The 71320-nt window shown below is 38.1% G+C and overlaps 4 protein-coding genes across 19 annotated transcripts; 2 read left to right on the plus strand and 2 right to left on the minus strand.

The window, feature by feature from the left end:
* Positions 1-1403: 1403 nt before the first annotated feature.
* LOC112274416 (uncharacterized) lies at positions 1404-2598 on the plus strand. 4 transcript variants are annotated; one of them, XM_024503921.3, is made up of 4 exons: positions 1404-1443; positions 1623-1705; positions 1998-2198; positions 2313-2598. In XM_024503921.3, exons 3-4 carry the CDS (start codon positions 2042-2044, stop codon positions 2480-2482), a joined length of 327 nt encoding a protein of 108 aa, XP_024359689.1. In that variant the 5' UTR covers positions 1404-1443; positions 1623-1705; positions 1998-2041; the 3' UTR covers positions 2483-2598. The 4 variants fall into 4 exon arrangements, with proteins under 4 accessions (XP_024359689.1, XP_024359697.1, XP_024359679.1 ...); XM_024503929.3 differs by having other exon boundaries at positions 1623-1665; XM_024503911.3 differs by lacking the exon at positions 1623-1705 and having other exon boundaries at positions 1404-1516.
* Positions 2599-2899: 301 nt separating this feature from the next.
* LOC112274382 (serine/threonine-protein kinase ATM) lies at positions 2900-32128 on the minus strand. Of its 3 annotated transcripts, none has more exons than XM_090247849.1 (78): positions 31553-32128; positions 31164-31272; positions 30455-30598; positions 30113-30274; positions 29502-29697; positions 29127-29283; positions 28796-28938; positions 28519-28606; positions 28169-28281; positions 27945-28043; positions 27573-27629; positions 27211-27277; positions 26999-27073; positions 26715-26756; positions 26195-26265; positions 25912-25960; positions 25597-25668; positions 25164-25340; positions 24712-24795; positions 24114-24319; positions 23124-23748; positions 22695-22766; positions 22326-22487; positions 22008-22130; positions 21556-21683; positions 21173-21191; positions 20982-21028; positions 20676-20739; positions 20084-20158; positions 19600-19719; positions 19117-19305; positions 18879-19006; positions 18645-18714; positions 18354-18481; positions 18065-18200; positions 17588-17749; positions 17156-17254; positions 16749-16795; positions 16282-16471; positions 15911-16120; positions 15540-15611; positions 15202-15271; positions 14919-15036; positions 14567-14690; positions 14086-14226; positions 13728-13859; positions 13357-13404; positions 13000-13104; positions 12630-12716; positions 11986-12395; positions 11516-11582; positions 11219-11293; positions 10960-11073; positions 10500-10664; positions 10176-10319; positions 9831-9985; positions 9488-9710; positions 9293-9337; positions 8882-8965; positions 8656-8739; positions 8295-8375; positions 8008-8100; positions 7611-7673; positions 7285-7425; positions 7055-7111; positions 6682-6741; positions 6419-6513; positions 6124-6232; positions 5916-6005; positions 5727-5806; positions 5527-5605; positions 5190-5236; positions 4884-4983; positions 4531-4662; positions 4141-4275; positions 3740-3805; positions 3485-3634; positions 2900-3245 (listed from the first exon to the last, which is right to left on the minus strand). In XM_090247849.1, the coding sequence occupies exons 1-78, from the start codon at positions 31625-31627 to the stop codon at positions 3168-3170; spliced, it is 9099 nt and encodes a 3032-aa protein (XP_090103975.1). In that variant the 5' UTR covers positions 31628-32128; the 3' UTR covers positions 2900-3167. The 3 variants fall into 3 exon arrangements, with proteins under 3 accessions (XP_090103975.1, XP_024359611.1, XP_090103973.1); XM_024503843.3 differs by having other exon boundaries at positions 18885-19006; positions 21173-21329; XM_090247847.1 differs by having other exon boundaries at positions 21173-21329.
* An 82-nt stretch (positions 32129-32210) lies between these two features.
* Positions 32211-39275, plus strand: LOC112274404 (uncharacterized). 3 transcript variants are annotated; one of them, XM_090247855.1, is made up of 10 exons: positions 32211-32340; positions 33288-34943; positions 35237-35865; positions 36146-36466; positions 36782-36937; positions 37085-37330; positions 37550-37773; positions 38042-38105; positions 38229-38425; positions 38561-39275. In XM_090247855.1, exons 2-10 carry the CDS (start codon positions 33530-33532, stop codon positions 38772-38774), a joined length of 3465 nt encoding a protein of 1154 aa, XP_090103981.1. In that variant the 5' UTR covers positions 32211-32340; positions 33288-33529; the 3' UTR covers positions 38775-39275. The 3 variants fall into 3 exon arrangements, with proteins under 3 accessions (XP_090103981.1, XP_024359639.1, XP_090103980.1); XM_024503871.3 differs by having other exon boundaries at positions 32260-32477; XM_090247854.1 differs by having other exon boundaries at positions 32260-32477; positions 33293-34943.
* A 12240-nt stretch (positions 39276-51515) lies between these two features.
* Positions 51516-55100, minus strand: LOC112279141 (uncharacterized). Of its 9 annotated transcripts, none has more exons than XM_024513286.3 (5): positions 54842-55006; positions 54291-54360; positions 53676-53850; positions 52860-52940; positions 51516-52685 (listed from the first exon to the last, which is right to left on the minus strand). In XM_024513286.3, the coding sequence occupies exons 1-5, from the start codon at positions 54924-54926 to the stop codon at positions 52182-52184; spliced, it is 915 nt and encodes a 304-aa protein (XP_024369054.1). In that variant the 5' UTR covers positions 54927-55006; the 3' UTR covers positions 51516-52181. The 9 variants fall into 9 exon arrangements, with proteins under 9 accessions (XP_024369054.1, XP_024369057.1, XP_024369055.1 ...); XM_024513289.3 differs by having other exon boundaries at positions 53676-53854; positions 54842-54950; XM_024513287.3 differs by lacking the exon at positions 54291-54360 and having other exon boundaries at positions 53676-53854; positions 54842-55100.
* Positions 55101-71320: the final 16220 nt, after the last annotated feature.

Here is a 71320-nt window from a genome sequence, read left to right on the forward strand (position 1 = left end):
TTCTTGTGAAAAGGATGGCTCTTTCATCATCTACAAGACAACCTATTGACAATAGATTTCTCGTGATAGACAGAGAATACAAAACATCTGTTACTTTTACTTCACCATGATTAGTTTGTAATTCAACATCACTTTTTCTTTTGATTCTATGCAATTCACCTCCTGCAGTAGTGAGATTTTTGTTAGCCATTTCTGTCATGTTTGTAACGTGGAAATATAAGGTATTATCTAAAAACAATGTTATTTATAAAATAAAATTAACAAAAGAAAATAAATCATGCCAATCTTGACATCATGTGAGTTTATTTTGGCTCTTTCTTGCTAAGCACACAAGTCTTTTTGACACTTATTTCATTTTTAGAATCTAATAATTTATATCAAAATAGGTTTTGCTCCTTGTTTATTACCCGCTTGGTCCCCCACAAATTTGGAGGTCATTAATTGGGTAGTAAGCAAGAAACATAATGTCTTCTTAGACTTGTCCTCATAGATGATATTTTGTGGATGATATTCATCCATATAATTGAGCAGCACATGAACTAAATAAAAGTAAATGTATATAAAAGAGGGTGTCCATCTAGCAAATATCCCACCTTTTATTGCTAAATAGATACCCCTTTATTTAATTACTTTTTTAAGTTTATGCGTGGCTGATGTTTGTGTGTTATGGATTATTTTTATTATTAATATTATTGTTGTTTTTGTTTTTGTTTTTGTTTTTTTTTAACCTTTTTGCTTGTTAAAAATCCTTTCTAGCTTGTTATAAAACTCATAACAATGGTGTATTGTTGGTATTGCATGGAGGGTGTCGACAAAGTAAAAGGAGAATATCCACACAATAAAAGGGGATGTCTACTTAGCGGTTTCTATAAAAATAAATAAATAAATAAGACAACTAGGCAACAATTGGTAATGTAAAGGTTTTGCTAGGAAGCTTTCTGTTTTGAATGCACTAGTTTCATGTGCAAGGTCATGAGCTAGTTTCAACACTTGTATGGGTTGATGAACTATGTTGTGAAGGTTTCAAAAGGTAGTAAGGAGGATAATAATGTGGATTTAGTTGAGGAGGCTAACGTCCAGCACCTTGAGTAAGGCGAAGCACTCACGGCATTGCAAACGAAAGTATGGGCAAAGGCAAGGAGCAAATGGAACAAAGCCACCAGTATCTTCTTCGATACTGTCAACCCTGAGTCCCAAGTCCAATGGCTGGGCTTTGCCATCCATCCATCCACCCATCCATCCACCCATCCATCCATCCATGGCGAGCAGGAGCATTCGGCGTCGGAGGCAGCACCACCAAGTGCGACCGAGGATCCTTCCGTGCCCCTCGCCCGTTCCTAACTCCACCTGTGGGGGAGGGGGTGAATCGATCAATCTCGGGGTTCCCCTCCACATTCGCACCTTACTCTGTGATCCTGCTTCCGTGAATTTGGTTTCTGGCAGGTAGATGAGACTCCCGCAACTGTGTTTAACTGTGTTTGGTAGTTTTGGGTGTGCGTGACTGGAGTCTCGGAATGTGAGTTTGGGTGTAACTTCTCCTCATTACCTGTGGGATGTGTCTTTGGTTGTCGAGCATGAATCTGTTCCAGGGTTTTGCTACATGAATGGATTTCTGTGTGCAGGGTCTAGGTTGTTTCATGACCACGGAATATTCCAGATAATTTTGTGAGAAGACATTAGCCTTGTGTGAACCTTATACTAGAGGGTCTGATTTTCTCTCGCACCGTGTGGATGATTCGAGAATTCTCAATCTTTTCCTATTTATCTAATTTTCTGACCGTTGTAGTTCTTCTGGATTAGCTCCAGCAGCCAGTATTTTTCTATCCTCTGAGAACGCAATCGCATGTTGCTTTTTTACTATTTTACTTTTTACGATCTCTCTGTTTCTGTATTCCTACTCTCGGTTGCATCTGTTTTGCGGAGCATCTTTGCGTTATATATCTGGATTTATGAATCCTGTGTTTATGGAGGGCGAATTTCTTTTTGTCGTTTACTAGGAAGGCAACTCCTACAGTACTCTACACACGTTCGATTAGCGGCAATGGCAGGGGAGAACAAGGGTCCGTTACGACACATCGTCTTACTCAAAGTAGAGAAGAAGGAGGATGTGCCTGAGGTGGTGGAGACGTTAAGCAAGATGAGCAAAGAGATCGTTAAGCACGTCTCATGGCTTAATTTCGACATCAATTCTGACCTCGGTTTGCCACTATCTACCCTAAATTCCACGCAACTTAAACAGAATCTTCTTTCTATGTATGTATTTCAATATAACTTATGAACATTAGTAAGTAGCTTTCATCTCTGAATTGCAGGGATCAGCGGCGGCAATGCGGATGTGGGGCTCGTGATAGATTTTCCAGATGAACAGAATTTCCATACGTATCAGAAGCACGACCTTCATGTGGCAGCTGTCACACACAACAAGAAGTTTGTGACCAGCCGCACGGCCATTCAAATTCCGATACCCAAGTCTAGTCTGTAATGTATTATCGGCTGAGGTCTTCTTCAACTGCAATCTTGTGATTGCCGTATAGTTTGTGTCCTGTCCTTTGTACACAATGCCAGGAATGTAATCACAGTTCCAGACCTTAACCTTCATCTGCTAGTTACTAAATTCCACTATTTAAATTTTCCTTGAAAGTGATGAATGATTAGGTTAGGAAATTGCTTGTGCACATCCATACTTTACACCTCACATGTCTTAAGTAATTTAATTGCTCCAATTGGTTATGGACTTGTAAGTAGTCAACTTAAAGTACTCAAGCCACTTAATCAGACAAATTGCTAATTAGTTGAGGGAGCACTTTACACACATGTGGAATGACAATTTTACAAACTATCCCACCCGCAGGTGTGCAAAATTGGGAAACCAATGCGGTATTACTCAGGCCTGACAACATTGAGCTTGAGATTGAGTCAATATTCTGTACAAGCGTGAATCTTTACAAAACGTGTTGAGTGTCACTTATTTACGTGCACTGAGCATTCCGATAGTAAGAGGCCATCTAGTACGTGTTTAGAGTTCCCTCCGCTTGCAGCCCATGAACAGCGACACTACTGAAATTGCCCATGTAAAAAAGCTCATCAGTGCGATGGTGAGGTCATCGTACTGGATAATATCTATGCCGTGACCTTGTGGAATTGGTATTCATGTCCAGTTCGCAACTTCAGAGCCAGGCACCCCATCCAGGAAACATGTGACTCAAGCGCTCTGGGTCCTGAGCATCTTGGACTAGCTGGTGCACCTGAAACATAATGTAGGAGTGCGTTGCCTCGTCACTATTCATGTTCATTAAACCTTATTTTGAATCAACAATGCAACCCAGAATAGATATGATCACATGAAAAATTTCTAGACAATAGAAAACCATATGCAACAGTTCTAACAGTTGAGCAAACAGGTTAACTATTAATTCTTCTAGTTTCTGTGCAGAAGTAGGGACTTCGTATAAGCTGTAAGGAATGTTTTGCACAAATTCTCTACCTGGCCTTGAAGGCTTCTCATTTCACCTCCTTCATATCCATCTAGTTTCTGCTTAACTCGCAATAGGGCTCGTGCAGCATCTTTGTTACCTTCGTCTTGCATGTCAGGCTGACTGAATTCCTCCGAGTTGTCCATGTCAGCAGATACCTCCTGCAATGAAAATAGAAAGCTTAGAGATAGTAATTTTGTAAATAGCTCTACGGTGTGCATCACATGCTCATACCCGAAGTTTGAGCATGAGGTAAAGCGAATCACCCGCTGTCGCTGCAAGACTTTCAGAGGTGACAATGCCCACTTGTACAAAGGATCGTAAATGAACACCTGCACACCAAGCCAAGATACACACCTAAGTCGTATACACCCTGTTCCTGCTGTAATAGAGATCTGAAGCACAAGGAGATGGTCAGGTCACAGAGGTGCACCAGAAATTTGATTTTTTTTTACAAGTCAAATTATTCATCGTGACTATGCATTCCACCAGGATAAACTATGAATTAAAAATAGTGTGCTAATAAAATATTTCTGCTTCTTGGACAAAATTACACCAACTTTTACTCCATTCTTTGCACCCAAGATGTATACGGTCGTTTAAGATGTCACTCGTCGTGGAAACCAATATGGTAATTTATAACGACGCTCATCTCTTTTAGCCTCACCTCTATGATGGTCAACAATGCATCTTTGTTTGTGCGCATAACAGATAGAGTGGCTTCACAGCATCTTCGAAAGATGCCTTCCACACCAGACACTCCCATACCATCAATAATATCACGAGTGAGGCGGAATGGTACCTGACATTTGACAGAACACCTAACATGGTCAGAGCAACAAACGAAACTGTTTCATTCAGAGACGCACTGATTGTACACAGAAAAAATGAAATGTTTTGCATTATGACTGAAGGTAGCATCTGATGCATTTAATGCGCCCACAGAAAGACACATAGTTTGAACACGTCAAGTAATTATTTCAAAGCGCAGCCAACGAGCATAGTCCCAACAGCATTATCACACTCAAGAATTCGAAAAAGTGAATGAAGAACTAACCCGCTCAGGTGTTTTCAGCATTAGACCTTGCTCGAATGCGACACCTAGATCTATATGAACGACTTCTGCAGTTACCTGGTCCAATAAGATATTCATAGAATGTCGATCTCCAAGTCCAACGACATAACCGACCTGACGAACAACCAATTTTCGGATGAGGAACATCAAGTACTGCATAAATCACTGATCAAAAGCGAAGTGACAAATGAGACTGCCGCAGCCTAAATTGCACTAAGACAAAATTTTGACGCAGAAACTTTTGACAGGAACAGAAATTTCGACGGAATCAAAGACCAAAATGAGACCTAAACGAGAAACAGTTCTGTTCGCAGACTAGATTCAGCAGAACATACCATTGAACTGGAAGCCACGCTCCGGGTATAAGCAAGCCGCTTCTCAAACCACTCTGCAGATTGTGTAAATCTCTCAAGGAAAAAGTTGTGCATCACAGGTCTGCAATACAGCAGGCAATGATGACATAAGTGGCTAACAGATGGAACTGCTATTTAGGTCTCGTAACCTTGACATGTGGCATCTACATGAAGAGATAGATCTAGCTCAGTAGATGTTTTCACTACAGATTTGGTTCACAAAGCTAGATATTTAGCTTGATGCTCAAGTTAAATCAATTCCATATACGACAGCAGAGGAGATTTCACCTGAAGTTCTTACAAACTGTCTCGTATGCACGTCGCTTGTCTTTCTCCTGTAAATATCGACCAGACTTTTGGCATTAAAACAAAGTTCCATGAGTGCTTTCTCTCTATGGTCCTAAACAGCGTCTTTCGTTACAATGCTTATGCAAGAATCCTATATTTTGAAAATACCTCGTGTCTTTGTAAACATGCCTAGTGCAACACTCAAGAAGTGTGCCTCGGAAACACATCGATACAAATGGAACTCTCCTCTCGAACAGGAAGGATCTCACAACTAAAATCCCAAAATTCTCTAGAAATGACGGGAACTTCGTGTGACTTTTCTTGAACAGTTGCTTACAGTTGACATGTGTTCCCGACATGCCATAAATGTCCAGTCATTGCCTCCATACCTAGCATGAGCACCTCCGTACCGAGTACTACACAGTTTCAGGAATATTTGCATTAGAATGGAGGTAATCTGAAGGTCGGAGAATTCAGAAGAAGTTCACCCAATGTAACCCGCATATAGAATCGCTTTAAAATGCACAAGGATCATACCTGCCAAGCAAATATTCTCCCAAAGGCACTGTTCCGTCGACCCACTCTAGCACACCAGCACTTGGTGTGAATGGGACAACCTGGGTAAACCTGAGAACATGAGCACATATCTAACATACGGCACTCGGATACAAAATCCTGTACATGAAAGGCATAGGACAAGAAAACCAAAAAATAAATTGACTGTACCTTGTATGTACGAATGCACAGATGGCGTTTGCAAGTTTCAGGGTGGTCTTGCAGCAAAGTATTTACAAGTCCAAAAAGCTGCTCCATAACCTAGAGCGGTGCATCTCAACGGTTAACTTTCTAGCTTTCAACCATTGCTAAATTATTTTCCCCCAGAAGCACGGCAGGTCCAATTGCAAAGAGAAAACAAAAACTTTCCAAGCCTTACCGCATCCTGTCGTAAGTCATCATTACCAGATTTGGCAAGTTGCTTGTACCGATGACCATCAGAGCCCCTGCATTCTAAAACCTTAGGAGCGTTGATTCCATTCATAACCCTGCGAAAGACGAGACGGTATGCTTGTCATAAAAACGTTGACACTTGTAAGTGATTATACGAACGGCCCAAGCCTATGCCAAATCAATAAAGCATTGCGTTTATTGGTGCCGCGCATAATACATGGACAAGTGTTCTAAAGCCCACATTACAACATGAAAGTAAAGATGGCGTATGTAGCACATACTGCACAGTATCCAATAAGCCTTTGAAGTATGGGAAAGATCCCTTCTGATACTGGCAGCCGGGATCCACTCGAATATGTGCTGTTATTACTGGCACCTGAAACAGTATTGCCAAACGTGAGCGTGCACTCTTGAGAGGAAGCACTCAAAGCTAAAACAGTGCCAGGGCCAATCGAGTTCATTGCAGATGACTACTCTTTCGTCGATTAACTGTTATTCTAAGATTCCTGAATAAATAAAATATTACATACTATTCAGGGCGTACCAGTTCAAGCTGTCGAATGTTACGGATGTCCCTTGGTAAGGGAATCTTTTTGTTCGTATCCTGTGTTCACACACAATCGGAACCGCTCCTTAGTGTCGAGATGGGACCAGTATTCAAATGTATTTGATCACAAGTAACTACTGAATGCATTAAGTTTCGATATCTTTACTGACCTAAAGGTTTCTGCATTTTGGGTTATACCTTGATCTTTAACCAACTCAATTTAACAAACATTTTAAAAAGCTGTCTTACTTATAAGCACCAAAGAAATTTCGACTTATGCAAAACATGTGCTACTTCAACTCTAAACCAACAAGCTAATATAAACACCCACAAAGCTTAAGGCAGAATTGCGTGTGAGACAGACGTCAACCTCCTTTTTGGTTTCAAGCTCAGCAAGCTTTATATAAATCTCTACCATTCGCTTCATCTGCACGAAAAAAAACAAAACAAAACAAATAAATGAATAAATACACACATATATATATATATATATATATATATATATATATAACAGGCTTATCTCACTTCTTATGATCCAGCCCGACAAGTCTCTAGATCGTAGTAGGAATTACAAAGCATAAAAAATGGGTCAACAGAAACCTGTAAAAGGAGATCTTTGTGATGAGCAGTTAACTTCTTCAATAGCTGCTCAGCTGAGTGTTTCTTATCCATATCAACAACAAATGATACCTTCCCACGTTGGTTTTCCTTCACACGATCGCCATTCGCTAAAGCAAAAACCTGTCCATATTTTCCATTGAAGCCAAGGTTTAGGGTTTATTGGAATCGAAAACGCTACTAAGTGAAAGAAGCTAAGAGTATGTTAAAAACGTTCCCTACTGAGCTCAGAAATATAAAATCGATGAACAGTAAGTGTTGAATGACGTTACATGGAGGTCACCTAGAGATAGATAGGAACCAAATACCTGGTACAAGGTGTGATATGGGTGTTCAATCGCCATCTTTTCCACGAGAGCAGATAATGCGTACTGCCAAAATGATAAAATAGACTGATGAGTTTAATTGATATCTTACTATTTGCATTCGATACACAAATCTGATATGTTACGGGGATAGGACACAAGGTAACTAAATATCTGTGGTCCCCACAATGGATGATGCAAAGAGCTAGCAAATTATACCCAACTGGAAAACAATTAGTATGAGGTTGAGCAATGTAACAATAACACCGTAACCTCGCAATTTAGATAATATGAGTGAATATTTAAAACCATTATGTATCTTCAGCAAATGAGAGCATAGAGAGCCATGGAACATGGCCTGTACACAACAGACAGTAAGCGTGGGATATAAGCAAATAACCTGAAAACCATGAGATCCTGATGTTTGATCCTTAGAGGTTCCCATTCGAGAGGCTATTTGGTAAACTAAGGGTACAAACTTGTATGACTGAACCTGGAACCCGAAAAAAGACATGTCAGAGATAGTATTGAAGATTCTAAGTCCGACGCAGGTTACGAATAACGCCCAACGTCAAATTAAGTGGCCGCCAGTTAAATTGATATTTCTACAAGAAAAGTACAAGTCATGTTAAGAAAATCCAAAATAGCCGTATAACAATTCACATTGACAAGGACTGGCAAGTATACCTTCTTCACTGTTTCCAGCATTGCGTCCACAACCCGAGAATTTGTGGACAGATTAAACCAGAGAGAAAGCAATCTGAATACCTGAGATAATAAAGAGGCAGACAGTTCCATCATCGAAATTATTTTAGAGATCATTCTCCTATTTCATAATTTTAAATTATATAATGAAGAGCTGTAATAAAATGAAAGTTATTTAAAATATCCTGCCCAAGAGAAGGATTCAGTGCGTATTGCAGCACACATAACACATTACTAAAATCATGTAACACATTATTTATCTCGTCCATTTCATTGAGTTAACAGGTTCAACAAGCTGCACAGAAAAATTCTAAGAAAAACAAAAATCAACACTTGTACGTACCACTCGTAGATCGTACTTATTGCCCGTGAGAAGGCAGCTGCGATAACTTTCTAGTGCTATTCCTAAGAATTGATCTTTATCACCCTGCATACACTCAAAGGTATCAAGATGCCGAAACATTGATTCACAGGAAATCAAAGCTGCTTAATCACTACTCAAAATCAATTATTCAGTCCGACATGAAAGCAGTAAAAGCATGAAGGCTAAAAATTGCCCCTGAAATCACCTGCATGCGCTGGTCTTCTTCGTTGTCGAGGGTAAGCTGCTTATGAAGCTCGATCATCTTCATTGTATAGTCCCTTGCATCACCCTGTCATAGAATTCATTGGGTTTGAACACAAGAAAAACATTACAGCGCCATTATTTGGAATGCAAGGATCAAAAAATGTATACATCCTTGAAAGAATCAAAACTCATTCTGGTACATAAGTTCTAATTACACTTGAAAATAACTATCAATCTGAAATTTGTCACATTGCTTGAACGTATTATTAGTATACATGGATCATCAGGGCCGGTGATCACAAAGCTCAGTATTTTACAAAGTTGATTTTTATGAATTCCGAGCCGAGTAATTCAGATCACACATGCCAAAACCATGGAGTTGCTGATTACTGACTTTAGAACGTTATCTCACCTTCTGGTTGTTGACACGTTTCTTCAAAGCATCAAGCTCCCGAGACTGCAAATTTACAGAACATTTATGTAAGTTAATAGTGGCTTCATATCTCGGCTTGCATTCACGCAACTCAACTAACAAGCATTTTCACCAGTGAATAAGATGCTGTAGACCTATACACCTTCAGAATGGAAGTATTCGACATCTGTCTACCTTGTGCTGCCGCAAACGTAAGGCTGCTTGCCATTCGCTTGACATGAGGCGATCTTCATAGCTTTTATACAAGCAATCTGTGTAATGAGCTAGCCTGTAGTGAGTGCGGCACAATCGTAGCGCCCACTTCACGTAACTGTGTGAAGCTGTGTCAACACCCTTGACAGCACTTTCCACTGCCTCGACTGATTTACCCAAGTAAAGGTCCAATATTATACGGATGCTGTACTCCACAGACAAAGATTGAAGTCAAGTCCTGACCGGAATCACTATATATTATCTCAAAAGAGCCTGCATGTTGGACTTGACAAAAATTCGTAACATTTGATACAACTCAGGGTACCTGTCTGATCGTGTTTCTGCTAGCCATTTCCCTGTGAGACAGTATAAAGCTGCAGATTCTCCAGATCCAACGACTGAGTGTTGTAAAATATACTTCAGAAGACTCACTGCCATTTCTCGTTGATCCTGTGCCCACAAGATTTTCGCCTCTTCTACCTGTCACAACCATCACCAGGCAGAGAGAATGAAGACCACAAATTGTTTTACCTCAACAAAGTTCCAAGGTGCTGAATGAATTCAATAACTTCATTGTATGTTGCACTCTCTTCCAGCATGTGGGTTTCATTGTAAATTAGATGGGGTCCCTTCTGGAAGAAATAAAATTGTAACAAATACAATATTTTACCCTCGCAGCTAATAGAAGTTGTCCCAAATTAGTTTGAGATTTATAAACACAATCGCCGATGCCTGGAAAAGATTGACCGCTGCTTCCATTCAGGATCAACTTGAGCTCGTGGATTGCATCTGCAGCTTGGTTGCGTCTCCCAGCCTACCAAGGAGGGAAAGAACATTGACTTGGCAGTTGGTTTAAGGAGACGTAAAATCTCATTGAGATTAAAGCGAAAAGATGTGTGTTAATGGAAGAAGTGGATTGTACACTAAGATGAGTGCTCAAACTTTCGAGCCCAGGTTGAGAATCTTCACATGAGATGCAGCAGGAGTCGCATACCTTCCGAGCGAGAGTTGAGAACTCAAGTAGGTGCCTAGGTAGATAGTCATGAAGATTGAGCACATGAAACAAAACTTTCCGGAAGGTGATGTATGGCTCCAGCAAATCATAATGAGATTGCATCTGCCTTATGTTTTCTTGCCATAAATCCTCAAACGCAGACACCTGAATGAACCAATAAGTGAGTGCCTGAAATTAATCGATCCTTTAACAGGAAGTCCTGCATGATATAAAATCCCATAGATTCGAAACTGAAGCCAGAGCCAAAATACACTCAAAATCTAGTGATTTTAAGCCGATACACTTCTGAGCACTGGGCTTTGACGTGCATGGGTCTACCGGCTTCTGGATATCTAGCCAGGTCCTACTGTTAATTTCACTGAATCATCCAACTTAATAAAAGCTCAATGTCCTAGAAGAGTAAGAGGGATAGAAGACACCGATGTCATGTGTCTTATACCTGAATATCAGACGGAACAAGGGGCCCCGCCACCACTGTACGCGAGAAGCAAGTACCAGAAGATTGGGACAGCCTCCATCTCATCTCCCATGATTGTGAAAGGGACTCAAGCATCTGTATTTAGAAATGATGTATCATTACGCCCATTCTCCATTAAACTGTTTCAAATACATGCTTAGCTCACAAAATGCTAGATGAAAGCTTCTTCCCTGTTAAAACTAGAAAGGTTCTCGATGCGACATACAATTAAGAACTGTACCTGAAGTTTCATGATAGAAGGATTTACGGTTTGCGTGCTCTCCATGCTACTGAGAGTCATACTTGTGATGATTCCCTACAGCTCCAATTCCAATCCACAAAGTAAGTCTTGTAACATGAAATGCGTAAGTGTATAATACTAACTTGCAGGCACATGCCTCTGGCTAATCCAAAACGTTAAAGAATAAGGTCAAAGAAGTGAACTTTCGGCCATCTGGATCAATGTGAAATCCAACCTTTCACAAAAATTAAATCCTTATATGCACATACGGCTTTTGATCAGAGATGATGCTGATACCTGTCTTGCCTGTTGCAACCGAGGATAAAAGATTTCAGCATCACCTTCGACCAGCGCTCTTAAACAACTGCATGTGAGTTCCATACAAGAAAGCAATACATCAGACCGTGTATTGAAGTTATTCCAACTGAAGGTGTTCGACAAGTTAAGTTGCAACCACTAGGGAAGTATTTGCACATAGCTCTCATAAGTGCAAAAATGTCCAAAATCTGTTCAAGAAAGCAACCATTTCACAATAAACACTGAATTATCTTATCGAATGAATAAACGACTGATTCAGATTACAGATATAGCACGAGGACCAAATGATGGTTAAATTCCAAGACAAACAAATCAGCGCACACGACATAGGGCTTCAGCTAGTGCTGAGTTAAATAGGTAAAATAATCAAGTGATACTTAAATCTACACATAGCATAAAAAATCAAACGAAACAGCTTGAAAGTATTACTGTGATCAGCAAAATCTGACCTATGCAAGTGTGCATGAAACGCGACTCCCTTCTGCTCTCCCACTTGGTTACAGGATAGATCGTCAACAAAATCAGGATCAAATAGGTTGTTGTCCCAGTTACATGACCTCCACGCCGACTCATATTGCAGTTCCCTGAACTCAGAATCACTTTCAAGCCCCCTTTGCTGTGCGAGACTTTGATTGCAAAGGTCTATCACATAAGTACATCCCATTTGTCGTAATGATCTCATCAATCCTTTATGAGATTGCCATTTTTGCTCTTTAGATCCATTTGTAGAGGATTCTGCGACGTCACCTGATCTTAGATTTAGTAATGGCGATTTCCTACTTCGTAAGAGCAGATCATATGTCTCCACAGCTTTGCTCCAATTTCCCTCGTGTTCATAAGTAAGGAGTTGCGATCTCACCTAAAAATCAACAAATCAGAGTCACTCAGGTTCGTGAGTGATTGTGAACAATCACAACTAGGCAGCATTTCAGTAATCTGCTAGAATAAAAGAGATCCAAACCAAGAATCGTCCCACTCAGCAGTATCAGATCACTTCACGAGAAGGTCATAATCATCACAGCAACTTGCAACTAGAATTTCATGTGAAGCACAAAATCTCCAGTCCTAAATATTACTATCATAGATTAAATACCTTATGAGAGCGTGCAACACCGTACACGCCATCAGGCTCATTGATTTTTGTATACACCAACAAAAGCAGCTCTATATGAGCAGGCAGCTGATCAAAAAACAAAATAGTTAGTAAAACAAACTAGAATTCGAGAAACGAATTAAAATTGATCGAAGTCTCTGGGATCCAAAGTTATGAATCATGTTGGTGAATGGCATGTTACAAAATAAATAGATGCTCACACGGTGACTATCTAATCTCTTACGTTAACTAAGCATCCTAAATTCTTTCGTGTATTTTCAAATATTAAGGATCGCTCTTTAGTGAGCAAACGTCTACAACAGATTTATAACAGGAAGGATTTAATTTCATTTGAAGTTTGTAGGAGTACCTTGTTGTCCATAGAAAAGTCAGGCTCACCAAGTGTGAGGCTTCCGAACTTGTCCTTACACCAGTGCTCCACATACAAGATTGTCGTAAAATATGCCGCACACCGCTGAAGCACACCAAGAGAACAATAAGCTACTGATTCACTCCTACAAACAACACCGAAGACTTCCCAACTAAATTTCATAATCTTTAACATGTTCTTCTATAAACACTAATATGTAACAGAAGAAAGAAGGTCTCTATAATCTCGAATAACTCACCATCATTAAAACAAATTCATGTAAACCTCAAAATTGATCAATATTTTTGCTAAGCTTTAATGTGTGAAGTAAAATATTTAAATGTGAATGTTGCTTACTTGGGCTGCTCCTGCTGTTGTGAGATAGTCAATTTGCAACCAATACACCTGCAGTCAGACGTGCATTAGGCATTTCCATATAACGAAATATAGTGAACATTAACACCATGCATATGTTGAGAACTTTGCTGAACTGGGATCATTATTAAAACATGCACGTCACCAAGGTGCAAATATTAGGACTGTGATGTGTACTATTCTAACGTCAGCGACAACAATAACTAACAAAATAAAAGCTTTAAATAATCGCTTTAACTTTTCTTCACTTCAAATGGGATGGAGATTTTTTACTAACTGAAAAGTGCATACAAAAATAAAAAGACCTGCAAACAGAATAGGTTCTACAAGGCAAGTTCTTCAAGACGTGAAACCTTCTGCCAGTTCAATATTGATGTATGCCTTCCTGCGTTTGCACCACCTTGCTCGGAAGATCCTACACCGGATTTCCTCTTCCGAGCAGAGCCATTTCTACCATCTCCACTACTTCCGGGTGTCTTATCTCTCTGAACACAGGTAAGACCAAAATTCAGATACAAAGCCAACCGTCACACATGAACATGAACTAAAATGCTAGCGTAATCAATGTGAAGTTGACAATATGGGCAAATATCAACTTACAGGAACCCAGAGAATGCGCTTGTAATGTGATGCTTCTTTCAACAAGCATGACTGACCCAAAAGAGTAGCTTTAAATATAACACATTGCTTTGATTGTATGTAGTTACGAACCTTTGAATTGTCTTTATCCGTCGCAGATGGACCTTTCATAGTAGCAGCAACATAGCTACACCGAAGAGTATTGAGAGCACTCAGAAATAGCTGGATTGAACGCATATCCCCGTTTTCCTCGCCCAGTATGTGCTCTTCAACCTACGTGAAACGTGTCATGGTGCTAGATGAAAAAAATTATATGACTGCAAATATTTCCCGATAATTTTACCAGCTTACATAGTTAAAAAGAGGCTTGAATAAAAAATCCAAGTTAGAGAACGTTATATTCAGAGGGCCACATTATTTTGCATGCCACTGACGTAGTAGGTGAACCTTCCATTATACACGATGATGGAAATACTTCAATTACAGCAAGATACATGCTAAAGAGGCATCACTGGATAATATGCAATCCATTTCGCGCTACTTATATATTGTCACGTTCAAAAACAATGTGCGATTAGTGGTGAAGTTCAATCTTGCAGTGGCATCGACTTACCTTCTTTGAAATTATTTTACATAATTCGGTATCCGATTCATTTCGTGCAGCAAGGTCTCCAAGAACATGAGGAAAGACAAGTTCGGCAAGAGAAGCCTTCTGCGACGCTAAACCTTGGCAGATCCTAACATATCCATGCATTGAAGTGGTTAGACTTTACTGACACAGCAGATAAAATGCATGGATCACAGACAAAACAACATGTTCCAGCACCGGACAATCAGCAGAATGAGAACGCTGAGATTATCAAAAATTAAAGGTCAGTTATCGAATATGGAATGATTACCTATGACTGGACGTTGACCCAACTAGAAGGCGTATCAAATCATGAAAAACGTACACATTCCGTTACCTCAATATCTGGTCATCTGTATACTCTATAAGAGAGTGCACAAGTGCACAAATCCAAGTGTTATATGCTTTGCCAGTTGTTCTCCAGAGTTGTGGCTCCTCAACTGGGGTTGCTACACCTACGATCAATCCCAGCAAAGAACGAGATTTCAGGCTAAATAAATATAGACAAGGCATCATTACAAATGATATCGAATGAGAAGTTACAGATTCAATATCTGCCATCACACAACTTCGTATACACAACGAAAACTAGTAGTGTTTAGTGAGCTGGCGCCGCTTACTTGCTGACTGTTGCTTTGATGTGTTCAGCAAGTCTTCAACAAGTTTAAGATTGATTCCCTTGGAATGAACCTGCCAATTAAAAACCAGGGTTATCAGCTAAAGTTTGTGACGATTATTTGAGGATGTCACATGCAAAAAGTTAGCGCTAATTATTGACCTATCATTGGGACCACTCAAGTAAAGTCTGCATAATTAAGATCCAGCAAATAACCTACGATTCCTACAAGCTTGTGTTGATAATTAAAAGTAAGGATTATTCGTAGGAAAAGTATCTATGTAAACCACATGGGCTACTCGCTATTGTTGCTGATTGGTCCTAGATGAACTTTGAGAGTACCTCTAAGTAAGCTCTATCATTGAATGTCAATGTTTTCAAAACACGATGGCCTTGATCAGTTGACAGCAATCCCTGCATAAACCCGGAGCACTTCAATGTTGATACGTCCACTACATTATTAATTAATATCCTTTGAAAATTACCTTGTTCTTAATAAGATACTTGACTCTTAATTGCTCAATACTGAGGAGCAATTGTACAAAAACTTAAGAGGTTACTGGTTTTAAGACATTACAACTTAAGGATAATAATGATAGACGAAACATGGAGGCTTGGGTTATTTGAGCTGTCGTAATTCAACATCAAGTAATCTTAACTTCGAATATCTAAAAATATTATTGTAATAATCAGCAAAACCGAGTAGAAAATACCTTCAAAGTCTTGGAGGTCAGTTCTATGATTTGTACATTGTTGTCAATGAGGTAACCTCGCATTTGTATCATGATCTTCTTCAAAAAGATGTCTGATGGACCCAACTCTGTGTTCATCGTAACATCTGTTATTGCAGATGACCGAGAAAGATCCTCTTCAGGCTCTTCAGGCAAATGAAACACAACAGCGTGAGGGTTACCCATTCCAACCTGCCAACACATATGGCGTCAATTTTTTTTTAATTTAACATTTAACATGAGAAATGAAGACACAAGCGGAGACTGGTTCATACATTTCAATCTAATAATGGAATTTGAGCTATGAATTAAGCACTTTAGAAAGTTGAAACATCGTCAGGCAGAAGACTTACAGCAGCCAAGAACATGCCCGCAAGATCACGCATGTCAGTAAAGTTTTGTTCGTCACATAGTTGCACTAATCTCCAGGTCGCTGACACAACTTTAGAACTACATCGCCACCTGGTCCCGTCTTTACTAATAAATGGATGCGCGTACAACTCGCACTTTCGATGTTTGAGCTCATTTGCAAGACTTTGTAAGCTGCAACGATTACCACCGACATGGTAAGTAACTACAACAATGATATGCACATAGGTGACACGTATTAATTGATCAGTTTTCAGGAGCATACTTAAACTCATATAATCATGGAAAATAAGAAATTGCTGCGCAACATGGAAGTTAAAGCATCATGTCCGAATCATAAAACATCCGCGTCATCACTATTTTTACGAAGAGTTCTTTTCAGTGATCTCGATATCAGCTTTAAAGGACTTGTGACATCTTATAACAGCTTCAAACATCCTATGACACAAACCTGATAAGTTGAAGTTGAGGTGGAAGGCTCGGCGCTCTTTTGACAAACTGCAAATGGTGGAAAATATGCAAAGACTTCAGGAATAAACCTAGCAACCTGAATGCCAGTGAATTTAGAGCTGAAAGCAAACGCTAAAAAGCATCAAATTGATACCTGGAGAAATTGTTTCCATTCTGAAATTTCTAGTTGAGACCATGGACAAAATATTTGCTACTCATCAACGAGAGATTCATAAAATGTTTCATGGAAATGCACAAAAGATCTTGTCTTCTAGTGGCTCATTTCAACACGCGAACATGAAATCTTCAATGTGTGGTGTCAGGGATGATCAATGTCATGTGAAGATGTTCTAAGCGGTCAAGTCACTGATCTCAAATAGTAGAAACTTCGTAGTTAAATATACACACCTGGACAAATTCATCTGCAAGACTTCTTCCACTACACAAGGAGTTATGCAAGGCTCGCATGGGCTCAAAAATTGGCAGCTTCGGAAAAGGGTTCAATTCCTGAGCAATATACTCGAAAATACATCATCAATGTAAAAGGAAGAAAGGATCATAGAAGAGTCCAATATTTCAATAAACAGAATATTGCATATTCCCAACTAGTAAATGAAAGTCTTTTATCCTGAATTAAAGAAACGGCTATAGGACCCAGTACCCAATAGTAGCTATAATTCAACATGAACGGCCCTAGAAATGAAATAGCATAGCAAAGCAGCAGATGTAATTTCCCGAAGGCAACTACCATGGTTGAATCAACAGACAGCCTGATATAATGCTAAAACATACTGGTTACTGAGTTGACACAGTACCACTAATAGTCGTTGAGACACTTACTTTTATTGAATCATGTAGAGAGCGACTGGCTTTAACTGTTAACCGCTCCAGCAAACCTACCAGTATGTGCAGTTGATGTGAAGGATTCGATTGAAGCCCATCAACATCAAGAGAAACTTGGTCATATGCTGTGATGCAAGACACTAGCTTCGAGACGATTGACTGTAGCAGAAGCAGTGCAACACAGAAGAAGGGATAAGAGGCATTGCTTTAACACTCTATCAACCTCCACTTGCAGTATCTTAGCTCTCCGAACTTCGTTACGACAATCCAAATTCAGAACTAACACATTGCACCCAAAATATTGTCCAACTGTCACAAACAGAATTAGAGCAATATTGCAGTCAACAGAATCGTATCCAACCACTTCAGAAATCTTAGTGGAAACACAAGATGCAGATGAGGGTCCGAACCCACAGCATTTTTGCATTGCTGAGTGCTCACAGAGATCAATATTGAAGTATTTATTATAGGTACCTGAAGCTGGTCATCAAGGGTATTTGCGCTTAATGGCGAAGATTCCACTTGGTCTAGGAGGTATCCTAAGAGGCCGCAACATTGATCTTGAAGTTCATTGACATTTATAGACTGCAAGATGATATGTATGATGTAACTGCGATCGAAACAAGAAGATGATGAGGTCAGGATACAGGAGTCTACGACGAAGTGAATAAGATAAAAATTTAAGAAGAACGAGAACAAAAAATTGTTCTGATATAACTACATAAAGCATTCTCTTCAACATCTTTGAGCAGAAAAATCTTACCGAAAAGTGCTAGAGACGATCACACGTTTATCTATTACAGTCATTATAGCCATCAAGCTAGCCAACAAATGGCGTCGATGCCGTGGGTGGTATGCCGAGTCGATCTCGTAGTGAAGGTGGAGCAGAAGCTGCACAACCATTCAGGGAAAGTTCTTCAGAGTGAGAGATTCCAACTAAAAAGTGCTAGAATCAGTAAATTTCTTCGAGGCACGTGGTTGCTCTTGCTGGGTTAACTTTACTCCTGTTAGATGGGATCCGCAAAATTAAATACTGATACCCCACAGAACCTACCATGAATACACGATCGGGTCGGAAAACCTGCATCTTGTCAACAACTCCCCCCTCTTCCGAGACTTGTTCTCTGCAAAACGAAAACATTTGCCAAGTTCACAGAATTAAAGGTGGAGGTTACAATTGCTTGTAAGCATTCATGGTTCAGCTGATTTCAATAATTAAAACTCTATCGTAGATTGAGGTGGACATAGACACGAGCTGAGAATATCGTTGATGGTACGACGCTCGAACCCATACGTATCCAAAAATCCATCCACAACAGTTCGTACAGCTGACGAAATGGCAGCTTTTGAGAAGTATGGAAGCTCTGGTGTCTCCGCGGCACCACATAGTCTGAAAAGAAAGCTCACAATAGAAATCTGCAAAAAGTATTGCTAAAAGTCAATAATGAAGATAACCGGGCAAAGACGCCACCAAGATTCAGAATGGCAAACTACTAATGCCTGGGAAGGTGAAAGTGGACACACACCATGTGCTTCCGAATGAGAGTATCACGCTCATCCTCTGTTAACTCAGCTGCTGTCAGCATGTGCAATTGTAAAACAGCTCCAGCCTTATCCTGTTCATCCTCCGTTCCATGGGAATGTATAGGCAAAAGGCCTGCGAAGATGGAAGCAAAATTTTGCCTTACCAATGATGAGAGCGAAAGAGACATGCTCTGCAAAAGTTGAACACATTATCAGGATAGATTTATCACCAATCAGCTTCGTCTTAACAGATTGATCTTAAAGCTGTTGCTGCGACTTGAAACCGGGAAAAATGCAGCATCGGCTGCAGAAATCACTCAAACTCGAGATTCAAGATCAGGACAAGAGAACTGCACACCGATTATGATCACGAGGATGTTTCTACAAATATATGTATCACCATTTCAAGTATTCCAGCAAATTAGAAAAATGAAAAAATCACATCTAGCAGCATGTAAGAGTAATAAAAATAGTCGAGTATACACCTTGGCAATCCATTGCAGTTCATCCTTGTCATCATGAAGAAAAAGAGATGATAGCAGCCAAGGACAGCATTGCTCGAGGAACATCGCTACGGCTGATCTTTCACTGAGTAAGTCCTTGATCTGAAAACATTACGGAAATTGGATACAAAAAAGTAACAAAAGTCGTTTAAGTAAAAAGAAACAACCAACATGCATTTGTCATGATTCTTATCAGGATCAGTGATCAAGTAAAAGCGAGAGCTAGCTAATAAGCAACAAAACAAAATCCAGAAACTTCACCCAATCGCTCGTCACATGACAGTGGACTGAAGTAAAAACGCGTAGACTACAAACTGTAGGTCGACACAGAGTAACACTGTACTTCAAAACATTTTACTGTTTCAGCAATTCCATTACTAACATGTCAACACGAGAATTCTAAGCTGAAAATTGAAAACGCCATAGGTGCAGGACACATCGCAGAATTATGAAATGATCAGCCAACCTCAACAAGTGACGGTATTGACAGACGTGCTATGACCCATCTGCTCAGTAGCGCTCCCATCACGTACTCGAAGTACTGCAAACAAGATAAATAATCGTCACAATATGTGGTGTGGTCTGAATACACCTAAGAGCCTATCACGAACTTTCAACCCGTTGAAAAAGGTTTCAACAAAACATCTCAGGACGACTGAATCTGTTCAACAGGAATTGTGGAAAGTTACGGAAGGACTCGAGTTTTCCAAGCAAAACTTGTGTGATCTGATAACCAAGAGAAAGCCGTGACTCAGTGAAACAAAATAAATAATAATAATAATAATAATAATAATAATAATAATAATAATAATAATCTATAAAAACTAGGAAAACCTCAAATAAATTACACTCAAGCTTCAAAGACATAACTATCCCACCAGAATCCTAACCACCAAGAAGAATGAATATAGATAACAAAGCCAATATTTTCTACTTAAGGCCTTCTTGTAGATACCCAAAGCCTTATAATCAAGCTGAAAAAATCAGAAGCCACAAAATAATCGAGATATTTCACTAAGTGTTGTCGAGGAACATAATTCATCAAGAACCATACTGACCGTCCAGCGATGTGGATATTGTAGTTGACTTGCTACTCTGTCAAGGACATTTCTGACAAGAGACCTGCAGCAGTGTCATGAAAGCAAGAGAGTTAGCGACATTGCATTCAAATTGCGACTTACTCAATCAATATCACTATCTCTAAACTCTTAGGTGCTTGAGCATGTTATATAAAATAACGGAACGAAGTGCAACTACATACTATATGTAGTAGCAAGCCCAATCATAGACCAAATTTGAATTCGAACATTTAAGGGCTTTCGAACATCAAACTGTGCTCACAAAAAGAAGATAGAAAGTGTAACCTTTGTGATGGATTCAAGGCAGCATGCGCACATAGCATAAACAATGCCTGCAAGACAAATCACGTTAAGTCCAAAGATTCTGCAAAAGACCTTCGAAACTCGTAATGGAGCTAAATTTGGGAAGGTTAGTGTGGCAAGTCTTACACAGATAAAAGAATACACAGATGTCAAATGACATTCCTTCAGCTCACCTCGCCTTCCACTTTGTCACTACACGCAGCAATCTCTGCTAATGTTAACAAGGCAGTTTCTGTAAAGGGAGTATCTTGTGAACCAGCCAATTCAACTTCTGATGCCCGGACAACCTTGCTTTTTGTCACCATCACCATCTTGACTCCAAAATTAGCGCTGAGAAATAAGCCAACAACTACAACTATCAACAAACAAGAAAGGATTCCGATTCCCAGACCCAGTCTCTCAAGACATACCACAGCCCGGAACTCGATTGTTAACATTTACAAAGAATAACTGTTCAAGAACAAGAACACTACAAAACAAAAAATTCCAGCCTGTTGTTTTCTCATAGACACCGATCAGATTCTTTCTTCGCCGTTCCTTAAAGTTGTGAACATACCACACATCACGGAATAGTCCATGATGACCATCCCAGGTCTGGAAGAAGACGTTGGTTCGCATACACATTAAACGTCGAACTCTGTACTCTACATCGTGCATAAAACTCAGCAGTTTCTCGGTTAACACCTGCGAACCAAATCAATCTCGACACAGCTTAGAGAAGGTCATGAAACCCGTCAAAAGAATGTCTCAACTCATGGTAGAAATCCGATACAGCATTGAGGCATCACTTTTATCATCAAAAGTTATTATAAATTCAACTTTTTTTTTGCTGCAGACTCAAAGGCAGTTACATCCGATTTAACAGTGCTAAACTCCAAATGCAGGAAAACATGCCATAAGGTAACTTGATTCACTGAACTGTATGAGCAATCTGTATGTTAAACCAAGGCCTCAGCTCTAGAGGATGAGAAAGGTGGTTACTTCGCAAGAATGAATTTTAAGAAATACCTGAGCTGTACTTGGAGAGACCAGAATATAGTTAAAGACCGTGTTAACAAACTTAATTCGAGTAGGCCAAAGCAGATTAATATTCTCCAAATCTGAAATGAAAGAAGCCAACTGAGGCAAAGCCTGTCCTTTCACAAATCAGCCATAGCACGCGCGCAGTATCACAGTGTTACTCTCCAATCTTAAAAACTGGATACGTCATAACTGGTGCAATTTCACCACCATTGATAACAGTACGTACTTTCAATTCTCAGCACTTTTTATAGAATCTCTATGATGAAGTAATTCAAATGACACGGTTGAAAGCACGTCGTCAACCTCTTGTGTAACTAGCTGCATATCTTTGAAGGAACCAACTTTGGCAGCACCCTGATCTTGCATCAGTAAGTTAACCAGTATAGCATCGATGCCTGACAAAATATTAAATCGCCCAGACTCACTATGCAGGCAGACTTCGCGAAAACTCTCCATGCAGCGCACCTGAATGTCACAAAAAAAACATTGAAGAAACGTTGATGACATCTTGTGTAACGTAAAAGGCTGAGGAAAGTGTGAACAGAACAAATAACTGAGTTGTGAGGTTTGGGAACGCAAATCTCTTGTTCCTTCAATAATTATCAACAGTGTTTCAAATTGAAAACAATGTAATTTAAGTCACAAAGTAGGGAGCGCAGATCAGAAACCCACCAATTCAGGTAGATGTTCAATAGTTTTCTCCTTCGTAAGGTCGCATAAAATAAGCAAAATTTTCCACCGAACCTATTTTACAAGGCACGAAAGTCAAGACACTTGAATCGATTATCAAAAACGACATAAGAGGCGTAATGAAAACTTGAAATTTAGTTCCACCTTGGTTAAAGTAGGGCGAGCACCAACTTCTGGGTTCATTTTTCTCACAAATTATAAGCATAAGACATGGTGGACGCCTAGATCAGTCTGCTTTTGTTACTAGGAACGCAAGTTATGGCTATTGAGATTTAGTTAGAAAACTGCAGAAAAGAGATCATTGGCCATTGAGGCAGATGATGTAGGATGAAAAATAAAAATTAGAAAGAAGATTTAATCTTAATAATGTTCTAATTCTAGACTTTCTCGAGCAAGGTCACTTCGTCAAACCTTGATATCTTCCTCATTGTCTAGTAGTTTAAAAAGAACATTGTACGTTGTCTCTGGCAAAATACGCCCAATGTCAGCAACAATTTTCAAACAAAGCTCCTTCCATTGATCGTACAGACAGTTGTCACCTCTCATTTTCGAGCGTAACCCTTCAAGCTTTTGGGAACCCTGGGGACCCATCTCTGAGAACTCATCTAAATCAACATCCATCAACTTGACTTTCCCCTCACGCTCCTCAGTCAATGTTACAGGACTGCCTGGAATCTCTTCTTGAGCTGAAGATTTCACAGCTGCAGTGAAGGTCAGCGCACTAGAAATCGATTCCAAAAACCTGGTCAGTATCGGAAGAACAGCAACTGATGTGTCCAGTTCATAAGCGAGCCCTCCACTGCATACCAAGGTCGCCCGCCCCGGTGATGATAAAAAACATGAAAAGGCTGATAGTGCTGCTGGTGTAAACTCATGAAAAAATGTATTCAAAGAAGCAGACAAAGAACTTCTGGATGAATCACTGGATTCAATGCGGTTTCTGCAATTCTCAAGAACAGATAAGCAAATTTCAAGCATGTTTGACAAGCCTAGCCATAGTCTACCATTAGGACACCAATCTGGAAGTCGTTGACCCCTGGATCAAGCAGACCAAGAGAAGTTAGGTTATGAACAAGCATTGCTTCAAAAGAATGAAGAAAAACGATATAAAATTAGAAACGTCAAAAGTAACTTTCTATAAAATTTCAGTAAGCAGAAAATGGGCACGCCAATCTTAATTGGTACACTCTAAGACAGTTGCGGATGCATCCTTTCATATACTCAGATCTAACTTTGATAATAAATGAACTCGCAACAGGACTTACATCCGATCACAACCAGCCCGTTGCAACGAGAACGGACATATGAAACAAATTGACCAACATATGAAACAAAACGAAATTTCAACTTTTACGAAAACGCTTTAATCTCGGAGTTTAGCCGGCATGAAGCTAATCTCACCTTCTTTGCATTAAATACTCAACTCCATAGATGCAGTTAGCAAGCAATCCGCATGAGGAAAAAAGGTAAGGTAACGAGGTTGCCAGGTCGTTCTTTTCCAGAGCAGTATTCACATTTTGCAAAAGCAGCTCAGATAGGCGCTGCAGAAGAACGTCACTGCTTGACCGTGGCAAAGGGTTGCTCCGTGTGTGAGTATCGGATGCATCCTGCGTAATCTCAAGCATAAACTTACACTCAAATTCTTCATTTCATGTAATTTCATTATATGAGCGCTCAGTAACATACGTTTGCCCATTATTTGAGAAATCATATTTACAATATAGGGTTCTGTGCAACCATAAAGCTCAACGACAGGATATACTGCAGTTACATCTAATATTAGAATATGATGGTTACGTTATTTCCTTGAAACACTATCTCCCGTAAACCTGGAGGGTATACAAAATTTCCATGTCGTCGCTACACTGGTGCACGATGAAGACCTTGAAAGATGTATTGTATGTTTCATCTAGTGGCCAATTTGTATTATGAGGCTAGATCGACCAAAGGAGTAAAACATCTGAATTCCTATAGAGGTCCAAAATGAAGTCGACAATACCGTGTGAGTGATAATAACCCCCATGCTGGAGGATGTGTATGAAGAGCGGTCCATAGAATCAAGCTCCACCTCTGGTTCCTTGCACTGAAGTCATTGCACAGGCAACAAAGCAGCTCATGACAATTTACTACTTCAAAACTCTATAAAAAACAACTAATTGAACTTACAATAACTACAATTCAAATAAATTTGAAATCAAGAAACGTGCAGTATTTTAAGAAAAGTAATGACTCACATCAGACCGAGCACCTCAGATCATATGAAACTGAAAAATTTAAACGCCTTCAATATATTGAAAACTAAAGTTTTTGACAATAAGTAATAGCCCGAATGGCCAGGGAAAGGATACAAGAATTGTAGTCAATAAGCGTATAAAAGCCAACACAGAGAATCAATAGCTTCAGGTGATACTCCAGCATATCAATGCAACCAAGGTCAAGAATCAGGTTTACCTCTGCCCAGTGAGACAATTCTTTTGTTACATCCAGTGACACGCAAGTTGAGTTTTGAAGTGATAACTTGTCGTTAGGACGCAGTGGAACAAAGCCCACACTAAGCGCTAATACTGATCCGCTGAGAAGAATCAACGACTTTTCATTCCAAGCTGCTACTTTTGCTTTCTCAGTCTCCTGAAATGAGTTTGACATTACAACTACTGTAGTAAGAAACTACGGTAATTTACATAACTGAGAAATTAACAACAAGATCTAATACGTACCACCAATCCTGCAAGATTGTTTGATTAGCAGTAAGACTTGAGAAAGTTGATAAGGATGTTAATGTAGTGTTCATTATCTATCTGCAGATGAACAAAGAGGCCACCAACTCTACAATACGTACACCAATTGCAGAAGAAAGAGCACGCAGATGTCACGAAGCTCTGACCTGGGGATTCAGATATGTCAATGACCATTTCAGAAGCTTGCTGCGAAGGTCAAGGTCACCTTTTGTTACGACCTGTTTTGTGAAACAAATTGAAACGGTGAGAAAGCCACCACATTTTTACTGATGATCAACTTATCATAACCTTGCCAAGCTCCTCAAAAATCCTAAACCAATCAGCTTTCGTCTGATATTAGATAATCTGTAAATCAGCTTTAAAACTAACTGTCAGGCATCAGGACATTAAGCAACTCTGAATCCCAAAGGTGAACATTGCTGGGATATCCCCATTCATAGAAAATGTGAAGGTTTGGGTACCTGGCTTCCGGCACTGGTAAAGAACGCTGCAGTGAAAAAGAGTATATTTCTGACATCAAGCAACGCCATCGAATCAGTAAGTAGATGAACACAATTCAGAAAATCCTTAGATCCTCAAAGTACACAGCCACAGGATTGCCCAGCTCCTAACAATAAGCAAGCAAGCGACACACTTAAGCACTTGATTGGGGAAATTTAATGATTTGCTAAGAGTGAAAACCATGAACGAGCATGCACTTGTTTGTGCTACGGACTGCTTCCAACATCACCAACTTGCACTTACACAGAAGGCACCTCTGAAAATACTTGAAGCTCCCAAAAATCTGGAGAAACGTTGTACACTGGCACCAATCTCTAAGCAAACAATGCAGAAGTCACAAGAGTGGTCCAGAGTGTGAAATCCAACTTAATTAATGAACTCCATCTTATATTAGAAAAGTTAACGAGTGGGGTATAACAACAATGTAGCATCATATTCTAATCCAAAAAATCGAGTACTGGAAAAAAGTCAGGACTCCCAAATCTCTAACGTGTAAGGCACTGGCTAAACTATATACTTTGGAAAACAATTTGGAACACGAATGAATAAAATTAATGACAATCCAATCAGAACTGTAGAACATATTCTAACAAGACTACACATCACTTGCACCACGTTTATAAGAATGACCTTAAAATGTGGAGTACACTTTGCTTGAACACCGTCAAGGGCCTTCGATTTATACTAATGCTGACCACAAACAAAAAAAGACATACCGAAGCTATCGACGTTCAAAATACAAAAAGGAATGAAATTTGCTTACCATGGTAGCTATAAGTCCAAGTAGACGAAATGCCTCATCCACCTGTAGTGAATCATGAGGATCAACATCCGTGTCAGCAAAGTTCAGTCAAATGTATCAACCATCAATAGAGTTATAAATGGTTTCCATACCTAAGTCAACTTCCAGTACTATGAACATTTCACAAACAGCTCTAGAGCAAAGACGAAGTACTTGCAGCACAAAAGTATGATCTTCGCATGGATTACATGACAAGGAAATGAAGTACAAACAAACTAAATTGGACAGCGTGATTGAAGTATCACCATGATAGAAACGTTTATGAACAAAGGTAGCCAATGCAGCACGGATTCCCAAATGGATTGCCATACGCTTGATTTCTACAAAACAACAGCAATCACGTAGATGTGCAATGAGAATATTGCAGATAGTCATAATTACGTTCTAAGTCATATGTGGAAGGCCACTTGTGAGGAAAAACATTAAGGACACAGATAGATAGAGCTTATCATAATACCCTGCTCAACGTGTCAGCTGAAGAATTGACCGCATCACACCAAAGACTGCTCAACTCTTGGAGGCACCTGTGAGCAAACGCAAGGAAACTGTCATGCGAGAAACATGCTAGGTGTATTCGTAACACTTACACAAATGCAGTTTCAACTCGAATATACATTGACGTTTAAATGAATAAGTCGCATACGAATTCCATGCCCTGGGAAAAATGACCAAGAATCTTCTCCTCCTAATGCTTTAGCTCAAACTAAAGACCTAGTACCACACCCCAAGCAACTTAATCGAATAAGCACCGCAGTATGCTACTCAACTTCATTTAAATTAAATCCGGTAATTCATAAATTGTATTAAGGAATAAAATACCGGAGAGTCCAAACAGGAGTTCCAAAGCTTCGGGTGTTCACACCTTCACTCATCACTCTGCCAACAGAGAAAAAGATCCAACACATGCCCAGTCAATGAAACCAGGAATTATTAAAGATATAAAATGCGCCTCCATATATAAACCATTACATTTCTAGACATGAATGTATCTTCTGCACGGAAACTGTGCACAATGACATCATCCTGCTTGAATCAGTCACGCATGCCCTTTCTTTCAAATGCTTAGTCTTTGTTTCATATCTAAGAGTAGCCTTTCTTAGCCAACACAAAGCACTCAGCGAAGTGCTCTATACAGCTAATGAAAAGCCGTATAATCGAACTTGATCACAAAATTCGTGGGACGAATAGTACCGTTCTAAATTCCCAGATAAACCATCAAGCCAGGCTTCAAGACTTTTAGGGGGTAATTGAGGCCCGAAATTACGAATCAAAATGCAGAAAGCTCCATCCCTGCAAATAATAGCCAATCACTGCTGCTTGTAAAGCAAACTTAATGCCAAACTCGTTTCAGATATATCAATCATAGTTGATAGAAATATAAAGAAATACAACACAGATCACATTAAATGACACACCACAAGGTCTTGGCAGCAATTATCTTCTCTCCCACAAGAGTGTAAACAGGATCCCTTTTCTTGCGCTTACTGGCACTCCAATACAACCTCCCAATTTCATCTCTCTTGCCAACCTGCACAGTTGATGGGGTGAATTCTGTAGATAGTGTTACTGTGCCCAGCATAGAGTGCAAGCTGCTTCAGTGGACACAAATGCTCAATTTAATTTCCCGAGTGAAGCCAAAACTCTAACGATAAATTGATTGTCAGAACATGTATCTCCACAATCAGAGTCTTTCGTGGGTGCCTAGTTGTGAATCTAACTTCGAAATGCAAACTGATGTACCTACTTCCTCTTAGCACTTGTATACCTCAAAAAGAACCGCCGCAGCAAATTCAAGAAAGCCTCGTTCACTACGGCTGACAGAACCAACTTTGTCCTCACGCATGATATCGTATCTGCGATGGCATAATTCGGGTTACAGAAGCTCCAAGAAGAACATCTTGATGATCGCTTTAACAAGGATTCAATATCAACTGAATTCTAGAGAAGAATATATTTTTAACGTAGCTGTGGTCGACTTGCACAATTTCAATCAAATCAATAAATATTATAGCAGTAAACCAGAAGTTTGACGAACAATCAACCTATTGTATGCAGTAAGAACAATTCCAATCTGATCAAGCTCCTTCTCAACTAGCCCGAGGAGCTCTTCCACCACGATTCCTTCATCTAATGTTAAAATGTATTGAAGCTTCAACTGAATTCGAGCATATAACACAAGTTCATCCTGCGAAAGAAGAAGTTGGGAGACCCCACATCAAGATTCAATTTAGAAGAAAAGTCAGCTTAGTAATTTAAAGCCACTTGAAGGCGTGAAAAACATCATACTATTCTGACCTCAGGACTCAAGCAGCCATGTTTAAGAGAAATGGAATCAGCTGATTAAAATTGCATGAATCAGCACAATTACAGTACCTTCAAGTCTCGATCTCGTGTAGTTAACCATGTTCGCACCATAAATGGTCGAAAACTACAATGAAGCTTTGCTACTTTATCTCCCAAATTCAATCCGTCTATTAACAAAAAAGCATTTAATGATGAGACAAGCTTCTTAGTTATCCGGTCTTCATCTCTGCATTTCACAAAGGGCAATCTTGCATTACGACAAAATAGCAATTTTTTCGCAACGCAAAACATTTCGTCTGAAGGAAAACACAACCTGCACTGTTGCAGTGAATCCCGCTCTGAATACCACCACAGGGAAGAAATAGCACATGCATGCAGTTTTTAACAAGGGAGATGAAGCTGCAATGCACAGAATTCCCATTCAAGCGAAATGAAGAACGATACCTGTTGAATGCAAAGATGTCACAAAAGCCATCGACGACATCCTCCTTGACATGCGCTGCTAAGTCCCCGGGTGGATTTTTCAACAGAATAAGTAGTGTTAAAGTATTTCTAAAAGCTTCTTCTTTAGCTAAAGGGGCCTCAAACGAGCGGGTGTGTATAATCTCCTTTGCCTTCGTTAAATAAAGGATCACGAGATCTACACACAAAGAGAACAATCGAAAGTTCAGGATGGATATTTGACACTGTGAGGCAAATAATTCAATGGGTACAACAAATAATCACCACATAAAACGCAAGAAGGTAAAAGTATGATGATACAAAACGTCGTTGCAGCGTAGAAGGACACACAGAGGGTTACGCTTTGACATGAACATATTTGACCTGACGAAAGCAGATGGAAAAACCGGGCAAAGCACATTGAGGGACTGAATAAATAGGACTTTAAGTCTAGAACATTCATTCATCGGCAGCATGAAGCATACAAAAAGTACATCCGACAGTTGCTCAAGAATAAATAAATAAATAAATAATTGTTGATATAAGTGCAAGTCACAGGTTAGATGTTTCAAAGTACACATCAGATTGGTTTAAAACTAATTTTAAAACAATACCGTTGTAGATCTTCTTGCCCATACGCATGCGATATTCAACATCAGGAAGTAGCTCACGCAGAATGTGGCTATAGTCGGACGAAAAAGCCGGCACCTCTTGAAGCATATCCAGTATATGCTGAAACAATCTTTTGATTTTCCGTAAGAGAAAGTGGCTTTTCCCTGGCAAGCATATAAACTGGAATGTAAATGCTACTCAATTAATGAGATGTAATTGAAATGTAAATGCGACACAGACAAAGGCACAACGACATTAGAAAATCTGCCATGCACTCGTCATTGGCATGTTTGCAGTTAGAAGAGCAATAGAAGCTAATGGGGACAGTACAACTTCATGCGCACCTGAACGACTTTTGTCTTCCGCTTTGTGGATAAAATTCCTTAGAGTCTTGGCCAGGATAGGTTTTGGACCCCGCTTTTTGCTGGCCAGAACGTCCATTAGTATGCAATCGCACAGTGCGTGTAAAACCCCTGGCCATGTTGCAGCTACATCACGGTGCCATATTCAAAAATCAGTTCTGATACGTCCTTTTGAGGCTCTTTCGCTTCTTCAAAGAACATATCTCAAAGAATTTGATATCAACAATGACAAGGATAGTGTGAAGTAACGCAACACAGCTACGCTGGCTACCCATGCTGGAATAGCACACATTCTTTAAACATGCTTTTGCTTACATTTACATGGAAAATTTGCCAGTGTAAAGATTATAAAGTATCGTGCAACTTAAAATTTTGTGAAACATGTGGAGAGACAGTTAACAGTTCAAGATCGATGAGGACGAAGTACATGAGTCGCTTAGCGACCAAAACTGTCACTTATCAAGTAAGACTTGGACCAAAAACCTTCAATGAGATATCAACAATCATAATTCACAGCTCGGCGCAATCATTATAAAATAGGCACGTGTTCAGGCAGATCATCAGTTGATTGCATTCAATGCTTTGCGATAACAAGAGTTGTGGTGAATGAAGGATTTGAGACGTGAATTGTAATTATCCAAAACAAAGTGCATCTTTTTCTGACTAAGCCGAATCTGAAAGGCGAGCTTACAGGGAATGCGGTCGTTGGGACGCAAGAGCACAGTCTGCTGATCCAACAAAGGGCAAATACTCAACCCAGCATTGCTCTCCAAGTAGCTTGCCAAAGCTCGCACGCCTTCCTGAATTACAAACCAACTTCAGATGGTCAGAGCAGTTCAGTAAAATCAATATGATATTCCAGAATAGTATTTCAAGGAATGCAAACCTGGAAAAAAAACCTTTAATTCCAGAAATTCCTAAAACCTCTAAATCTGCTTCACGATGACAATTTAGACCTATTCAAGGTCTCCGCATACGTACAACTTTTCTTCCATTAGAGAGAACGAAACCTAATTACTATATCCCTACTCTAGTTTCCATTGCCCTGTATCTGAGCACTTGTTCAACTGGAAGCAGTACCTCCCGAGTTTTAGCGCGATCCGAAACAAGCTTGATGTTGAGATCCTCCACATCCTCCACGCTTACCATCTCCATCAAACCAATTTTCCTATCTCACATTCCCAAAAAAGATGTACTGGACCCACGTTCCGATTCACCTTAGCTTCAGCGCTGAATCTTGGAGCTGGCAATAAAAAGTTCTCTCAAATAATCCCGAACATCCTCAACCAGAACAACCATGGTTCAGCTCCCCAATTCTGCCCAATGATTTATGAACCTTCATGACCATCGCATGCAGACCATAATTCACCTTGACCCCTGAGGTCCACATCCTATCCAGAATCAGAGCCCGGCTACACAAAGTCGTCTCATTCTTCCTGCTACGTAGTGAATGGAATTCAAAAATTGGAGAATCGGTGGCACGATAGCAACAACGACATTGTTAATCAAAAGTACATATCTAACTGCAAATAACGGGAGTGTGGCAGGGGTTTTGAAGTCAATGCGAGGGGGTCTTCATGGATGAAGGACGGTGTGTCTGTAGTAAATGCAGACTTCCTTTATTAACCCATTGGAGGCGTGTCGTCATCGTTGAATATTATTCTTATTAGAGTAGGTTCCGAGGTGGTGAGGAATATATGGCACATGCACCCATCACCGTGACACTAGTGCTCCTGTGCTGATACCCTAACCCTAAAAGCTCCGGTTCGTTTACCACAACCAACGAGGCACGGGTAACGTTACTGAGGAATTTACGCTCACAGAGTGTGTGCAAGGGCACCTTGCGGGAGAATTCAGGAAATATCCCTGTAAGTGGGCGTCTCTCACATGGGGCTCATTCTCCGCGAATTGATTGTTTGAAGCTGTTTCGTTGCGTGCTATTCCATCTGTGTATCCATCTGGTGCCTAGAAGCTGGAGATTAATCGAACTATCTCGATTTAGAAGGTATGCATTTTGGAGCTGTTATCTGAATTTGGGTGTTATTAACAGCCTGTTGGGTTAAGATGCACTTGTTGCGAGGTGGGTTTTGAGGGTGGGCGTCGATTCAAGGTACTTAGTTATGAGGTTTGTGTAGTGAAAAATTGTAGAATAGGTGTACGATACTTGGTGGGTGTTTGTTGTGACGGTCATTGGGATAGATGCGTGGTGCAGCGAAGAGCTTTCAGATTTTTTGTGTATGATTTAGTGTTAAAAAGCTGGGACTGCTGGAATGTTACATAAAATGAATATTTATCACATGGAGAAGAACGGTGCACTTGAGGCAATTTAGATCTGAGAGTAGAATTATGGTTTTGGGTTTGATTGCTGAAACAACCACTTCACCTCCGCTTTTTTTAGTGTTTCTGCAACTAAAATCCATTAGTGAATTTCAAATTCAGCTGAGCCTCAGTGTATCCTAGCTCTACTTTTTCCTTTCCTGTTATGTTTCTTATTAGCCTTACAATGGTTTGTGTCCCATTTGATGCAAAAATGCATGCTGCAGTTCTTGCACCTGCAGTTTGCCAAGCGACCTCAAATATGGTTGGTACTTTGTTTCCCTAACACCAGGGAAAATTTATTCGATGAGGATTATGGTAGATATGCAGTTCAATCTTTGATAGACCGTCCACCCAAGATGCTTTTATTTGGGCGACGTACCAATGGTCAGCACATTATCCAGTACACCTCGCGTGATAATCTTTTGACAATAAGTGTGAACTTAACGTTTAAATTGCGGCCCTCGCATCCTTGAAAATTTGTTTTATGTTGTCGCAGTGCAGTCAATTGAAGCAGAGGCTCTCCTGTCGTCTTCATAATTTTTTTCTGGGAAGTTGGAGCTCAAGTGTAACGTTCTGTTCAGCTTTCCATCATGGAAAAAATACGAGCACCATTTGAAGTGTTTCAGGATGAGGGTTGATCGAAGCATTGTCATATTTCCATCCTGGAAAGAAGCGGATAAAGCATCACGCCACTCCACCTAGTTGAAGAATTTCCTGAATGCGTGATTTCCTCCATTTATGAACCCCTCCCAGTCATACCACCCGCCGCCCTCTATTTTAGGCCCTCCGTCCCTCACTCCCCTTCCTGTAACTCAATCCAATCTAGGGTTGATTGGAGAGCCTTCTGCCCGGCATCATGCAATGGAACCGAAGGGTGAGTTTCTGCTGCAGCTTCTGCAGGGTGGAGGAGTTGGAAGCAGTGAAGTAGGTGGAAGAATGCCGCAGCCTAAGGCGAACGGGGATCGTATTGCGGAGGGGCTATCCATTCTAGACTCGATTCCGGGAGAAGATGTCTCATCCACCTGGCAGTATCGAGATCCAGCAGTAGCTGCATTAGGTCCAAGTCACTCGTTTCATGGAGATATACCTTCTCAGATTTTGCAGCCAAATCAGTTGTTCATGCCACAACAGTATGGAGGATTGTCTGGTGCAGGGGTCTGGACACCGCAGCAGCTTCAATATCAGCACCAGCATCATCAGTTTTTCTTGACCGCACACGATCCCCGTGGATATGGTGGTTTGCACGCTAGGGGGCCTGACAATTTAATGTCGGATCAATTTCCAAGGCAGTCGGATGCCTCCTGGCCTCCCCCTCCGCATTTACGGCAAGCAGCGAGCGATGGTGGTAACATTGCTGGGGCATGGAACACTAGTCCAGTTCAAGGTAGTTTGTTGGAAACACCTTTGCCTCCACCTCTATCACATCCTTCAATCCCTTCTCAACAGCAGTTTCTTGGGAATGGGGCTGAACTATTACAGCTTCTTCTTGGTGAGAGTTCTCAAAGCTTAGGTTCATCGCAATCCACTGTGAGGAGCGCTAAGAGTGGATCAGTTAGTAAACCTGGACCTTTCCCAGAGGAACTTTTCGGGGAAGAGCTCAATGGCAGGATTCAAGCTGATAACGTGTTGCCAAGGACTCAGGTTCATGGCCCCATTGGACCCCCGAAACGAAACGATGCCACTCAACCCGAGCAATCTCCTCCAGGGTCTGAGGATCTCCTTGGCAGGTTTTGGGCAACAGCTGGCCCTGTAGCCAGTGGGTCTCCTGAGTCTTCTACAAGTGGGAAACCCTCTAGAGTTACAGTCCAGCAGGATCGCTTGCGTAATTTGTCTCTTAGTGGAGGACACACTAAGGAGGGGTTGAATTTACAATTTGATGTTTCGAAACCACACCATTTGAGAATGCGTGAGTCTTCTTCTGACCATTCCAAATCAAAAGTTATCAAGCCACCTGGTTTCTTTGGTGAAAGTGATCAGAAATCTGGTGGAGTGGTAGCAGATCCAAAGTATGCCTCACCCTCTGCCAAGGCTTTGAATCGATTTTCAGATTTTGAAGCTGCTGTAAAAGGAACGCCCGGTGTATGGGACAAATATCAGGAGGAGACATTCAGCTCGAAGCAAGATCTCACGGGCAGGCTTTTGGATGACAGAGGTGAAGTTTTGTGGTATTGCAGAATCAGTATAGACAATGATGACCTCTGTTTGGTCTTTTTCTCGAAAAAAGCATTAAACAAAGAGTCATGACGTGGTAATTGGCAACTACTTGGTCGCAATAGTTCGTTGCGGACGTGCAAGACGTCCCGTATTAATACGAGATTTTCTATTATTTACGACTGTGCCTCTCCACTTTTGCAGTGCTTAGTTCGTTTATTTTTACGGAAATGACGACTACAATTATTAGTGCTCTTATTTGTTCATGCTTATATTTGTGGTGCTTAAATGCAGGTATGTATCAGACGCTGCAAAACTCTAGCCGATTCAGTGCTCCAGTTAGGAATAGAGTGGTGGATGGTCATTTGAAAACTTCTCGCCAGAATCGGGAAGAAACCACCAACTCTGTACCCGCTGATTTTACTGGAACTTTCAAAGAAAATGAGATTATCAATCGAGACCTTGGAAAACCAGGGATGAAAGGGAATGGTCGACGTGGTGGTCCTGGCCGAGCAGAATTGAGTCGTACAGCAGGTCGAAGTGGTGCTGGACATTGGGTAGTTGTGAACGATAAACAAAGGGAATTAGATGGTGAAAGAGAGCCTGGGTATGTATCAAATTTACATGGACTTAGTGCATCATTAGAGAAGGGAGTCTCATCTCCCGTTGATACAAATACTGGATCTTCTTACTCCAGTCCTCAAGCAGCAAAGCTAACATCTAATTCTGGGAAGGAAGATTCACCAAATGGGAGTGGTGGGAAATCGAAAGAAGATTCAAAACGACGTAGAGGGCAAATACAGGAATGGCGGATGAAACAGCCCTCTCCTCCCCACGCTAAACCCCTAGAGGCAGCTTCTGGAACAGGTTTGGTTTCGCAGCAAGACGCGTACCCTGAAGGCATTCTTCCTCTCGCTTCACAGGTGTGGGTTTTTCTCTCTTCGAGGTACTGTATATTAAGTATCATACATAATGTGTATGTCATCTTTGCCAATAACAGCATTATGATATTGCTTACTGGGAATTTTTTGGTGTAGTCCATTTGTGAAAATTCTCTTAAGGTCGCTTGTCTTTCAGAATAGCATCCTCTACTTGTTCAGAGATCTATATTTTATGAAATCCTTGGCCGTTAGTTCAGGACGTTCTGAAGTATTCACTGCTGTTACAATTTCAAGAGGTCTCAAAATGACAATCAATATACAGGTTGATCGTCCAGGACTGCCTTCAAACATGGTGCGTCATTCAATGTCAGGGTCTGCGACAGACGAGTCCAAGCAGCAATTACAGTATCAGTTGGATGAGGGAGTCCGCCCTGGTGTTAGGGGAAGAGCTGGAAAGTACGTGACGGAAGCCGGGCGTCTAACTTGGGAGGATGGTTTAGGCGGAGAAGAAGAAGAAGATCTCATTATGCGGGAGTTTTCTGGTTATGCAAAACTTGTGCAGGATACACAGCATTTTTCCATCACTCCTCGTGATATGAACGTTTCACAGAGCGTAGTTCATGCTGAACGTCTTACTCGTGAGGTATGTTATGATCTAGTTCTACGATGTTAGTGGCACTGCTCCTCTCATCCCGTCAGCATCTAAGCTTCTGGAGTTGAAATTGAATCAACTTGAAGATTTACAAGATGTTACTACCATGTTTGCTTGATCATAATGACTTAGAGTGCAAAACGTATGGAGTGTTGGTTTGTTAGTGACCATTGGTAATGATGTTGATGATAGTGATGTCATCAGCGGTAATTTCAATTCAGGGACAAGGTGGTTTTAGGTCGGTTTTTGGCGTGTTCCATCTGGGCAGCTCTCTTAATGTACTGTGGATTCTTGTTTATCCGTCAGGAAGTAGAACTTGAAGGAAAACATGAGAATTTGCGTGACTCTCGTGAAGTTCGACGCCATCAACTGCGAAACAATGCTCCTACAATTCTGATGAAAGGAGATGTGAAGCGTCAGGAATTCGAAGCACTGAATCCTTTGCTTCTGTCTGTTTACAAGGTATGCTATTTATATTTGCCATCTTTGTCCTGGATTCCTGTTTTGATTCATTTTTGGTGATGTGGATTGTGATTTATGAACATTTTGCATTATAATTATACGATCAAAGTTAGCTCTTTGCTTGATTGGTCTTATTATATTTTGCAGAAGTTGATACCTCCACCAGAAGAAGTGCTGAAACAAAGGAAATTTCTTACTCATCTGGATAGGCTTGTCTCTCGTGATTGGGGAGGCGCTAAGCTGTTTCTTTTTGGGTCTTGTGCAAACGACTTTGGCGTATGCAACAGTGATATTGATGTCTGCTTGTCAGTTGATGATGAACATTCAAGCAAGGCGGAACTTGTCATGAAGATGGCTGGCATCTTACGCTCTGATAACATGCAGAACATTCAGGTGCATCTATATTCCTCTTAGTTGTGATCCTTGAACATCTATAGATACTCAGATTACCATGAGGTTTTTGAACGTGAATTTCATTTGAATTTAAAATTTCTAATCTGCGCTCTGAGTCATTGATAAGCAGTTCTGAGTTGCTTTTGACATGCTAGAAAAGAACCATGTGTCATCTTTTCGAATATAAATGAACTTCCTCTCGTAATGGTTGTGGTGCAGGCATTGACACACGCTCGTGTGCCTATTGTGAAGTTCACGGATCCAGACACAGGAATCAATTGTGACATATGTGTAAACAATATGTTGGCTGTAGTGAACTCAAAGTTGCTCCATGACTACTCACAAGTGGATCCTCGCTTGCGGCAGCTGGCTTTTCTAGTCAAACATTGGGCTAAGCAACGTCAAGTCAATGAAACGTACAGGGGTACTCTGTCGAGCTATGCGTAAGTCTACTTCTTCAAAGCTTTTCTTTTGTAGTGCATACACTGAAGTTCGTTGCAAGTCGATTGACAGGGTCAATAGTAATTATAAATATTTTAAAATGTGAATTGCTCACGTTGTAATATTTTGAATGTGTTACAATGTGCCGAATTGAGCATTTTGATTGCATGGATCTAAAAATAAAAAACGAATCTATGTGAATGTAGGTTAGCACTTGATATCTTTTATACCATCTTTTACTCCCTCTGAATTGCTGCGTTCTTTTTACAGATACGTTTTGATGTGTATTCATTTTCTTCAACAACGGAGACCTGCCATACTACCCTGTCTTCAGGTGTGGCAAGCGTGATATGAATGCATTTATTGAGTTCAATTTTGGATCTCATTTAAGCTCATTGTTCCATATATTCCGTTTACAACAACAAATGTACTAAATAAGATGTGGCGACTTGTTCAGAGCATGCAACCAACTTATGAGGTCACTGTAGGCAAGATCAAATGTGCCTACTTTGATAAAGTCAACACGCTTAGAAACTTCGGATGTTCCAACAAGGAAACAGTTGGAGAGCTTTTAACGCACTTCTTTGACTACTGGGCTTCGTGCCATGACTACACTCGCTCAGTCATCTCTGTCCGCACTGGAGGTTATTTGAGGTACGTTGAATTTTCCAGCTTCCCGATTGCATCACTCATCCTACATTCTGGTGAAATGTTGAACCTCACCATGTATTCAAGTGCTGTATGTATGGCAGACATTCGTTAGTTTAATCGATGAAATTGGCATTGCAGCAAGGATGAGAAAGATTGGACGCGTCGTATTGGGAATGAGCGCCACCTCATATGCATCGAGGACCCATTTGAGATTACTCATGATCTTGGACGAGTGGTCGATCGCAACAGCATTCGAGTTTTGCGGGATGAATTCAAACGTGCTGCAAAAATCCTGCATCAGGACTCTAACCCTGCCACTGCATTGTTTGAGCCATTCATACGCGAGGCCTAGATGCCACGCTGCTCTTTCATGCCACTTATATAAACCATGGCACTACTTTGGTGCGGTGGTGACTCAATTCAACTCTTCGAGTTGGAAAGGGGGTATCCATTTGTGGGCAGAAAATTGAAGCACCATCGATGTGCCGGAGTTTTTTCGATGGAAATTTAGCCCCTGTTCAATCTATTCCCTCTTCCCGTATTGTCGATTTGGAATGAAGCAGGTTCATGGCAAGGTTCTTATCAGGCAATTCCACCTGACCTCTGAACTTTGTAAATATACGTGGTGTAGTGGGAAATCAGATTTCATGGTTTGAATTGCAGGTACATTAGTATGAAAAATTGTTTTTCCTATGACGTTCACTCAATCCTGAGTTTGGTGGACGAGGCGTAGGGTTCCAGGACTTCCCGTAAATGGAAAGTATGATGAAGACGGGTTTCAAATGCTGCTGTTCTAATGATTGTGTTATAATTTTTTATCTTATGACCAAATAATGGCATTGATGTTAATTTACTTGTGCGAGCATGAGATTCATTGAATGAAGTATTCTGACAAATAGGGAGGCCGATTTAATTATGAAATGTCTGGATCCAAGCACATCCAAGTGGTTGATTATTCTCATTCAAGTTGACCTCATGCCCTTTGTTAACTTGGTTTATTGTTCTGTTGGTGAGGTTCTAATACTTACTATTCTATTTTGTGACTACATAGGCATCTCAGGATGACTTACAAATGTGAAAAATGTGAAGAGAGACTACGTCTTTTTTGTTTTTGGTCAAATAACTTGGTAGTCAGGTTTTCTTTTGTGTTATTTTTGTTGGCCTTTCCTTTCTAAATTCTCCTTTTTTTGTCTTTTTGATTTAGGCCACCAGAAAAGTAGTTTAATAATTTCTTATGTTGAATGTCAGTGACAAGTCACAATTCAGTTTTATGAGAGTGATTTGGAAGCACCTCTAGAAACATTAGGATCATCATCTAAAATCCAAAGGTCAAGGTTGTTATTATTCTACAGCAAAATTAGCACTACAAATGGAGCAAGCAATTCCTCCACTTATGAGCCACAATTTCACAAAATTGGTGTTGAAAGTATTCCCCCACAATGTCGTATGGTTTTTCTTTACATCTATGTTGGATCCAAATGTTTGGAAATAAATGAAGCAAGGCTCATCTTACAGTGCCTCTATGTTTGAACCATCTATGAAACAATTGGAAGTTTCTTTTCAACAATGAGCAAATTCTCCCATAATATTAGTAGGCAACAAAGAGGATCTAGAAGAGAGTGGGCATGTGGTGACAAAAAAAGAAGGGATTATATTTGCAAGACAACATGGTTGTTTTTTTTTGGAGGAAAGTGCAAAGACAAGTATCATCTAATACAACTTCAATGAATTTGTGCATAAGTTTATTGACACTCCAACTTTGAGTGTCAATAATAGCAAATTGAAGTTACTCAATTTCTTGAGATTTGACAAGGCTTTGGATCACAGCACTTCTACACCTCGCAGCATTTACAATTGTTGAGAAAATTGGAGAGAGGTAGTACTTAAAGGTATGCTATGTCTACCTTCTCCCTCAAATGAAATTTGCATTGTTTTATTATCCAACATATTCACTTTGCTTCTCGACTACAAATTTACTAAGATAGAACTTAGTACATTATAGTCAAGTTCTTGCATTCTACATCACATCATTGATCATGCGTTGCTCTTTTTTCATGGCTTTCATTCTAACAATCAACTAGACTGACCTATAGGTTTTGAAGAATGACTTCAATGTCTTTAGATTTGCCTACAAAATACGTACTTGCAATATACAAGACTAGGACTCATGGCAAAACAAAGTTGAAATCAATTTTTTCTTGAACATACTTCTTGACCTTGCTTATTGATCAGTCAAGAAGACCATTGTAAGGAAATTGCCACCTCTTTGTCCTTGTTTTTGTAGCACATGTTAGGCTCTATAAAACAATAATCAACCAATCAAAAGCCTCTATTTTTTTTAGATGTGTATATAGTAATTTGGTGTATTCATATTGCAACTTGGAGTATGCTTGTGGCCTAAGTCTTAAAAAAAATATGTATAAAATGCCAACATTGTTGCTATTATATACTATAAAATCTATTTTTTAAAATATATAAATATATATATATATGATATTATTTCTTTTTAAATCTATTTTTATATTATTTTCTAATTATATTTTTTTATTTATATTTTATAATAATAATTGGTAGATCCTTCTAATATAGGAAAATTTAGTTAATTTAGGATATTTGTCTTTAAATAAGTAAACAAGTTGTCTTGTATTAAGAAAATATTTTTTAAACAAATAGCTACAAAATACGTATTTTATATTAAAGAAAAGATAAAGAAACTAAAAAAATGGTTGAAAGAATATTATGCAATATAACAAAGATTTTGTATGAAAGCAAATAATATTGATATTTTACATGGATTACAAATCTATATATAGAGAGAGAGAGAGAGAGAGAGAGAGAGATAATAAAATAAAAATAAAAAACTTGAATTGAGATTAAAAAATAAAAAATTGAAAATTTTCTTACAGTGCCCAAGTAAAATCTATTTGTTTTGTGTTTTTTTCTATAAATTTATTAATAAACTTGGAATCATTTGTATAATTGAAGCCCAAATTAGATAAAATAACTATTTATTTTTTTATCTTTTTTGTTGTTTTGTGGCTAAAATCAAATGTTATAATATTACTATCCTATTCTAATCAATACAAATTTTATTCTGTAATTATATTTATATATTCTGAGTTTACTGCAGAAAATTCAAGCAATATTTTCAAACATGTAATTAGATAGAATCGTATGTGTTTTGTCATTTTCACAACTAATAATTCTCTCCATTGTAGTGAAACCTAATTTAGTGTTTAAGGTCAAGTTAAAACATATAAGTTTTATAAGAAAATCATTGTATTGATAAAGCAATTGGGACCTGACACCCATTTTGCCAAGTGCCAAAGTCAAACTTCAAATTTGATATTAATAAATAATAATAATTAAAATAAACTAAATAAATTAGTAATCTTTCATGCACAGTGAACAATGTTCCACATGGCCCACAGATATTGCCATTCAAGAGGTGTGAAGTCTTGACGACCATATTTCAAAGCAACATGCCACCCCATTTCCACTTTGTTGTTGATCAACATGGATGGATAAAGGGTTTTTCACAGTAGCAAGATAAGCTATCCAGAGCTTCTGGTGGATTTTGCAATATTAGAAGTAATAGAATCACAACCAGAGAACTTCTTTTACCTGCCTTGTGATGTGTGCAAGTAGCAGCTTCATCTGGACTCATATTGTGTTTATAATTTGGTACAGAATTTGGGTTCTTGACACGGTGTTCCTCTCAACAACAGTGAGGAAAACACAGGTGGAAGGGCACAAAAAAATTGTTGAAGAAACTATTGATTGCTTAGTTTGGTAGTGCCTCTGATTGTTTTTCAGCCAAGTTGGCCTTCCCAATCCATGTGCACTGAATCATGACCCAGAGTAGTCAAGCTGAAGAGACTTTTCAGCATAACATGGTCTGTGTGTCGTGCATGTAAATGAAATACGATTCTAAATGTAAGAGCTGGTCTACCTTTTAACAGTGCAATGGTGTAACTTGAAATGCATCTTTATAAATAAATAAATAAAGCGTATACTTTATTAAGTAATTAGCTGCATTTTAAAAAATAAAACTTAGTTACTATCCTATTTAAGACATGAGAGTAGACATCTTTATTAATGACTTGTAAAGCTTGAAACTTGCTAATCATCTATTAATACTTAATATGTTTGGAAGAATACTCTTACCTTATAAGCTTATTAGTTAAGAAGGAGTATTGGAATACAGACTTGATATCTTATATTAACTAAAAGTGTAAATACAAACTTCTATTATACAACTTATCTTTAATTGGTTCAAAAAAAGAGACATAATGTTTATTGCAATTACACTCCATTGAGTAGATGCAACTCTTATTGGGTTGCAACTTCTTAACTACCATATATTTCACCGAGTATTACAAGATTCTCAATAAATTGTCTAGATTTTCTAATCTCTATATGGCTTATACTTTTGCTTAACTTTGAGTACTCTCTAACTTGTCCTCTTTCTAATACACATCATTATGAAGTATATTCTTTGATTTTTTTGATTTCTTTTGCCAAGATAGGTTAAGGGGATACTTCATGGTTTTGAAATTCAAGGGATGAGTATTCTTATCCATTTAAGAACATATTCATTGTGTGATATAAATTTTTTATGTGTTTAATTCATACATAAAATTTAGTGGTGTTAATTAAAGCTAAGGTACTTTGATTATTATATTATATTAATGTAGGTTGTGATAAGTCTTGTTGGATATCATGAATCATATGTCAAAGCCACACAACTTGAAAGGTAATAATTGTTATGTCTATATACTAAGATTTTGTGGTTGATAGGACCAATAAATTTTATGTTTTGTATCTATATTATGAAATCCAAACTCTACTAATTTCTACTAAATGCACAAAGTTTGTATAATTCATAGTTAATCTTGATGCATATTTTATATATTTGAAGGCCATACAAGTTTTTTAAGCAATAAATGCTAGTATACATCTATGGTGAGAATATATCAATGAAGTCAAGTCTTAGAACTTAAATAAACTTTTTTACAACAAACATGGTCTGGAATGAATCAATGCTTCTATTTTTTTTTAATTTAAGTTTAAAAAGCCACTTGCAAAATGATTGATGCTTGTTGTGGTAGGAGGTTGATAAAAATCTATACACTATTAGGAATATGTGAATTTAATTCTTCTTCAATAGAACTTTGTTATTGTTTAACTTCCAAAGAACCCAAGGCTTATACATATGTTGATTGTTCTAAGAATATATTAAAAATTTGTGTAAGTAATGCTTATTAATTACTTGAATATTTTTTTGATCTTTTTCTAAACAATAATAATGATATATTATAGTTTTTTGCTAGATCTTATGAAGGTAGAATTCCTTTATTTGTTTTGGATGATTACCAAGGTTATATTGCTAGTTGTGGTTCTGGAGAAGATAATTCTTTATTTCCTTGATTGATAGTTATTTTTGCTTTTAAAGTGCAAGGAATCTTAATGTATTTTTTTTAAAAGAATATTATTTCTAAGTTCGACCCAAGATCAATATATTATATAAATGATGATAGGAGAGTTTCTTTATTTTTAAACTTTGTATAAGATAAAAGTTAGATTATATTTAAGCTAATTCTTAATCATTATTGTTTTAAAAATATTAAGCTTGTTGTGGGATTATGATAGGTAAGATTATAATATTAAGATATCTTAGTTGGTGATTGTGCAAATTAGAAAAAATAAATATTTAGGAGAACTAGAATTGATTATAGTGGTATTATGTTATATAAAAATTAAAATAAGAATATATTGGGCATCTGGTTGTAGAAGAATTGATCCCACATTGAAGTTTGATTTACAATCCAAAACACTACATACAATATTTAAAAACACCATTTTGCAATATATAACAACCTATGTAAGCTTTTAATTATCCTAGATGTATTCTATTAAACTTAGGAAAATATTTGATATATCCTATCATATTCTAATCAATTCCAAATAAATTCTAAATTATCTTTAACAAACTTTAAGTATCTCCGAATTAAATTCTAATTTAATCTTATAAAATTTTTAAAAACTTGAAGTAATCTTATCCAAATCCTAATCAAATCTTAAAAGAATCTTAATCAAATCTTAATCAAATTTTAATAAATTTTTATTAAATCTTAATAAAATCTTATTATACCTAAATCAAATCTTAATCAAATTCTAACCAAATCCTAATAGAATCTTAGTTAGGTCCTAATCAAATCCTAATTAAGTTTAAATAATTTTAATAAAATTTTAATAAAATCTTAATTCAATTCTAATTAAATCCTCATTAAATCCTTAAAGAACACTAATCAAATCTTAATTGAATTCTAAGTAATTCTGACCAAATCTTAACAAAATTTTATAAAAAATTAAAAATCTCAATAATCAATAATTTAATTATTGATCTTGATTCAAATTTTTTATAATTCTCATTTTTTTTAAAATAAAAATCATAAAAAATCTGAAAATAACCAAATAGTCCAATTAAAGATAAAAACTTAGTATATGCTCAAGTTTCAATTGACCTCTTTTTCCAACCTTGATACCTATCTTCCAATGCTAGAATCTCTCTTTTGCACCCTTCAATTTCTCTTAAATTTTGTAAAATTATTGAAATTCAACTTTTATACAACTTAAATCGCCTAAAATCAATATCTAAGCAAATCCTAATAAGTTTGTCCTCAATTTCTGCTCTTTCATCAAAAAAAAATATCTAATATTATCCTAAGTGCATGGTTTCATACCTTGAAATCTGATTTTGATCTAAGTTCACAACTTGTCCTCTAAAAGTATTAACATTTAGTTTTTTAAGGTAATTTTAGATAAAAGATATTAGTTACTTTTATTTAAATATACCCATTGATACTAATATTTTTAATCTACCTTTTTTATCTTTTTTTTGATCCTACAAAGTAAATAAAATCCTTAATTTTAAAAAAAAAAAAAAAAAAAAAAAAAAAAAAAATGACATTACAACTTATTAATTTTACTACATCTATAACTATTATCTATAAAACCTAATAAAATCCTAAATCGATCCTAACCAAATCCTAACCAAACCTTAATAAAATCCTAAATCAATCCTAATCAAACTCTAATGTAATCCTAATGAAATCCTAAATATATTTTAATAAAATCCTAAAGAGACCCTAAACAAATCCTAAAAAACTCAAAAAAACTCAAAATAAATTTAAATCAATCTCTATAGTTGTTTTAATATCTAAATAAATAATAATTAAATCATTGATCTCAATTAAAATTTCACCTAATTTTCAATCCACAAGAAATTAAAAAACATATAAAAATTATTAAAAATTGAATTTATTAATAATAAAAATAAATTAAAAAAAAAATCCTAAACCTCTCAAAAGTCGGCCACCCTCTTTCTCCAACCTAAATGTTGAATTTTTAGCAGTGATTTCTCCTTGATGAACTATTCAATTGCTTTAACATTTGGCTGACATGAATATTTCTAAGTCTAAATTGCTATCACCAATTTTTGCTTCAATAAAATTAGCAGATTTTGCAAGATCACAAAATCTTTTACTACCCCTAAATTTCAAGTATCTCAAATCTTAACCTACTAAAACTCTAATTATCCTTCAATCTAACTATTCAATTGATATCAAATTTCTTAAAACTATTCACAACAACCACAATGACGATTTCACATGTTTTCACTTGTATATGTGCTACAAAAACTCACAAAGTCCTCAATTTTGTAAACTTCATTTTATTTTTCAAAATCCAAAACTACTAAGTACATCTTTCGTTTTGAAAAGCCCTTGAAAATTTAATAAACCTTCAAATCACATGAAATCAACTCTTAATAATACTTTCACAATTCTTCTCTTTAATCAACCAAAAAACCTTACAATTGCCGTAAGTATATGATTTTATGCCTTGATAGCTGATTTTGATCTCACTTCACAACTGATCCTCTTTGGATATCAATTCTTAATATTTTGGAATAAAGTTTATAAAAACCTATTCTTAACTCTCTTTTAAAGATATTTATATGAATTATTTTCTTAATATAATTTTTTTTCGTTAATTTATGGCCTTACAAATTAAGTAGAAGTCTCTCATATAAGAAGATAGTATTAATACTTATTAATTTTTACTACCTCTTCATCTATTATTTATATTTCTAAATAACATGCTTAAATATTTTCATATAAGCTCCTCTATAATATAATTTTTTTTCCTTCACCTAATGGCTATGCTACAATACAACAATAGTTGCTTATAACTTGAAGTTTTTGATAGTTGTGTAGCTTGAAGTTCAAATCTTCATATATTTTTAATATTATAAAAAAATAAAAGATCATTCTATATATTTTTTATCTATAAATCTTAATCTTTATAGTAAAGGGATTTTGTTCAAAAAAATCTCCATTTAAAAGATGATTATCATGGCATTTTTAGTCTTGTAGAGTTTATAGCCTTTGTTCACAAAGCTATTTTTCAACATAATACACTTATAAGATCAATCATTTAATTCATCTAAAAATTTATTAGAAACTTAAGTATGTGCTTTGCTATCAATTTTACATAAATAAAAGATATTTGATTTATGCTTATACCAAAATTTAAAAGGTATCTTATTATGTGGAATTATCTTAGTTTGACATTGATTCTAGAAATATATAGCGAATTTCATTGCATCCTTCCAAAAATATTAGCAATTTGTACTAAATGAATCATACAATGAATAGTATGAAATTGTATATTATTTTTTTTGCTTTACAATTCCATTTTATGGAAATTTTTATGTTATTTTTTTATTGTGTTAGGGTATGGACTTTTAAATATTAGTCAAATTTTGATGATATGTTTTTTTTAAAAAAATTAGGAAAAATTAATTTTTGGTTTATTTAATTATCAATTCAAATATAAAATATTTTAAAAACTTCAAAGCATTCACTTTTCTTTCTTATTAATTAGAAAATTGCATATTTTGAATAATTTTCTATAAATGTGATATAATATTTAAAGCCAAAAAATGACGGATTTACAACTTTGCTATTAAAATCAACATAAATCCATTCTAATAAGCATTGTTGTATTGTAACTTGGCCATTTGATAAAAGAAAAAATGAAGGATTGTATTATAGAGGAGTTTAAATTAAAATATTATAAAAAATTATCATATAAATATAGATAATAGATAAAGAGGTAATAAAAATTAATAAATGCTAATTTTATATTTTTTTTAAAAAACTCTACTTACTTTCTAAAATAAAAAATGAGACAAATTAAATTAGATTAAAAAAAAGTAAATAATATAAGTACCTTTAGAAAATAATTAGATTCTTTTATAGCAAAAATTATCTTAAAAAACTAAGAATTAATTTGCAAAGAAGACCAATTGTGAACTAGGATCAAATCACACCTTGATATACAAAACCGTGCACCAAAAATATTTTAAGGATTATTTGATTAATCAAAAAATAAATTTTGATAGAAAAATAAAGAAATGTTATTTTAGTATCAATTTTGAGTGATTTGAGATTTTATTGACTTTATAAAGGCTTTGCAAAGTTAAGGTTGTTTGTAGTGACTTTGAATTTATGAGAAATATAAAGAACTTATGCTTTAAAGAATTGTGTGAGATTGATACATGATTTATGGGTGATAATTTATGATTGTGTAATCAGTGTCGTATCAAATATGTGTTATAAGTTTAAGCTTGATATAATATTTTATTGGTTATTCTAAAGATTATTGAAATTCAAACATATTAGGATCTTGAGAGTTGGAGTTTAAAGGATCAATGAGGGTTTTTAAAATTTTCAATAATCTACCAATTTGATTGAATTAAAAAATTTCATAATAGTACTAGACTTGATTTTTAAAATCTATGCAATATTTAAAAGTCATTAAATAGTGAATTTAATAAAACATTATCATTGAAAGATTGATATCAAGGTTGAAGAAGGAGGCTGGCTAATATCTAAGGAAAATTTAGGATTTATCTTCTATTTGGTATATTTAATCTTATTAAAAATATTATACTTCTTATAAATTTAGTAATTAAGAGATATATAAATTTTGAATCAAAATCTATAATTAAATTATTGATTATTAAATTTTTAATCTACAATAGGATTGAATAAGAATTTATTTAAGATTTAAGGTTTAATTAGGATTTCATTAAAATTTGATTTAAGATTTAAGATTTTATAAGGATTTGATTAGAATTTATTTTAGAGATTTTTCTATTATTAAGGTTTGATTTAGGATTTAGAATTTGATTAGGATTTATTTTAAGATTAAGATTTCATTATAATTTCATTAAGATTTGATTAAAGTTTATTTAAGATTTATATAAGATTTATTTAGATTTTTGATTTTTAATATTTTTAAAGGTATTTATTTCAATATTCTTTTAAGATTCTTTTATTATTTTTTTAAGATTTTTGTAAAATTCTATATGATTTTTTTATGTTTCTTTTATAAATTTTTTTAGATTCTAATTGGATTTGATCAAGATTTGATTAGGATTATTAAGGTTCAATTGGAATTTATTTAAGATTCTATTAGACTTGTTGAGACTTTGTTGTTGTAATTTCTATTTTACCTTCTATAGTCAAGTATCCAATACAATCTTCAAGAAGACTTTAAGTAATACAATAGCATATTGCTTGACAAGTTGTAACTTTGACAAATTTTGTTGTTGATTGCTTGCTATGAAGGTAGATAGAACAAGTATGTTGGGAAACTTTCTTTATTGTAATTCTTATTACCACTTCTTATTTAATGAGTTACTTAAGTCAATTAGCACTAATATGTCCTACATATTTATGCCAAAGGTGCTCAATTTTTTAATAGACGTTGAGATTGGCCTATGTGGATGGAAAAATATTTGCTTGAACTATATTCAAAGTGACATAGATAGAATAGTTTAACTACATAATTGTAAGGTAGGCATGATTAATGATAAATTCATATTTTATAAGCTTTGACATTGTTGGGAAGTTTGTTGTTGGTCTAAAATACTAAAAAGCTTCTTATTGTCAAGATCTTTGTTGATTATGTATGTCTTAGTTAGTTTCTATTCTCTTCTTAGCATTAGTTTGTAATAAGTTATCAACGAAATCCTCACTTGCACCTAATCTGACCTACTTCACTTTGAACTTATATAATTCAATGTAAAATCAATGGAATAATTTGAAACCTTTTGTAATATATAATATAGCTCATTCCCTCTTTAAATTTTAATTTTTGAAGTAATTTGTGACCTAAATCATTTTTAGCAAACAAAATCCTTAAGCTAATGTTTTGGTCACTATGTTTTCCTTACAATCCTACACCTAATTACTCTTATGTACATAACTCTTAAACCAAATATCACAATGTCTTGAAACTTGGTGATTAAATTTTTGACTAAACAAAAAAACTACATTCTAAGTCTCATAACCATAGATCTTATAAATACCAAGTTATGACCCCTCAAAGTTGTGCTTTTGACTTGCAAACTTGTTAGACCTCCTTTGCTTTAGTACTTCGTTTTTCCTTAACCTAGTTAGTTTTTGCTCTCAAATGTTGCACACAAGTAGATAAACTTGTTCTAAATATTGTCTTAAAAGCTTGCTCTTATCAAAGACTCCAATCAATGACAATGGGCTCCAACCCATGATCCAAAATTTGCCCTCTTTATTAACTAAAACAAATTATAAAATAATAATAACCTTATGCCTCTCTTTACTTCCTTAAGTCACCTTGACATACCTCAAAAATATCCCCAAGAGGATTCTAAGATGAAAATCCACCACATGCAATCTATCTTATCCTTATCATAATTCTCTGTTAACAAACAAATAAGTACATGAACTAAAATAACATCCCAATAACATCAATCTGATTGTATACTTAAAGTGGAGATAATACACATAAATGCCTATAATTTAATCATTAAATAGCCCACATCACAACATGTAAGAATATAGAATTATCTACATTATCTCAAAAAATTACAAACACAATGTGATCTTTTTTTTCCATGCAATTATAGTTGCATGGTTCATTGATGGTGCCTAGATGTTGTATTTAAATCTAGAACTAGCACTAACTCTATATCTAAGCCTAAAACTAGCTCCCATATTTCTTCTATTTCAAACCTCATCTGTCTTTTTTGTCTTCAAACAATATACTATGAGTCATCAAACTTTAATTATTCCTTAATGGTGAGGCTATTCATAGCCATGTTGATACTATAGTTTACATATTTGTTTGCATGTAAAAATATTCTATTCTTTTTACTATTTTTAGAATTTTTTGTATATTTTTCAAATTTTTTTCATAAAAATTACAAAATATTAGTAGGATTGATACTACCTTCTTTTTGTAGATTTGTATGGCATTTATATGCAATAGAGTGATTAAAGAAGAGATTTTAGTAAAGGACCTATTAATGCCCTAGTTTCTGTGCATAACATCTTTAACACAACTTTCCTCATTTGAGAGACTTTCCTCATTTGAAAGACTTTCCTCTCTTTAATGTATCCCTAAAACTACTCTAAAAGGTTTTTAAAGCTATAGAAACTCTAATACCATACAAGAAATATGACAAGTTAGAGCGTCCTCAAAGTTTGGCAAAAATATAAGCCATAGATAGATCAAAAATTCTAGAAAATTTATAGAGAGCATTGTAAGACTTGACAAAACATATGGTGAATAGGAGGTATAATCCTATAAGACTTACATCTACTTAGTAGGTGTGACTACAATAAACAGCAAATTTCTTTCTTTGAACTAGTTTAACACCAATTGTAAAACTAGGAGATTATATTTATGTTTTAACTAAAATTAGACATAAAGTCTATATTTCAAGAATGTGCTCTTTAATACTTCATTGTCTAGCCCCTCGAAACTGCAATACCAAAGAACAAGCTACACATTTCTTTACATTCCGTTACACAATCCGACATCCAATCTTCACATTAGGTTGAAGAAATGATATTCATCAAGAAATGCAACTCTCGTCTCAGGACAATAACCACTCAAGCGCCACAATCAGTATCTCAAGTGCAAAGCACTTGGCACCAGGGTTGCAACAAAATCTATTCTTGGTCGCATGGCAAAAAGGTGAACAAACAGCGCAATAGCCATAATTTACAAGTGAATAATAGATGATGCCATATACATAAAGCTACAGCCTACAATATGCTAGCAACCTCCATGTCCCGTTTACTGAAATCCCATTATAATCCTCCAACAAATTCCTATTAGTGATATGTACCAATGCAGTGACTGCATTCAGTTGCAAACATTCTATTTCTCTAGAATGTTTAATCGATACACATTGCTCTACAGCATACTTGGTTACAGCTTCCCAAGACTCCATTGTTGAGCCCTGGCCAACAGATATACAGTTGACCCTAGTTTGGGAGCGAGCATAATTCAATCTGCTTGTTGGGTGCCTAAAAACTGGCTTGAGCCACGAACCATTGAACAACCTTCGGATCACCATTGCAATGGCTCCCTTTAAGCACATTTCAATCCTGTTTCTTACAGTTCTTTCTACCAGTGCAAGCTGTTGACAGTCCTTGCAGTTGTTCCATATTCAGGTGCCACAAACTGCAGAAACATACATATGTCATCTGTATAATGAAAACCAATTAGGCAATCGTGTGAACAAAATAGATAACGCTGACCAGCATTAACGAATCACCGCCTCTGAAATTGCCTGTACATCATGCCAGTAAGCCGGTGACGATGCCGATGTTGTGAACCAGCTTTCCATGAAACGGGGTCAGCAATAATAATCGTCGGCAACACCATCCACACGCATGTCCATACTGGAATCATTTTCATTAAGCGTATGCGAACCATCCCGCATATGTTGGACATGATGCTGATGATGTTGGTGGGATTGCTGATCCTGGTGATGCTGAGTTTGAAAGCCAAAACTAGTAGTAGACACGTCCTCATATGTGGCCGACTCCAGACGGTCTTCTCGCAAATCAACAGCTGGTTGGTCTAAGCTCAGACTGCCCCTTCTGACAGGTTGCACGGAGGTGTTGTGCACACCATAGCTACTTGGTGCCATTGCAAATGCAGTAAGGCATCGCCTATTGGGACTGGAGAGAGCACCTTGAAAGACTGATATCTTACCCTGGTCGAGGGGTGTAGACAATGCAGATGATCGCCCAGAAGTTCCCACACTACCGACGACGCTAGGCTGCATCTGCTGCTGCTGCAACTGATGCCCTGGAGACATTGTCATCTCGTCTACATTGCCAACTTCAAGTTCGCTCTGCACATGAAAACGCAACAAGCAGCAATGACTAACCAATGAAACGGAAGCCGGAAATCGTTGAAACAATGATTCAAATTATACTTCAACAGCACAAGCTGAACTCCTAACAAACTAGAATTGCATTGAAGATTCAGGTACTTCACACAAACATCCATGAGGAAAAGGACATACCTGAAGATTTTGAATAACTTGTGCTACGGTTATATTGGACCCACTTTGGTGCTCCCGTAGCAACCAATGATACAGCTTCTCCTGTTGCACAAACCAGACTAACTTAAGTCAATGAAGAAATACAATTATCTCCACGATCTGAGATGAACGTTGATATATTACCGTTCAGGGAAAGTGAGCAAGTCGCCTAAGGATTCTGAAGGTCATGGAGCTAATTAGGAGATTTTCTGCAGAATATTTCTAAAACAATCGACAACGAAAACAACATACAACTCCAATATGAACAAACTATAATCATACCAGACGTCCTAAAGGATTTTAAAGACGATGGCATTATCTTTCATGAAGCTGAGGTTGTCGGCATGGTTTTGCATGATGAAGTCATCAACTCGAGATGTTCAAGAATCCGCACTCTGATGTCTATCACATGATGCAAATGCTAACAAAATAACAATTCAGTACAGGAAACATGTTCCATAGCTTTCTAGGTCAGACATCGACTAGGGAAGGGGGGGAGGGGGAGGCCGTGGGGGCGGGCGAGCAGGCGGGCGGGTGCATAGATAGTTAAACTTGGCTACTAACCTAGTGGAAGCTAAATTGCCAAAGCACCTCCTGCTTAAAAACACAGAGCATAGTGCACCAACTATATCCATGAGCTCGCATAAGTAACTAAGCTCATAAATCACACAATTGTCATTTAATAGCTAAACCCTCAAACCATTTTCCCAAGACAAAGCGATGAAAAGTGAGAATTAACAAGTTGCGAATAGATTCAACTCAAACAAGACTCTGTGTAATATTTTATAGCATGCTTACCACTGCGTGTCTTTCGCCTGCTTGAAAAGACAGCTTCTGCTGATTCTGAGCCTGAGTGTAAAAGTGGGAAATAGAATTTGCAGTAGTGCAAAACGAAGTATAAAGAGTCCTCTCCATCTCGTCAAGTGCTGCATTCTCGGACTTCCTCTTCTTCGCCATTCTGCCGCGGAAAGGTCTATCTGCAACTCAACATGCCCGAACTTTAGAAGAAAATTACATTAGGGAAACAAGTGCCTAATTCATAATTGAGATCAGCAGCTAACATCATGAAAATGCTAAGCTTGCAATAGCTTCAAAGCATAAGGCACTGAACATATTTAGACGCAAGCATCTCATGATAGAAACGAAGAGCATCCTCGAACTCTGAACGTTAACATTAGGAAACCAGAGAGTCACAGATACTCAAAAACTAAAAAATAAAATAAAAAGAAGAAAGAAATAAAAAGAGACATACAAGAACTACAAGCTATGAATTTAGATGATCCTGAACAGCGACTCAATGCAATCACAAACACACAGCTTCATGGCTAACTGCTAACTCAAGCAGCAATATATAATCCACCAAAGAGAGACCAAGATCATACTCTTTAATCCGAAACATCCAGATTAGAATACCTCACAAAATCCTCGTTCTGAAAAGAAATCGAAGGGTCCCGAGAGGTACAAAAATAGGCCCGAATCACCACTGCAGCAAATCAAACACAACTTCACACTCTCGCTAAATCCAGCACGTTAACTCTCAAGCACGCACGTCACCCATTTCTTCGCCACGCCCAAAACTTACAGCACACCTGATAATCACGTAAGACCATCACATCCCCATCCTCAATGAATGCACCACCGCCTAAGCCCAAGCTCAATTCAACTCTACCGAATCGCCAGCAATCACTCCACCTCCACCACCACGGCGGCAATCTTCCTACAAGACCTCCCTCTAATCCCATCCGCAGACCACAAGCCCTAATCCTGGGGTTTCTACACAGTTCGAGACACCTTACACAATACACCATGCCATCTCCTAATCACCATAACATCACCATCCATAAAAGAAAAAGAACTCCGCAACACCAACACAAAACACACACACAAGAAAAGAAAAGAAAAATAATATAAAATAAAATAAAATAAAAACACGCAGCAGACGAGACGAGAAAGTAGACGCTTACTTGCGGAGAAAAGTAGAGGAAGAGAGAGAGAAACGCGAAGGGGGAAGAGGAGGAGGAGAAACAATGGGTAGCAGTGGGATTGCATGGAAGTGTGCCCAGTAGCGAATCAGCTTCGAACTTTATGAAAGTTGGTTTCTGAACTTGGCTTACTCCCCTTCTTCTCTTTGTCTTGTTTGCTGGCTTCTTTGCTTGCTTGCTTGTAGGAGGCAGACAACTCTAGGCCTACCAGGCCGGACGCTAGCTTCCCCTACAAGCATTAGCCCCCCCTCCTATGCCCAAGCACAAGCACTGGTGCCCTTGCACGTTGGACATTGCTGTGGTGTTGTGTTGTTGAATGTGTGTGGTTTGATGCTCCAGCCAAGGTTTGATGCTTTGCACCAATTTTCATGTTTAAATAATCTCCAGAATACTTTTTAGACCATCACGTACCACAATCCTTTTTTTTTAATATCGCTTGCTTGGTACCACTGGATTGTTGAATCTGTGTAAGAGCCATGCAAAGATTGTTTATCAGTGTGGAGCTTGATTGTGCTTTCTAACATGCCCTTGATAGTCTTTAAAATTGCCTCTAGACTCTTCAGAAATAGTCCCATGACACATGAAACAAAATTCCATTATTGTATTTAAGAGATGTAAACCAAATCTCACTTTATGAGCATCCCAACAAAAAATAAAAATAAAAAAAATTGAAGGTTTTTAGAATTTTATATTTTTTACATTACAATCTAAATACAACTCCATGATAATAGAATATAAAGATAGATAGATAGATAGATAGATATAGTATTACCTCTCACAAGCTATCTCTCAATATGTTATAACCTCCAATAAGTTTTGAAAAATTGAGGAACTGACTTGATTACCTTGTAGTTAAGTTATAATTCTCATAAGTTATCAATTATAGCAAGGGAGGGAAAAAACAAAAGGCTATAACTTTGTGGAAGGTGTAAATAGTAAGAAATAGTAAATAGTAAGAAATCTAGTATGCTCTACTAAAAGACTTTTATATGTAGCTTCTATTGAATGATGCAAAGGATCTTGTATATAGTAGATTCACCAACATCTCCAATGTCCAAATAGAAATAACCATGAAAAGGCTCCACACCTTCTCCATGCGCATGAACAATGCTAGCATATAAGTCTTCTTCAAGGATGTTGTCATCACCTTCACCACCCTCTACTTCTTGATGATGAACAAGCTTAATAATTTTGATATCATCTAGCTCAATATGTGCACCATTTTCTTCAATTGAGTTGGGCAAGTTTTTAATTGATATTAGATTCTATAATGGAAGATCTTGAATTATGCCTACTAACTCTTCTTCAATTCTTTATTCACTGTTGATTTTTGCAACTTTGGATGCTTGCTCAAACAATTTAGTATGTTGAAAACAATTTTATATTATTTTTGGAGATATTTTTGCCCAAGCTACAAGTGACCACCACATTGCCATCAATTGATCAACCTTAAATAAATTGATCTCATTTTTCTCTCAAATAGAAGCATCAATGGTGTTGCTTGAATGCCACAATGATTCCAACATCCATTGGCTAAATTTGTTAGGAACATAATCCTTAGAACCTTCTAGAGACAAGTTTCTAGAACCTTCTAGAAGCAAGTCTCTGGAACCTTCTAGAAGCTTTTTAATTGGTAGAAGATGTTAGAGACATAGTCCTTAGAACCTTCTAGAGATAAGTTTCTAGAACCTTCTAGAAGCAAGTCTCTGGAACCTTCTAGAAGCTTCTTAGTTGGTAGAAGTTGCTTGAGAAGCTTCCTAAATAGGAGTATATATTGGAATCGAGGCTGAAGAGTTCTTCAGTCTCGACAACACATCTCTTGGAGCTCTACCTCACCTCTCCGGTGTTGTTCTTGTATTCATCTTATTAATCTAGTTCTTGCCAATTCTTCTTGAACTTCTTGTTAGATCTCGAGTCTGTATTTCTGTGTCCATGACAATTTGTCAAGACTAAACTCACCTCAGATATTAGAGCTAGTTTCTTCCTCATTAGAGTGTGGATTACCCCTCTGCTTGAAGGTGTACTAGCATTTTAGAGGTTGCGGATTACCCTCCTCTAAACTGATACTTCTTTTGTTACAATATTGGAGTCTTATTCTTCTTGGAGAGAGTGGATTACCCCTTTTTTTGAAGCTCTTAAGGCGTTTTAGAGGTTGCGGAGTATCCTCTTCTAAACCAATATTGTCTTCTTGTAGAGTCATTTCTGTCCTTCTCTTAGAATGGCTGGAGGCCAAGACATTAGTATGACGAAAAGTTTGGAGTCCAAGTTGGATGCTATCATGAATGCCCTCGATATGTTATTGCAAAGAACTGCAGAAATTGAAGGAGTCATGGCAAGGCTTCATAATGATGGAGCATCTAGGATGGCACAATCTAGGTTGCACCATCCTCAAACTTCTACACTTGGAGAAGCAACTTTGCCTCAAGTTCGACAAGCACCGTTAATTCTACAACATAAGGAGCCCCGAGTTAGCCTTCTAGACAAGTTCAATGGTATGTGTTCCAAGTTTCGAGGATTTGTCAATCATATCAGGTTGATAACAGTTTTACAGCCCGAACGTTATTCAACGGAGGAGTCACGTGTTGGGCTTGTTGGAACCTTACTTACAGAGCAAGCTCTATCATGATTTGCTCCTTTGTTTGAGAAACGATCGTCCATACTAAACAACTTTGAAACCTTCTTGGATGCGTTTGCGGAAGCGTTTGGTGAATAAGACAAGGTTCGATGGGCTACAACAAAGATCTGGTCACTACGACAAAGGATGCACTCTACATCAGTCTATGCATCGGACTTCAGGCAATTAGCATGCAACATCAATTGGGATGAAGAAGCGTTGATGAGTCAATTCTATTGGGGTTTAAGAGACGATGTGAAGGATTTGTTGTTAACTCTTCCTGATCCGCAAACACTCAACGAAGCTATTAGCCAAGCTATGAAGTGTGATAACCGCCTATTCCAACGCCGCCAAGACCAACGTTCAAGACAACATACGATTTGCCACGCCCCAACTATGTCGGCAAGCAGCATGAATTCACACTCAGAGTTAGAAGACATGCAAATTGATGCGGTATGTGTCAAATTCCTTACTCTAGAAGAAAAAAAGCGACGTATGGAGGAAGGTCTATACTTGTATTGTAGTGAAGAAAGCCACAAAGTTGGAAACTGCCCCAAGAAGCAAAATCAACATATTGTCAAGACTAGGGGCGCGTTTGTTCAGGAAAACGAGGATGCCCAGCCACAATAGGAACCATGCGGCTGGACAATGAATTATCGCAACAACAACTAGGTTCCTTTCTTTCCGCTCAACCTGCCCTTTGCTTTACAATCCCTTTGCTTATTGGCCCTCAGAAACTGAGAACCTTAGCATTATTAGATTCAAGAACATCTGCTTGTTTCTTAGACGAAGAATTTGTGAAGCATCATAAGATCCCTTTAGTACAAAAATCCAAACCTGTTCACATTGAGGTCATAGATTGTCACGGACATACATATAATTACCTATATGAATAGATAAAAGTATGTAAAAGTAGGTTAATTGTGTAATATCTTCTAGAGAAGCTTCTTAGAAGCTTCATAGACGCTGCTTTGACTTTATAGGAGTCTATAGTTGACTTTTAAGTTAGAAACTTGGTCAACAAGTTAGCCATGTGCCACGCATGTTGGAAGCTTAAAGAACAAGCTAACTACGTGGTCTATCCATAGAAAACTTGCCTTACAAGCAAAGGCATGTGGCCTAGAAAGTCAACATATATTGGAGGTCTTATAGAACATCGCCACGTGGCTTCTAGTTAGATAGTATATATAGAGGCAAGAGTGAAGCCCTCTTCACTCTTGTCAACTCCTTTCTTGCTTCTAGTCTAGTTTCAAGGGTCTCTAGTTTTCTTGTATTTTGGCAATAGCCATTCCAGTTTCTTTCTTAATATACATATTTCTATTTTGTCCTATTTCTTTTTGAGAAAAGTCTCACTTACTCTTTAGCTTTCATCGAGTTCTTGTCCCTGACAGATTGACAAGAGTACACTTACAATATCAGAGCTTTGTCTTTTCTTGATTAAGAGTGGATTACCCCTTTTTCTTGATAAGACATAAGCGCATTAGAAGTTGCGGATTACCCTCTTTTAAACTGATATTGTTCTTAGTATTTTCTTTGTTATCAATTCCTCTCTTCTATTTGTTTTGAGCGTTGTTAGACATCTTCTCTTTTCTAAGTGCTACTATGGCAGAGCTTGTTGAAATGAAGAGTGCAATGGCACAGATGCAAGAACAATTGAGGGAGTTAATGCTTGCGATGCATCAACTCAATTTACCACCACAAGGAGCAAAAAGAATGGTAGGAAGTGAAGATATAGAGATGATTGGGGCTGCTTCAACATCTGCACCAAACCATGTCCCTTCTCCCAGAATGGAACACCCTTCGAGTGTTAGAGAACCGAGAGTTGCCTTGCCCGAGAAGTTTGATGGTACCAGATCCAAGTTTCGAGGATTCATCAATCAGGTCCAACTAGTGATTGAACTTCAACCCCAGAGCTATCCAACTCCAGGGTCACAAGTAAGATTCATTGGTACACTTCTTTCAGGTTCAGCATTGTCATGGTTTTCATCTTTTCTTGAACGACGAGATCCAATATTGGATAATCTGGAGGCTTTTTTGGCGGAGTTTCGATCCATGTTTGGAGAACATGATGTAATTCGTGTTGCAACCAACAAGATCCGTATTTTGCGACAAGGCAATCGATCAGTAACATTATATGCTTCGTAATTTCGACAACTTGCAACTGATATCAAGTGGGATGATGCCGCACTTGTGAGTCAATTTCTCTACGGATTACAATATGAGGTAAAGAAATTGATGCTTAATTTACCTGATCCTCAAACATTGAGTCAAGCAATTGACTTTGCTGTGAAGTGCGACAATCGACTTTTTGAATTTCGATCCGAGAGTCGCACAAGTGGGCCTCAACGTTACTACAATTCAATAGCAACACCGACGTCTCCTCAACACATACCTTCGGAAGTAGAGGATATGCAAATTGATGCGGTACGTTTCAAACCTCTTACTGAGCAAGAAAAGTCTCGTCGTCGACAAGAAGGATTGTGCTTATATTGTGGAGAACCTAAGCACACTGCTCAACATTGTCCAAAGAAGCGACGTAACTACAAAATGAGGAGTACGGCTGTCAAAGAAGACAGTATGTCGGAAAACAAGTACGTCCAGCTACAATAGGGACCGTGCGGCTGGAATCTTGTACAACTTCTAATAAAGGTCCTATCCTCTCCTCAAAACCATCTCCTTGTTTTATAATAGATGTGCGTTTAGGACCTAATAATTACAAAGCCTTTGCCTTGGTAGATTCAGGAGCCTCATCTTGTTTTTTAGATGAAGAATTTGCTAGATGTCATAGAATATCATTAATACAAAAAACTAAACCTGTACACGTAGAAGTCATAGATGGTCGTCCGTTGTCTTCTGGAGATGTAACTCACGAAACACTTCCTGTAGATGTAGTAATAAATGGTCATAGTAGTTGCGTAATTTTTAATATAATTAGATCTCCCTCTAATCCAGTAATTTTAGGCTTATCATGGTTAGAAAAGTATAATCCTCGAATAGATTGGATTTCTCGTAAACTTGATTTTCCTCAGAGCATTAGTAACAGTTCTATTAACCAAGTAAAAAACCATGAGTCTAGTATAGTAAAACTCACACCTATAGGTGCAAAAGCATTTATACACGCAGCAAAAGAAGGATCAACTTTTGCTATTTATGCTGCACCTATTTCTGAAAGCGTAAAGACTTCAAGTGGCATTCCAAGTCAATATCAGGATTATCAAGACGTTTTTGAGAAAAAGAATGCAGATATTCTTTCTGAGCATCGCCCATACGATTGTTCAATCGATCTCAAGGAAGGAACTCAGCCACCATTTGGACCAATTTACAGTTTATCGCAAGATGAGTTGGCTGAACTCAAGACATATATTGACGAGAATTTAGCGAAGAATTTCATACGCCATTCAAAATCTCCAGCAAGAGCTCCAATTTTATTCGTAAAGAAAAAAGATGGATCTTTACGAATGTGTGTTGACTATCGAGGACTCAACAAGATCACAATCAAGAACAGGTATCCATTACCTTTGATATCAGGACTCCTTGACCAGTTAAATCAAGCTAAGATCTATACAAAAATAGATCTAAGAGGAGCATATAATCTAGTACGGATCAAAGAAGGAGATGAATGGAAGACTGCGTTTCGAACCAGGTACGGGCATTTTGAATATAATGTCATGCCTTTTGGACTCACGAATGCACCAGCTGCTTTTCAACATCTCATGAATGATGTATTTCGTGAATTCTTAGACAATTTTGTCGTCTGCTACCTAGACGATATCCTGATTTATTCTAAGAATGTTGAAGAACATGAAATACATGTTCGTCAAGTATTACAAAAACTCAGAGATGCAGGATTGTACGCCAAGATGGAAAAGTGTGTATTTCACACTACTCAAGTTGACTTTTTAGGATACATCATTTCAAATGATGGTCTTATGATGGATTCTAAGAAAGTCTAAACAATCATGGATTGGAAGATTCCAAAGACTGTGAGAGATGTCCAATGTTTCTTGGGATTTGCCAATTACTATCGGATCTTCATCAAAGACTTCTCACGAGTTGCAGCTCCACTTACACGCTTGACTAGTAAAGATAAATTCCAATGGAATCAAGAAGCGGAAGCAGCATTTGAAGCCTTGAAGACATCGTTTGTCTCTGCACCAGTCTTATATCGTGTTGACTTTTCCAAGGCATTTTTTATGGAAACAGACGCATCGGATTTTGCCTTGGGTGCAGTTTTATCACAAATGGGAACAGATGACAAACTTCATCCGATAGCTTTTCATTCAAGAAAATTCTCAGCAGCCGAGATCAATTATGAGATCCATGATAAAGAACTTCTTGCAATCGTGGATTCCTTTCAAGAATGGCGTCATTATCTAGAAGGTGCTTCTAGTCCAGTCACTGTGTATACAGATCACAAGAACCTCGAGTATTTCATGTCAGCACGCGTGTTGAATCGTCGTCAAGCTCGTTGGAGTATGTCTTTGTCAAGATTCGACTTCATTATCACTTATCGGCCAGGAAAACAACAAGGTTTGTCCGATGCCCTGTCTAGACGTTCTTATTTTACACCAAAAGAAGGAGATGCAGCTTTTGAGCAACAAAGAACGGTCCTCTTCAAACCGGAGCAATTTCATCTCCGAGCACTGAAATCAACATTGACTGTTGATTCAACTTTTCTCAAGCAAATCCAGTCCAGTATGTCCTCAGACCCTCTTGTTCATGATATCGAGAATAATTCTTCCAAGTCTCATGATTCTTCTAAGTTCGAGTTCAAGAATAATCTATTATATTTTGAAGGACGCCTATATGTTCCAGAAGGAAAAGCACGTTTGCGTGTTCTTCAAGCACGTCATGACTTTCCAGCAGCAGGGCACTTTGGATATAATAAGACTCTGGAACTCATATCAAGAGATTTTTGGTGGCCACAAATGTGGAAGTCAGTCAAAGACTTTGTACAATCATGTGATATTTGTTCAAGATCAAAAATTCCTCGACATCGACCTTACGGACTTCTTCAGCCATTACCTATACTAGAACAACCATGGTCTTCTGTTTCTATGGATTTCATCACAGATCTTCCAAACTCAAGATCTTATGATTCTATATTTGTGATAGTAGATCGTTTCACCAAGATGGCACATTTTATGCCATGTATAAAATCTATCACAGGTGAAGAAACAGCTAAGCTTTTCATTGATAATATCTATCGCTATCATGGATTACCTAAAGATATCATATCGGATAGGGGAACTCAATTTGTGTCGAGATTCTGGAGGACTCTTTTCAAGATTTTAAAAGTGGACATAAAGCTATCTTCAGCTTTCTATCCTCAAACTGATGGACAAACAGAGCGCGTAAACCAAGTCTTGGAACAGTATTTAAGGTGTACCATCAACTACCAACAAGATGATTGGACAAACCTTCTGCCATTGGCAGAGTTTGCTTATAATAATACGGTACATTCCTCCACGCAACAAACACCTTTCTTTGCCAATTATGGCTATCATCCACGACTTGATACTTTTGATTTTTCAAAAGTTGATAATCCTGCAGCAGAAGATATGGCAAATCGGTTGTCAGAGTTACATGCAATAATGAAGGCGCAGTTGAAGAAAGCTCAAGAACGACAAAAGATAAATGCAGATGTATATCGTAAAGAGCAACCACAACTCAACGTGGGTGATAAGGTATGGCTACTTCGTCGCAATATCAAGACCACTCGACCTTGTGACAAATTGGACTATCGTAGGCTTGGCCCCTTTTCTGTTTCTGAACAGATCAACCCAGTTGCATATCGGTTACATCTACCGGAGTCAATGAAGATCCATCCTGTATTCCACGTGTCTCTTCTTGAACCATATAAGATAGTGGATATACAAGGAAGAAGACAAATGCCACCGCCTCCTATAGAAGTAGATAATAATGAAGAATTTGAGGTGGAAGAGATATTAGACTCAAGGCGGCGCCGAAATAAGCTGGAATATCTTGTTCATTGGTGCGGATATGATATTAGTGAGCGCACATGGGAGCCATCCAGGAATCTAGCAAATGCATCAGCTAAAGTCAAAGTTTTTCATCAATGACATCCATCAAAACCAAGATGAAAACCTCTCTTACAAAAGAGACAAGATTGAGGCAAGATAACATTCAATTTCCTATCCTTGTTTGTAACTTCTTTGCATTTTGTGACGCTAATTAGATGGAGAGCCAACAACCAGCGGATTCAACTCAAGAACCTTCGTTTGCTGACTTATCGGATGAGACATTGCGATTGTCACAACCTTCAAGACGACGCAACCGAAATGAAGACCCTCAAGAACGACATGTTCTTCCTCGAATAGATGTTATGAAGGCCTCAACAGTGATCAAATAATAGGGTGGTCTTCTCGCCCTGGAATGGGACACTATCGATGGCTAAGAGGACCCATCAACTATCTTCGAAGAGAACAAAGATCAGAGTATGTAGCAAATACAATTCACCGCATATTAGATTTTCTCAATATATAATCACCGCTCCTCATGGAACTCGTCCCTAGAAGGGGGGGTAATGTCACGGACATACATATAATTACCTATATGAATAGATAAAAGTATGTAAAAGTAGGTTAATTGTGTAATATCTTCTAGAGAAGCTTCTTAGAAGCTTCATAGACGCTGCTTTGACTTTATAGGAGTCTATAGTTGACTTTTAGGTTAGAAACTTGGTCAACAAGTTAGCCATGTGCCACGCATGTTGGAAGCTTAAAGAACAAGCTAACTACGTGGTCTATCCATAGAAAACTTGCCTTGCAAGCAAAGGCATGTGGCCTAGAAAGTCAACATATATTGGAGGTCTTATAGAACATCGCCACGTGGCTTCTAGTTAGATAGTATATATAGAGGCAAGAGTGAAGCCCTCTTCACTCTTGTCAACTCCTTTCTTGCTTCTAGTCTAGTTTCAAGGGTCTCTAGTTTTCTTGTATTTTGGCAATAGCCATTCCAGTTTCTTTCTTAATATACATATTTCTATTTTGTCCTATTTCTTTTTGAGAAAAGTCTCACTTACTCTTTAGCTTTCATCGAGTTCTTGTCCCTGACATAGATAGGCGACCTTTATTGTCTGGTAGTGTCACCCATGAATCAGAACTTATAGAAGTGACGCTTAAGGGCCATAGTAGTCATATTATTTTCAATATTATTAGAATCCCATCAAATCATGTTATTCTTGGTCTTTCCTGGTTGAAAAAGGATAACCCATCTATAGATTGGAGGTTGCGGAAGATGACCTTTTCCACAAAACTATCCAAGAGTAAGCCTAGTAGAAAACCCCGAATAGAGAAATCCTTATTCATTGGAGCAAGAATGTTTATAAGATCGTCAAAGGAAGGTACACCGTTTGTCATTTATGCAGCTCCAACTACCAAGGAGAAGATCTCGACAGTAAGTTTACCTAAGCAATATAAGGATTTTAAAGACGTGTTTCAAAAGAAGAATGTCGACATACTACCGGAACATCGACCCTATGATTGCGCCATAGACTTGCAAGAAGGAGTACAACCGCCTTTTGGCCCAATCTACAATCTATCGCAGATGGAGTTGGCGGAGTTGCGGAAGTACATCGACGAGATTCTAGCCAAGAACTTCATCCGTCATTCAAAATCGTCAACTGGAGCACCCATCTTATTTGTGAAGAAGAAAGATGGCTCGTTGCGGATGTGCGTGGACTATCGAGGCCTCAACAAGGTAATAAAGAAGAATCGTTCTCCATTACCCTTAATTTCTGGTCTCTTAGAACAACTTAGACGTGCAAAGATCTTTACAAAAATTGATCTAAGAGGAACTTACAACCTCGTACGAATCAACGAAGGAGATGAGTGGAAGATAGTGTTTCGTACAAGGTATGGCCATTTTGAGTATAATGTCATAACCTTTGGTCTTACCAATGCTCCAGCGATCTTTCAACATATGATGAATGATATTTTTCAAGAGCACCTTGACGACTTTGTTGTCATTTATTTGGATGATATTCTGATATTCTCCAAAAATGAGGAAGAGCATGAAAAGCACGTTCGTTTAGTCTTGGAGAAACTACGCAAGTGAGGACTATATGTCAAGTTGGAGAAGTGTTTATTTCACTAAATAGAGATGGAGTTTTTGGGGTTCGTTGTGACTACTGAAGGCTTGAAGATGGACCCCAAGAAGGTGGAAGCAATCGTGTCTTCGGAGGTTCCGAAGACGATTAGAGAAGTACAATGCTTTCTTGGTTTTGCTAACTTCTTTCAGATCTTCATCAAGAATTACTCTCAAGTTTCTACTCCTCTCACTCGGTTGACATGCAAGGATAAGTTGGAATAGGGACCTCTAGCGGAGAAGGCGTTTCAACATCTGAAGATCGCATTTACTACGGCTCCAATCTTGGTACATCCAGACTTTACAAAGGCCTTTTATTTAGAAACTGATACTTCGGATTTTGCTTTGGGAGCTGTACTTTTACAAATGGGAGAAGACAAGAAGCTCCATTCGGTTGCATTCTATTCTCGAAAGTTCTCTACTATTAAAATCAATTATGAGATCCACGATAAGGAACTTCTTGCTATAGTGGATTCTTTCCAAGAATGGCGTCACTTTCTTGAAGGAGTTGCATAACCAGTGACCGTATACACTGATCACAAGAATTTGGAATATTTCATATTGGCTTGAGTTCTAAATCGACATCAAGCTCGATGGAGTATGTCGCTATCTAAGTTTGATTTTGTTATCACTTATCGACCTGGAAAGCAGCAAGAACTATCTGATGTCTTATCGAGGAGATCGTATCTTGTACCAAAGGTTGGAGAAGTAGCGTTTGATCAACAATGTACGACGTTGTTGAAACCAGAGCAATTTTGGCTTTGTGCTATTATTATACCAATTGATGTTGACTTCCTGAACCAAGTACGTGTCGTAACCATTGAAGATCCAGTAGCCATTGATATCAAGCAGTGTACCAATGACGACAAGTTCAAGGTGGAGGGAGATCTTTTATACTTTGAGGAGCGGTTGTATATTCCAAAAGGTCTAGCACGACTCCGAGTTCTTCAATCTTACCACGATTTTCCAGCTACGAGACATTTTAGATTCAACAAGACCTTAGAGCTTATTTCTCAAGATTTTTGGTGGCCCCAAATGTGGAAGGATGTGAAAGATTTTGTCATCTCCTGCGATATCTGTTCAAGATCCAAGAATCCTCGGCACCGCCCTTATGGACTCCTACAGCCATTGCCGATTCCACGTCGACCATGGTCTTCAATTTCCATGGACTTCATCATGGACCTACCATCATCAAATTCATTTGACAACATCTTTGTCATGGTAGATCGCTGTCACGGACACAAAATACAGACTTGAAATCTAACAAGAAGTTCAAGAAGAAGTGGCAGAACTAGATTAAACAGATGACTACAAGAACAACACCAGAAAGGTGAGCTAGAACTCCAAGAGATGTGTTGTCGAGACTAAAGAACCCTTCAGCCTCGACTCCTATATATACTACTGAATAGGAAGCTTCTCGAGCTACTTTCGCTAACTAGGACGCTTCTCCAACAACTTCTACTAATTAGGAAACTTCTCGAGCAACTTCCTAGAATCTATCAGAATATTCTAGAACCTTCTAAGAGAATCTTTAGGGAATATTCTAAGAATCTTCTAGAACCTTCTAAAGGAATATTTAGAGAATCTTTAGAGAATATTCTAGAAGAATATTCGAAGAATCTTCCAATGTATGTCCATGACATCACCTCCTCTTCTAACTTCGATGTCTCCTAGAAGCAATGTTGTTATCAGTCAATACCAACGCAAGAAAATGAAAATCTGTCGCATCACATCCGCTATGAATTCCAATTGTTGTTCGCGAGGCAAATGATTCATCGGCCCTTGGAGCCAACGGTAGTGACCAACACCTTCAACCTCTGACCAAGCGTGGACTTCTATGTCTTCATTGTGAAACTGTCCTCCAAACACACCTTCTGGCTGACCGTCGTAGGCAGGCTCGACCTCAAATACAATTACTAGCGATCTGTTGCTCGGTATCCTCCGACGTCGTCGTGGTGCAGGCGGTTCTTCATCTCGCGGTCGTCTTCGTGAGCTAGTCGCTTGAGATGACATAACAAGTGTAGTATCTTGACTATCCATGTCCAAAGGCTAAAATGATGAGAGCAAACTATAGTTGCTAACAAAGTTCTACACTATCGAACTATGGGTTTTGGAGGTGCCCTCCCCCCTTTTTATGCTACTTGATGAGCAAGCTTCAGCAAGAAGCTATCGTTGAATCGGCTTAGGTTTATGAGGATATCGTTGATGAAATTCTTGTACCTTTTTTGGTGCATTGGCAAGATTTTCGGCACGCTCCCACGTTCGTTCATTGATGTCGTATCTACTCCAATGCACTAAATACTCCAATTTTCTCCTATTACGCCGTGAATCTAATACCTTTTCCACCTCGTATTCCTCATGGTTTTCAATTTCGATACTTGGTGGCGGACTTTGTACTCTTTGGGGAAAAGCTGACTCTCGATAAGGTTCCAACAAAGACACATGAAAGACTAGATGTACCTTCATAGTAGCTGGTAACTCCAGCTGATATGCCACCGGATTGATCTGCTTCTCGATAACAAATGGCCCTAATCTTCGATAGTCTAATTTGTCACATGGCCGCTTGGTCTTGATATTCCGTCGAAGAAGCCATACTTTACTTCCAACTTTAAAAGTAGGCGCCTCATTTCGATATTTATCTGCAGATGCCTTGTAACTCTCTTGGGCAGATTGCAATTGAAGCTTCAACGTCGCTTGAAGCTCCGATAGTTGCTTCACAAATCCTTCAGCTGCTGGGTTGTTATTTGCTGAAGAACTCAATAAATCGAGCTTGAGGTGGTATCCGTAGTTGGAGAAGAATGGTGTTTGTTGAGTTGACGCATGAAGAGTGTTGTTGTATGCGAACTCAGCAAGCGGTAGATATGCAGTCCAATCATCTTGTTGATAGTTGATGCTGCATCGTAAATATTACTCCAAAACTTGATTCACCCGCTCCGTTTGACCGTCAGTTTGAGGATGAAAAGCCGAAGACAGCTTAATATCCACCTTCAATATCTCAAAAAGGGACCTCCAAAACTTGGATACAAACTGAGTACCTCGATCCGACACGATATCATCTGGTAGGCCATGATAACGATATATGTTATCAAGAAAGAGTCTTGCGGTGTCTTCACTTGACGATGTTTTCTTGCAAGGCACGAAATGCGCCATCTTTGTAAATCGATCCACCACAACAAAGATGTTGTCAAATGAATTCGATGGCGGTAGGTCCGTAATGAAGTCCATAGAAACTGAAGACCATGGTCGGTGCGGAATAGGCAATGGCTGGAGAAGTCCATACGGACGATGTCGAGGGATCTTGGATCTTGAACAAACATCACAAGAAAGGACAAATTCCTTCACATCCTTCCACATTTGGGGCCACCAAAAATCTCGTGAATTGAGCTCCAAAGTCTAGTTGAATCCAAAATGTCCCGCAGCTGGAAAGTCATGGCGAGATTGAAGTACTCGGAGTCGAGTTGGTCCTTTCGGGATATACAACCGCTCCTCAAAATACAGAAGATCTCCCTCCACCTTAAACTTGTCATTATCGACACGTTGTTTGATGTCAAGAGCTATAGAATCTTCAATGGTCGCAGTACGTACCTCTTTGAGGAAGCCGTCATCGATAGTTGCAACAGTAGCAAAAATCTTGAATTTTTCTGGTTTCAACAATGTTGTACATTGTTGATCAAACGCTGCTTCTCCAGCCTTTGGCGCAAGATACGATCTCCTCGATAATGCGTCAGATAATCCTTGCTGTTTTCCAGGGCGGTAGGTGATAATAAAGTCAAATCGTGATAGAGACATATTCCATCGAGCTTGACGACGATTCAAAATTCGAGTTGTCATGAAGTACTCCAAATTCTTGTGGTCCGTATAAACAGTCACTGGATGTGCAGCTCCTTCGAGGAAGTGACACCACTCTTGGAAGGCATCCACTATAGCAAGCAGCTCTTTGTCGTGGATCTCGTAGTTGATCTCAGCAGCAGAGAACTTCCGTGAATAGAACGCAACTGGGTGAAGCTTCTTGTCTATGCCCATCTGTGAAAGCACAGCTCCCAAAGCAAAATCTGAAGCATCGGTCTCTAAATAGAAAGCCTTTGCAAAGTCAGGGTGTACCAAGATTGGAGCCGTAGTAAATGCCGTCTTGAGATCTTGAAATGCTTTTGCTGCTTGTGATCCCCATTCGAGCTTGTCTTTGCTTGTTAGACGCGTGAGTGGTGCAGCAACTTGAGAATAATTCTTAATGAAGATCCGATAGAAGTTAGCAAATCCAAGAAAACACTGAACATCTCTAACCGTCTTCGGAACTTCCCAAGATATAATTGCTTCTACCTTTTTTGGATCCATCTTCAAGCCCTCTGTAGTCGCAATGAAGCCCAAAAATTCCATCTCATTCTGGTGAAATTGACACTTCTCCAACTTGGCGTAGAGTCCTCGTTCGCGTAGTTTTTCAAGAACCAAACAAACGTGCTTCTCATGTTCTTCTTCATTCTTGGAAAATATCAAAATATCATCCAGATAGATGACAACAAAGTCATCGAGGTACTCCCGAAAGATGTCGTTCATCATATGCTGAAAGACCGCTGGAGCATTGGTAAGACCAAAAGGCATGACATTGTACTCAAAATGGCCATACCTTGTACGAAAGGCTGTCTTCCATTCATCTCCTTCTTTGATTCGCACAAGGTTGTAGGCTCTTCTTAAATCAATCTTTGTAAAAATCCTTGCACGTCCAAGTTGATCTAAGAGGCCGGAGATCAAAGGTAAGGGATAGCGATTTTTCTTGGTCACCTTGTTGAGTCCTCGGTAGTCCACGCACATCCGCAGTGAGCCATCCTTTTTCTTCACGAATAGGATTGGTGCTCCAGCTGGCGACTTTGAATGTCGGATAAAATTCTTTGCTAGATTCTCATCGATGTACTTCCGCAATTCTGCCAACTCCGTCTGCGATAGGTTGTATATTGGACCAAAAGGTGGTTGCGCTCCTTCCTCTAAGTCTATGGCGCAATCATATGGTCGATGTTCCGGCAGTATATCGGCGTTCTTCTTCTGAAACACATCTTCAAAATCCCTATATTGCTCTGGTATATTCGATGTTGAGATATTCTCGCCGCTAGTTGGAGCTGCATAAATGACAAATGGTGCGCCTTCCTTGGACGATCTTAGGAACGCTCTCGCTCCAATAAACATGGATTTCTTCATGTAGGTTCTACCAACAGGTTTATTATTATTTTTTTCAGGAAATATTATCCTTCGTAGCCTCCAATCAATGGACGGATTATGATCTTCTAACCAAGAAAGACCAAGGATAACAGGGCTTGATGGGGTTCTAATAATATTAAAAATAACGTGACTACTATGGTCCTTAAACACCACTTCTATAGGTTCTGATTCGTGGATAACGTTGCCTGACAATAAGGGTCGTCCATCTATCACCTCTACGTGAACAGGTTTGGACTTCTGTACTAAACGGATCTTGTGGCATTTAGCAAACTCTTCATCTAAAAAACAAATGGATGCCCCCGAATCCAATAAAGCTAAAGTTTTTTGTTTTTGAGGGCCTAAAAACAAAAGAATTGTAAAACAACGGGCAGGTTGGACAGAGAAGGAGGAACCTAATTGTTGTCGTGATATTAGATTGTCCAGCCGCACGGTTCCTACTGTGGCTGGGCGTCGTCGTTTTCCGGAATCATCGCACTTCTAGTCTTGACAGGGTGCCAATTTTGCTTCTTTGGGCAATTTCCAACCTTGTG

Source organism: Physcomitrium patens, chromosome 2, assembly GCF_059467195.1.
Source record: "Physcomitrium patens ecotype Gransden chromosome 2, ASM5946719v1, whole genome shotgun sequence".
In the NCBI taxonomy this organism is placed as follows: domain Eukaryota; kingdom Viridiplantae; phylum Streptophyta; class Bryopsida; order Funariales; family Funariaceae; genus Physcomitrium; species Physcomitrium patens.

Coding starts and splice junctions, on each gene's coding strand:
- LOC112274416 (XM_024503911.3), top strand. CDS start 2,042: ATGGCAGGGGAGAACAAGGGTCCGTTACGACACATCGTCTTACTCAAA. Junction 2,199..2,312: donor CGACATCAATTCTGACCTCG/GTTTGCCACTAT, acceptor TCTGAATTGCAG/GGATCAGCGGCGGCAATGCG.
- LOC112274382 (XM_090247847.1), bottom strand. CDS start 31,627: ATGGAGATGGTAAGCGTGGAGGATGTGGAGGATCTCAACATCAAGCTT. Junction 14,691..14,918: donor ACAGATGACCAGATATTGAG/GTAACGGAATGT, acceptor TGGATATGTTAG/GATCTGCCAAGGTTTAGCGT. Junction 13,405..13,727: donor CAATATTGAACTGGCAGAAG/GTTTCACGTCTT, acceptor GTCTGACTGCAG/GTGTATTGGTTGCAAATTGA.
- LOC112274404 (XM_090247855.1), top strand. CDS start 33,530: ATGAACCCCTCCCAGTCATACCACCCGCCGCCCTCTATTTTAGGCCCT. Junction 36,938..37,084: donor TGCTTCTGTCTGTTTACAAG/GTATGCTATTTA, acceptor TATATTTTGCAG/AAGTTGATACCTCCACCAGA. Junction 38,106..38,228: donor CCATACTACCCTGTCTTCAG/GTGTGGCAAGCG, acceptor CGACTTGTTCAG/AGCATGCAACCAACTTATGA.
- LOC112279141 (XM_024513286.3), bottom strand. CDS start 54,926: ATGCAATCCCACTGCTACCCATTGTTTCTCCTCCTCCTCTTCCCCCTT. Junction 54,361..54,841: donor TCCTCTACTTTTCTCCGCAA/GTAAGCGTCTAC, acceptor GATTTGCTGCAG/TGGTGATTCGGGCCTATTTT. Junction 52,941..53,675: donor CAGGCGAAAGACACGCAGTG/GTAAGCATGCTA, acceptor TTTGTGCAACAG/GAGAAGCTGTATCATTGGTT.